Here is a 65,199-nt window from a genome sequence, read left to right on the forward strand (position 1 = left end):
AATGCAAGCAACTTTGGTTTGTAAACCCAATGCCCAACTGCTTGGGTCAACGAGACACGGCAGAAAGCTTTCATTCACAAATACTTATAATAGCGTGTAATTTACAGACCTTTATTAAGAAAGCTCCCAACCCTAACCCTAACTGATATGGCTGTCGTCGAAAAATTGTTCTATTCGCGTCACCCGCCAGCATCATATTTTCTGCTGATTTTCCGGTGCGGAGATGCGTAAAAAAATCCGGGAAAACCAATTTGTTCTTTCAAAGTATAGCTTTTTTCTCATTTGCTCTGACGGCCATCGAAAAATTGTTTTGCTCGTGTCACCACCCGCCCTGAATTACTGACGTGATTTAAAAAAAACCCGGGAATTTTTTTGACCGCCTGTCCGCCCGCATGCATTTTTAACACCAGTTGCGAAGCGAACAGAACATTTTTTCGATGACCGCCTAATAACCGAACCCCCGTCTAGGTCCGCAGATTGAAAAATTTCACTTGCATCCCTGGTGGATGATATCGTCTGCCAACCCACTCAAACGCAATTGAACACAATCGAATATTACCCAGGAATCAGCCGTTCGATTGAAATTCGATTACATTCGAGTGGGTTGGCAGACAATATCATCCACCAGGATCCACAATCGAACACAATCGAATATTACCCAGGAATCAGCCGTTCCATTAAGATTCGATTACGTTCGACGATCGAATCGCAATTATTCGATCGCATTCAATTACGTTCAATTGGTTTGATTGCGATTTTTGTTCGAAGTTGTTCGATTGACACCGTCTGGCCTTCAAGAATACACTCCAAAAATGGATGATGGAGGTTAGAAGAGAAGAAGAAATTCCCGAAAATTTTTACGACAGACCGACAGACTCACTTTTTAGACCCAACGAGGGCGTGAAATGAAGATATTTGTGATTGCTGCCTACAGACCTGTCAACTTGAGATGTTCATTTTGCGTGAGATAAAAATTTCAAAGCAAAATCCAAAATCTTAGCCCGATTTTTCCGATATCAGAAATCGAAAACTTTTTTCAAAAAAATCGGAAATCTGGGAAAAAAATTTCCGAACATCGGAATAACTCTTTACAAAAATCAGAAAATCAGGGAAATTTTTTTCTGAAAATCAGAAAATCTGGGAAACTTTTTTCAAATATCTAAACTGCGTGAGAATTCAAACTTTTGAAAAATTGCATGAGACAGTATTGGAATGCATGAATCTCACGTCCAATGCGTGAGAGTTGGCACCTCTACGCCTAGCTCAAAATTCAAGTTAGTCTTTCCTCCTTTGAATACTGTAACTTGGTCTAATATCGACTTCCCTCATCTAATTCCGACACCCTTTTTATCAGCTGAAATTGATAGAAAGGTCAAAGCTATTTTTCTTTGCTTAGTGGTCAGGGAGGAAATATCCTTTTTCAATCAGTGATTCAAATTTTAATATTATTCCTGTCTCTAAAGAATGGTGTTGTAATTAGACAAGGGATGTCAATATTAGACAAACTTACGGTAGCGAAAAGTTTGGATTTATAGCATTTTTAGTTTTCTCACAAACTAACTTCAATCTTGTACACTTTTTTCTGAAACACCTGGTAGATTCTTTTTTTATTTATTTTTATTTTCTTCACATACATTTTAAATATATTTCTTCTTTGTTGGTTTTTAAATCTTTAATGGTGATTATTAATCGAAGTTTTGCTGACTATTCTACTTTTGATTTCTCATGAGATTTGAAACATTTTGATTACGATCTGGAAGCTAGTGTTTTTTTCTATGGGTTTTCTTGAGGGAAATTTATCTACTTTATTGGTCCATATTACAATAACAAATTACTCCAGTATTCATTACTTTCCCTCATTACAAATGTACAGTACAAATGGGATAAATTATATTGTCCACAGGTAACAACTGTGTTGTAAAAGACAAATCACTTGTTATATATGTGTGAAGAAATTCATAGATAAGATTTAATGCTGGAGTATTAGTAATTAGTTATCAAAAAGACTGTTGTGTTCTCCTAAACAACTATTGTGAACGTGTAATTGTAACTGTGCCATTGTTTTTCAAGGAGAAAGAGCTCTCTTGAAACCTCAAATAGTCTCTCTCAAAAAACCTCTTATTCTGCATCTAGATTAAAATGATATTTCTTATATTCTAATGCTATTATATTCAATCCAATCAGAGGGTCATTTCTTATTTAAAGGAGCACTAAGATGAGATTTCAGCATATATTTTATAATTACTGATTACTGATTTGCCAGGGGGGGTCAACATCAAGATACCAGACCCATAGCCGGGTGGAGGTGTCTTTTTTTCCTTTAAAAGTTTGAAAAGTCAAGTTGGTATTGATGAGGGTGGGTCCCCCTTTTTTTAGAAAAAAAGAGTTATCCTCAGTTGGTATTGATACCAAAATAGCGGGCGGGTACCCCTTTTTTTAAATAATATGATTCAGAAAGTTGGTATCCATATCAAAATGACAGCAAAACTTTCCTAAATTCTGCCCTTATAGCTAGAAAATACCCTGGGGTACATTTCAGTCTAAACAGGTTTCAATTGGATTTGTTTTAGTTTATGAGTATAATGACTGTAAATGAGTAATAAGTATAAATGACTTTGAAGTTTGTTTATTTTGGACTTTTTCGATATTTTTCTTTTTGATCAAGCCTGAAGAAAAAACATTTTTTCTGTGATAGCATTTGGTAATGAATGAGTGAATCTATTCTGTTCTAAAATTATGTACTAATAATAGCTTCTCCTAGTTTTTGCACATCAATTATTATATTTAGATATATTTTGCTAGCTTCATTGGGTTTGTTTTTATTATATTGTCAGTTTTCAGTCATTTTCTATTTTAGCATTTATGACATTTTTTGTGTTGTGTTGAAGAAAGAGTATTTCAAAAATGAGTTTTTTTGAAGTTTCTCTTAGTACCCTGTTTGTGTGGGAGGGGGTGGGTCCCCTTTAAACAGCTTTAAGCTCAAATTTGTCAGATTGGTATCGGTACTAAATTAGGGGGTGGGTCCCATGATATTTTGTCAAATTCAAAAAGTCATGTTGGTATCGGTACCAAATTAATGGGGTGGGTCCCCCCTTTAGCTGAAAATTATGATTTTCAAGCTGGTATCGATACCAAAATAAGGGGGTGGGTCCCCCCTTTTTCTGAAAATTATGATTTTCAAGTTGGTATCGATACCAATTTTGGGGTGGTGGTGTTAACTTAGCTCAAAAGGTCAAAAGTCAGGTTTTTGGGCTATGGGTTGGTAATATAAATGTTGACCCCCCCCCCTTTTTATTTTTGAGTGTGCAGAAACAGGCCTTCCTCAATCTAAATAGATGGATCGCACACCTAAATAAAAGACTCATAAAAATTAATAGGATTATAAAGTATGTGTTGTACATTATGCATTACTTAAATTTCTCTGAATGACCAATATACAGCGATAGGTCCCTTTTGAATTAAAGGATCCCAGGACTTAGGCCACTTTTGAATTAGGGTAGCAAAATGTATTCTTAAACTTTTTCAATTGAAAAGAGTATTTTAATTTTTGTTTTTCTGAAATGGAGGTTTTTTACTCTTCTTCTTAGTTTATATTTCTCACCATTCACTTCTGTCAGCTTCTGTTACTAAGTTACAAATTGTTGGTTATTTGTTGTCCATTTTTTTTCCTCACGGTTATTTACCTAGGTCTGGTTCAGTTTTTTTCCAGTCTGAAAATGAATAAAGATACACCCAGAAGACAAACCAGAGCCTCTTCAAGGCTAAAAGAAAAACACGTAGAAACAATAGAAGGTGAGCCATTGAAATAGATTTCTTTGATTTTTTCTCCAAAACACTATATATCTGAACTAATGTTACAAATGCTAATTGGCATACCTTATCCGGGAAAAATGTTAGGGAAAGTGTCAAAATTTTTCATGGGTGTCAGTATTTTACTTGTCTAAAAACCTGAGGTTTCATCATTTGAAAAAGCCTTGCTCGGATTATTTATCACTGGTCCCTGGATCACTTTTACCTGATTTCTTATTATTGTCAATTACTGGTTTCTCTTGGGTAAAAAAATCATTTTTGATCCCTTGCATTAATGCATTTAAAAATGATTTTAAAATGATATTTTTTTGTGATACTTTTTCTTTTTTAGAAGAGAGCTTTGTAGAAGACCAACAAAACACAACTTTGGTAAAGAAATCAAAATCAAAGAAAGATTCAGTCGAAGATTTCCCAAAAGGTAATAAAATAATCGATTGGTTTCCAAACTCTTTTTATGGTTTTTTAGAATTATTAAATCAGCAAAATCAGTTTTTAACTCTCATCAATATTTGAGAGATATGACTTCATTTGGAGCTTTAAAAAAGAGTTTTTCAAAGTAGCTCATTTTTTTTCTTTCCATAAATATGTTTGAATGTAGCCTGGAGATCCATGCTATGATTACTTCTTTTATATAAAGATGGAGAAATGAATTGCATGGTTTGGGCTATGAGTTTGAATTTTCCAGCTCCAAAAGGACCAGTTGAAAACACAGCTAATCAAATCTTGTTACTATTTACTATTCTTTTAAGTTGATTTAATTTTAGTAAGTGAGGAAAGCGCTAAATTCCAAGATTTCTTAGATTCGTCCTCACAGCCTGAACCCATCCTGTAAACATAAATACAGGACAGGTCTCCTGTGTCTAGTTTGAATAATACTTCTAAATAAAACAGCACTGTTGTTCTATGTCAAAATTAACTTGCTTACATTTTCTGACCGTTCAGATGAAATTCTGTAGAAAAAAAACTTTCATTTTAGTAATAGAATGAAAGAGAAATCCTTTTGATTTCACTATGTGAATCAATACTTGTACTCATTTTTAATCATTCAGCCAATGTGTTATCTGAATTGTTTTCGTAGAAAAAATCTTTATCTCGTCAGATCTCGTTGTGTATCAAAATTACCAAAATAAATTGAAAAATATCTTATCGTAGCCCATTATTGCTCTGTGTACTGTATGATTAAATGAAATATATGATCTCTTTTAAGCTATAGATAAAGTTGGAGGTACCCAACAAGAAGCACAAATAGAGGCGTCACCTACGAAAAAGAGGAAGACCAAAAAAGACAAAGAAAAATCACTTGAGATAACAGAGATTGATGAAACACAAGAAGATGCAGGTAATTTTGATTATTGTTCTTCATCAGATCTATTGTCTCTTTTTTATTATGCCCCTTTAAAGTGTGAAAAGACTGGGTTAGTTTACAATGCAGGATTGAAATCAAATGTTTGAAGTTGTTGCATTTATTTTCGCATTGAAACATAATTGTTCCTTTCTAATAAAAACGCGACCAAATTCCTTCTTATTTTTTATTGTAATGAGTTATTTAGTCAGAACAATGACAACAAAGTTTCTCAATACCCTGATAAAATTGTCATTGTTGCCTGATAATAATATTGTTCATTTAGAAAAGGAAACACAGGATTCTCCAACAAAAAAGAGGAAGAACAAAAAAAACAAAGAAAATGTAACTGAGATAACTGAGGCTGAAGAAATGAATGATACAGGTAGAAAACTAGATTTGTCCATTGTTTTTTGCTTTTGTTGCGCAAGGTCAACAGACCCAAAGCCTTTTCAAATTCGGAGCAACTAAAATCACTCCCTAGTCAAGGTACCCTTAAATAAACAAAATGTAACTGAGGCTGAAGAAATGAATGAATGATACAGGTAGAAAACTAGATTTGTCCATTGTTTTTTGCTTTTGTTGCGCAAGGTCAACAGACCCAAAGCCTTTTCAAATTCAGGAGCAACTAAAATCACTCCCTAGTCAAGGTACCCTTAAATAAACTAAGTTTTTTTCAAAACCTGAATAAAGGAGAACAAAGCTGGCAAAAAAGGTTAGGTGCTTAGCCTGTATAAAGATAAAAGAATAAAGTGAATTTTTAAATGCCATTTTGTCACTTCGAATTTTCGAATATTATTTAATTTCAACTAAGGAAAGGTTGTTATTCTCATTTTTTTAAACAGGATAGCACTGGACTTGGCAGCCCTAGGTCCTAACTTACCAGTACAGAACTGTAACAAAATCTCGCGTGGTACCACTTTAGACTCTATTTCTTTTAACCAGGAAAGAATATCAATGAATCACCAGTGAAAAAGAGCAGGAAAACCAGAAAAGCAAAAGAAAAATCACCGGAGTTTGTTCAAGATGATGATATTCAAGAAGATACATTAGGTATGGGGCTGTCCACATAGTACGTACGCACTAAAGGGGGAGGGGGGTCTTCTCAAAAGTGTATGAAAAGCGAGTTAAAGAAAAATGTATGTACGCATTGTAAAGAAAAATTTTTGTTTTTTTGTCGACTTTTACACTTCTTATCTGTTCTTATACGCATCAAGGAATAGAAAAAGTTTCTTAATAAACAACAAGTTTCATGTATGAAATGAAGATCCAAACCAAACGATTTGAATTTAAAATGTTCTTCAACCGAGGGGGGCGGGGGGGGGGGGGGGGAGTTATGAAAAAGTACGTTTTTTACCAGGGGTATAGCCATTTGCGTACAAGGGGTACCCCCTGTACTCGATTTTCGACATTTTAGTGCGTACATACAATGTGGAAGGCCCCTATGCAATATTTAATAAGATCCTTATCCAAAGAATCTGACTGTAACTATTTTCTGTTGTATGGCTGGCAACGGATCAAGTTAACACCTGCCAAGTAAAATTCAAAACTGCGTAAGGCCTACCCTCTGCGTTTGTCTGTTACCAGCTTTTTTTTGGTATTGGTTCTTTGTTAGTTTTTTTGCACAAAGATATGGAAAAATTGGTAATAACTGAGCTCCATTTTCAAAAAAAAGTTTTTTGCTTGCCAAAAAATGTCAAAATATGCGGAAGTTCGTTATTTTAGATTTTCAAAGATTTTTTTTTTAATCAATTCTACCATCCTAGAAATTGGAGGGAGCAGCCAATTGTCGCCACTATAATGATTTTTCTTGATATTCTCTGTACTCATTGAATTTACCGATTTTTTCTTCCTTAATCTTCATTTAGCATGGTTTAATTTTCATAAAAAAATTATTTTCAATCACTTGATGTACAGCCAGTAAAATTTATTTGAGCCTTCTTTCTCCTTTTTCTCTTCGTCTTTTTGACATCAGGTCTTCATCAGGTAGGTCCAATCAACATCCATCCATTATTATTATTTTCAGAAGAAAAGTCACCAGTGAAAAAAGGCAAGAAAGGAAGAAAAACAAAAGAGAAATCACTTGAGTTTGTTGAAGATGACAAACCAGACGAACATACAGGTATAAGCATGACATATTGTGCACTGAAAAAGCAGCAATTATAATAGCATGCCATATTTCGGAAAGGATTAAATTAGGACTGTCATTTTTTCTTCTGTTATTTTATTCTGTTGTCAACTCAGCGTTTTGATTGGTCGAGAGCATCGAGATATTTGTGATATTTAATATTTCACATGTGCAAGATATGACTACGTTGACTTTCGGGGGCTGTGTGAGCGGTGGGAGAAAAATCAAAACAAAACAGCCGAAAAGAACTGACTAAAGAAAAAATAAAGATCAGCAAAAAGATTATTTGCAGATTAATTTTTTACTTTGGATTTCTTCCATTAGAGACACTAAAATGGGGGGGGGGTTTGTAGGGGTTCGAAATACCGTTTTCCCGTCAAAATTTTTGCTGAATCCCGGAATCCCGAAAATTGAAAAAATAATAACACCGTCACACCAGCTTGTACAGGGAAAAAATGTACCTAAATACCGTCAGCTTCTGATTTTAAAATACCGTTTTCCCGTCTCTTTTTTCGTCAAATCCCGTATAATACCGTACTAAAAAAGGGCCAATCCCGTCACACCGTAAAAGTACAAACCCCCCTCTAAAATCAAATCTAATGAAATGTATCAGTAAAAAATTAAATAAAAGTAGAATTTCATCTAAAAAATCTCCTAAAAAGACAGCAAAAATTTAGATTTTTGAAATTTCAGGGTCGGTCGGGCCCATAAAACAAACTAATTAAATTGGTCTTGCCTAATAATACTTTCATTTAATATTATTTAAGAGCCACAAATTACAGAAGAATCGTCAGTGAAAAAGAGCCGGAACAATAAAAACAGTAAAGAAAAAAAATCAGATGCTGTAACAAGTGAAGACATAGCAGGTAAAGCACTGTTCTTTGTAATACTTCTTTATAATGGCTTTGTTGTCAGTCAACATAGATTCGACATGGAAGTGTGAGGGTATGCAGTCTAATATCAAAGAAACGAAAATGGAACATAATCTACATACAAAAGATTTTCTACTAAACTATAGGTTATCTGTTACGCTCCTCTTGACATACCAAAAATTATGTTCACAATTTAAATCTTTTTAGAAGAAGAGCTACAAATAAAGGAATCCCCTGTGAAGAAGAAGAAAAGGAAATCACCTAGACAGGACAAAGAACAAATATCAGAGATCACTGAGGATGATGCCAATGACAAAGAAATAGGTTTTGTTTTTTTATATTTATAAAAGGGTTTAGGTTTAGTTTCAATATCGGAATCAGAAGACGACCTATGATGGTCTCATCTTCTTAAATTCCTCCTTAAGATAGAGGGGACTTGAACGATGTTGATTAGAATTACCCTATAAGAATAGATGTCAAAGATGGGTTAAAGGGAAATTAAAGTAGTAAAATGTAAACATTGCGCGAACCACGTGTCATTAAAGAGAACAATTGAAATCACGTGTCCAAAACAAACTTGTAAAACAATTGAACAATCAAAATAATTAGCCATATTTGGTTTGATTTTGTATCCGCTGCATACAGTTTGTTTACAAATTTCGCAAGTACTGTTATGTCCCTTTAATATGGTGAAGGTTTTGCCAGTGATATGGTGTCTTTTTCAATCTCCGATTGGGTCATTAAATCATCAAGTTTCGATATTTTTATAAGAAAGGTTATTCACTCGCAAGGGGACGGGTGTAGTTTAAAATTTATTGTACAAAAAAGTTAATCCTACCATGGTCTTTTTTGATTCGATCGATATTGATCAAAACGAACCAGGGAGAAAGAGTAAAAAAAACTTTCAAAAAACCTAAAGAAACATCGCCTGGAATTTATGAAGCTGAACAATCAAATGGTATTGAATTTGATTGATTGATATGAATATTAATTTTTAGCTTCAGTTGAACTATATAAGGGAACAAAATTATGCGGAATGAAAATTTGGTGGAAATACCACCAAAATTAAATTCCCGCCAAATTTAAAATATTTTTTTCCCGAATGAGTATTATTTCAGTCTTTAAAAAAAACGTTCTTTCTCATTTAAAAAAAAAGCGCCAAAAATATCCTTCATCTGCCAAAGGAAATTCCCAACGAAAATAATGTTTTCGGCCATCCAACAAATTAAATTCCTGCTCAAATTTCTTCCTTGAGTTAGAATCTAAAAGTGACAGTTTCTAATGACTAATATGGTTTGCCATTACATTATTCTTTAACTCTTTCAGAGGATGAACCAATAGAAACTAAAGTTGAATTGAATAATTCACCACCAACAGACTCTGAAGATGAAGCTCCCGAGGGGATTTCTTTAAAAGACAGTCGTAAGAAAGCTATACAAATTCAACAAGACATCTCTGATGCTAAAAAATTGAAAAAATCACATCAAAAACAAGTGGTCCAAGATCGCCAAAAGAAAAATCGTCAACAGCAAGAAAAGTCTAAGAAGAAAAGCCATCAGTTACCGGATAAGATTTCAGAGGATGTTTTGAAATTAGTACAGCAAGAGGCTGAAGAGGAGCAAAATTCAGATTCTGAAATGGATATAGATGAACTGTTAAACCAAATAGGTCAAGAGAAACCTGCATTTAAAACACAACCTAAAAATCAGAAAATTACTTTTGAAGATGACGATGATCCTGGTTTTGATGAACAATTTCTTGATGAAGAGAGTGAGGATGACTTAGAATCAGGTTTACAAGCACCAATAACAGCACAGCATTTGTATTCCGTAGATAAGGTCAAAGGCATTGGTACTGATGCAAGAGAGTTTCTACAGCAACACTTTTTCGGTAAAAGACTCAAACGAGAAAAGAGATTAAAATCCAATTTCAAACAAAAAGTTGGGTCGAAAAAGTCTAAACAAATTGGTAAAAGGAAAAAGATTATATGATGTAGTTTTTTTTGTAAATGTTTTTATAGTTTTATAACATTGATTATTTTATTTTACTAACTTTATACATTTATAACCTAAATGTGCAATTGATTTTATAAGAGGCTAAATATATCACAAAAGTTTGCTCCGGGATCGTGTCAAAATTAAAAAGTATTTAAAGTAAGATCTGAGAAAATTTTTTCCCTATTGTATTATGGGAGAATTGGAAAAGTTTGTACATCTCTGGTGGAGGGTTAAATATGATTATACTTTGGGCTACTCCAGAAAAAAATTTACCACCTAGTTGAACAGGTCATTTTTTCTGCTCCTCGAGCTCAGTGATAATTTTTGGAAAGATCCAAGGGGTTTCTTAAGAATAAACAAAATTCCAGGGGAGTCTTGAATTTTGTGGCCTGCTCAACATTTAGAGTTAAAATCCTTTCAGGATAGCTCATTGAGTTTTCTTCGACTTGATTTTCATCCCTTCTCAAATTGAATCGATGAGCCATCATGAACGTAAATTCTGTAGAGAACTTAGCTCTAGTTTAGACGGCCCTCTTTTCGCCCTGCCTATTCTGATTGTGAATTAAAGTGAGAATAGAGTTGGCTGTTTAAAGGAGGTTTAAAGTCATATATTGCCCTCTTTTGACGTCAATGCAATGACCTCTTTCAATCTTTTCCGAACAAAGATTTTAACTGGCAAAATTAAAATGGGCATAACGTCAATTTTTTTCTTTTAGCTTCTATAGAGGACCGTCTAAACTAGAGCTTGCAATCTTGAAGATTTATTTTCCTTTCTAAATTTTCTCTCCATATTAATCATTCACATTTCTCTTATATTTTTACAGTGTGTAAATAAATCAAAAATTAAAAAAAGTTAAATCGATACAATACAAAATAATTAACATGGATTTGATGCATTTTGTTAAAACAAGGACAGCCAGTCTTCTTACAGAACTTGACAGTAAGTATCGTCATTAGCGAGGTTAAGTAAATCGGCAAAATCACAACGACGAACGAAAACTTAACAGGCTAGTGAGTTTCAACCAATCAAATTTCGTATTTTCACTGGCCAATTACATTTTTCGTCCGTCGTCGTAATTATCCTGGTATGCTTAACCTCAGTATTGTTCTATTCAGAAAAAAATTGTACCTTCTTTGTTGATGCGGTCTTTTTTGGGAAAGGTGACCCGCCTGGATTTATCTTCCTTTTACTAACCACTCTGAATTTTCCACCTCATTTTGCTGATTTTTACACTCGAAAAACCAGACCCCCTGGATTTATATTTTCCAGACTTCCCTGAATGTCACACCTTCTCAATATAGGGGGGTACAGACTTTTTCTGGAAAAGCACATTTTTAAAGGTTTCCAATGTTTCTTTTCTTCTCTGATGAAGCTCTTGAGTACCCTGAGAACACAATTCAGTCCCAAGGCACCCTTCTAAGTAAGATACTCGTAAGTAATAAATTTTTCGCTTTAAAAAATCGATTTAAAACTCCCTGACTTAAATTCATTGTAACAATTTTTTCTATGATATTGATTTATGACACTAAAATTATATATAAACCTAAAACATATTATACCATTTACCAAGGATCCCATGTAAATTTAGCACTGCGTGTAACAAAGTTCTTTTTCTTCTTTTTCATAGAAAAATTACTTGTTGTATTAAGAGATGGACGAACTCTCATTGGTGAACTTATGTCCGTAGATCAATTTGGTAAGAACCATTTATGGACCAGATATTTAGCTACCAAAAAATCGTTTCCTTTCAAAATCAACGGAAAAATTGAGAAGATTCACTTAAGGTTGGCAATAAGACCCTGAACTAACCGATCAATGGGCTGTCATTTTTAACTTTTTACTGAGACCCGTTTTCACTTTATTTCCACATCAATATTTTTATGATAATCGATCAACCTTGGTTTCAATAGTTTCTGAATGTCTTTTGAGAATTATAAGTCCAATTCCTAGACAAAATATTACTGATTTTTGTTCCTTTTCTGCCTTTCTTGTTCGTCAGTTTTTGTGTGTTTACTGCACATAATAATGACGTTTTTCCTAAGTTTGTCTATCTTGTACCCTTGAAGTTGTAGTTGATATTCTTCCTTTTGATGTATCCACCTGATTGTTCCTCGGTGAGGTTCTGTCTTTTGCATTTGGAAGCCATCTTCTAATATATCTCTTGTATGTAGCCTGATAGTCTTTATCCTTGTAAGCATAAAGAAGAGGGTTAACACACGAGCTTGCCAGAGCCATGTAGATAGTGAATAACATGTAGTAGACTATAATGCTCCTGGGTACGAGGTCAGGTCTACTGCCGTTCAAAGGTAAGAGAAACGCAAGACCAAACGAGGGAGCTGTGCTTACCAGATAACAGAATATCAACAATAGGACTTTCTTAACAAGCCTGGTTTGGTGTTGCTGTATCTGGTCAGAGCTTGATACATTAGTCGCAACACGCCTTCGGCTTTGTCTAACAGCTCTATATATCATGAAGTAGCTAACGCTCAGGAGAACTGTCGAGCCAACGATGAATATCGGGCCACCTATGTAATAAACTGTCTTCACCAACACGCATACAAGAGTACAGACAAGCATTATGAGCCAAAAGGATACAATAATTAAGGCCACTTTCCGTTCATTCAAAATTTTCTCATATTTTTGTGGCTTTATGATGTGTATGTATCTTTCGTAAGCAGCAAATATAATCGAACAGGCTGAACAACTGGCTATCCAAAGACTTGCGAAATCAGAAGCTTGCATAACCCAAAAGGCAATCTGTGGAGAGTCTGTTATTACTTGATTGACGTTAATCCTTCCAATCGCCAATGGAAAACATATGAAACCAACGAGACAGTCACTGAGTACCAATGAAGACAGTATTCTATAAGACGTAGAGCTTTTATGCGTTTGTTTGAGCACAAACAAACAAAAGGTATTTCCGAAAGCTGCAACCAGAGCTGAGATTCCAAAAAGTACAGAAGCACAAATTGCCACCTTTGGATTGATATCTAAAAATATATCACCCATTTGTGAGATAGGACCAAAATCGCCAGGATCTGTCACCTTCGGTCATGCTCGATTTTCTCCATCCCGAAATGGATCATGTTTTTATATTGCAGCTCAACTTTGACCATTGATATAACTCCTCGCGATTGGTTCTGATCGAAATCAGTGGTCTTTACTAAGCTTTCCAACGTTTTAAATTGGAAACATTAACTGCTAAAAACAGGAAACCCATTACGACGTTATATGATACACGAAACGATTTCCGTCCGGGTTCTAACGAGAATTCATTACGAAATTGCATATCAGACAAATGATATAAAAGGACTCAAAAATATGACGGAAGGAGGGGAGAAAAAAAAAGAAAAAGAGAACGGTCGTGAAGTAGAGCGCAACAAGATCTTGCAACTACATTTGACGTCGAATGGCTAAAGTTTAAAAGGAATTACGCGATCATATATCACGTATCTGAAAAATAAAGACTAATATACTATAGTCCAGACAATACGGGGCATGAGGTTTTCAGGCTAACCAGGGGGCAATAACTTTTCAGAGGGGGTGTTTCGAGGGTAAGAGGTAATCGTTTTTGGAGCCGATTTGCCTGGGGTAGGGTACTGAATTCAAGATATCTCATGAACTACATATCAAAACCTATTTAAACTTTGCAGGGTTTTAGATAAAGCATCAAAAATTGTGTGTGAAAAATTTCAAGATGGTAGCAGGAATAATGTGTATTTTACAGACCCGAATATCAAAATTTTGTGAAAAAATCTAATTAAAAAAAAATAAAACTTTTAAATTTTACACAGGGCCAAATTCTTCCATGAAATAGATGTTAATGCCTTCATTGCTCGTAGTCGGTATATTTGTAGCATTGTGGTAAGTTTTATGAATTTTAGACGACTATTTTTTTATTTACAGTCCATTTATTTTGAAAAATTCGGTCAAAACTGCCCCAAAATACAAGAAAATTTTTTGACGTTTTTCTTTATAGCTCAGCAAAAAGCCAAGTAAACCTCATTAAATTTCACAGATGTTAGTTAAGGCCAGAAACATTCAAGTGAGGTTTCGAGATGGTGGGATGAAAAATGTGTATTTTACAGACCAGAATATTTCGAATTTTTCATAAAAATCAAGATCTCTTTTTTGTTGATAACATCTATAACTAACAGTTGTTAAGTGCCTTTGGTATTTTACAGACCACTTTTCTGGCTGCTTTTGATTTAAATAAAATTGACTCAATTTGAAGTATCTCACTTGTCATCAAGTCATGTAAATCAAAGTTGAAATGCTTTTAAAATTTTCATAATGTGTCGAAATGCGCTCCTGCTCAATTTAAATCAGATGATGACACGATTAGATGGAAAAATGTAATTTACAGACGTTGCACGAAACCCCGCTACGTTGACTTGTGGAAGCAGACAAACAAATATATACCTTAAACATTTTATTTATCTGATTGGTATTTTACAGACTAAGCCTTCCCTTTTTTAAGTATATCTATATAAAAGTAGCTGAAAGTGAATAAATTTTAAAAGTATTATGCTGCACTATCAAACAAGACTGACACAGTTAACCTGTGTTTACATTGTAGCCGAAAAGTCTTAATAACGACTCAAACTTTAAAGGTTTTATTTTTACATAAGTGTTCCCATTTCATATCAGACACATATTTTATAACGGGACAGTGTCTTGCTATTGTTATATTATGCTGATATAAGCAAAGAATGTTTTTCTATTCCTCTTTCTGACCAATCTTGCTCCACATCCGTGTCCATCCAATGGGAGAAAGCTTGTGAATTAAAATTGATGAGTAAGCAAACGATATCTCTCTTATTTTAAAAAGAAAACCTTTAAGTTTAATAATCTTGATAACTGTTAATCTTGTATTAGTACTAGTAGGACAACCTAGATTAGTAGGATACATGCAACATTCAAGGTAGCGTACAGTACCTAATCTAAATTCCAGATCAAAGCCATCGGTATCAGCACGTTAAGTTAAGCTTGACATTACTTTCTAGGCTTTAAAACCTTTTCCTAGTTCTAAATCAATACAGTTTTTCGTCGATATCTTTAAGACACTACTAATGAAGATTTTGCTGTATCAACTTAAGGAGAGTATGGTGGTATCCGTAACCCAGAAAGATCAGTAAAATTTGTACTTGGGGCCTTATACTGCATCAGATGAGAAAATTTTTTCTCCGAACAGACCCTGGTTGATCCACTAAGTTGTACGAGAGATCACATTCGCAACATCACTTTAGATTAGAGGGTTGGAATGGCGATCTGATACGAGAGATTTATCTGGGAACTTGTCGAAAAAATCCTTTTTTTATGCTGGTTTTTAAAAGGTTTTCAATTTTTAGCATAAGAAGAAAGAAGAAAATAGCTCCAGTCTACGCTAGATTTTGCGGTTGATTCTCACTCAGGTCTTTTTATTCGAATCAATTTAACCAGGACGGGATGGGATGTTACTTACACTAAACTGTGTAATGGCTACCTCCAACTTTTATACGACCACCTTAGACCTACATTGCTGAATCACATTAACTGATGACTACTATGCATCTGATCGTCGAACTCCTTCAGACAACGCTGAGATGTGTTTTTTTCTAAATGATTATCTTCCCAGGCGAGCGATGAGGAGAATTCGGTAGTAGCGGTCATGGCGTTAACCTGTACTATATGACTCACCCCTACAAACCAAACCAACTGAGCTAATAACCATTAAGCTAACCATAGCCACCAAGTCTTAAAATACCCGTTAAAAGCAAGTGATTGTCAATCCCATTGGATACTTTTCTTAACCTTATTCCCACAGATTCAATGGGTCGTTGAGACAGGGATCTTCTAATGATCAAATCTCAAATGATCTTCAATTTTGGTTCTTTAAAACCATTCAACTTGCATTGAACACGATTGTCTCTTGTTTCCCTGTAAAAATATTAGTGAGTACCAATATTGATAGCGCAACGAGTGTTAGAGATAGCGAGCGCTTTTAGCCTAAATTTGCTTGCCAAAAATATAAAGTGCTTTAGGGTACGAGCATCAACTGCTCGGGATATGTATTTTTGGTAAGCTTGATGAAGTCAAATGTATGCTTACGATTATCATTTCACTATTTAAATTTTTATTGATGGAAAATGCCGTATATATAATGGTCTATAAATTATTACATTTTTCCAATTTCATCTTATTCAAAATAAACAGAAACATGACAACTTTAAAAGCGTTTCAACTTTGATTTACATGACTTGATGACAATAAGTGAGATATTTCAAATTGATTTAATTTTATTTAAATCAAAAGTAGCCAGAAAAGTGGTCTGTAAAATACCAAAGGCACTTAACAACTGTTAAGTCAGACTTCTAAACTAAGAATGTATATATAGTTATAAATATTATCAACAAAAATGCTTCAATCGATTGAAAATATGAGTCTCAGACAACGTTTGAGTTGTCAAAACTAAAGAGAGATAGATCTTAATTTTTATGAAAAATTCGAAATATTCTGGTCTATAAAATACACATTTTTCATCCCACCATCTCGAAACTTCACTTGAATGTTTCTGGCCTTAAAAACTAACATCTGTGAAATTTTAATGAGGTTTACTTGGTTTTTTGCTGAGCTATAAAGAAAAACGTCAAAAAATTTTCTTCTATTTTTGGGCAGTTTTGACCGAATTTTTCAAAATAAATGGACTGTAAATCAAAAAAAAGTCGCCTAAAATCCATAAAACTTTCCACAATGCTACAAATATACCGACTACGAGCAATGAAGGCATTAACATCTATTTCATGGAAGAATTTGGCCCTGTGTAAAATTTAAAAGTTTTATTTTTTTTTTTAATTAGAGTTTTTCACAAAATTTTGATATTCGGGTCTGTACAGGTCTGTAAAATACACATTATTCCTGCTACCATCTTGAAATTTTTCACACACAATTTTTGATGCTTTATCTAAAACCCTGCAAAGTTTAAATAGGTTTTGATATGTAGTTCATGAAATATCTTGAAATTCAGTACCCTACCCCAGGCAAATCGGCTCCAAAAACGATTGCCACTTACCCTCGAAACACCCCCTCTGAAAAGTTATTGCCCCCTGGTTAGCCTGAAAACCATTGTGATTCTCAAAACATAGATAAAAACCCAAAAACAGTTTCAAACCTTTTTCGCCGTCAAGGTGGTACCTCATGCCCCATATTGCCTGGACTACTAAGTAGGTTTTATTTGATTTTCTAATCATCATTTTTGTAACAAGTTCTAATTCAAAATAATACTTCTTCAAAGTGGAGATCAATCTTGTCAGTTTCTTGTGTCTTGGCCTTTCTATATCTATATATATAGATCGTGCGAAAGCTACCAGTGCGAACTCGGATTACGTGACACTTGAGGAAGAATTAAGGGCTTGACTATTCAGCGTTTTCCCACACAGTATTTTACCCGTGTCACAATATTTAAGAAACGTTGCTTTGATTCTATTTTATCTTAAACTCTTGGCTTTTAAAGGCATATGATTATGTCATTATAATTTTTTGATGATATGATTTACTGGGAACGAAAATCTGGACGCCTACTATCATGTATTTTTGGAAAACTTTTCCTAAAAGTACAATAATTACCTGAACTTATTTGACAATCGGTTTGTGTACTTAAAAAGAAATTGTTAATTTTCGGTAAAATAAAATTTTTAGTTTGAATTGAATATTAGATCTAAAAATCAGTTTAATTGATTAATTTTCACACTCGACATACGTTATGAATTTATTTTTTACCCATAACTTTAATATCGGATTTGATAATTTCCCGTCTAAATTCAGAAATCAATCTAGTTGATTTATAATACGTACGCCCTAGTAATAAAGGGGTATCCAGGTAGTTTGACATTTTTTGGCTCCTTAAAACCTTTGGTCCAATTATTTTCCAAAGTTAAGATATGAAGATGGTTGCACAGTTCTTACGTTGAAATTCTATTGTTTTCTTGTAACTGTCAAAAACTTTATACTTGAAAATATATCGATTCCGGAGGAAAGCAAAAAGATTCGCTGGTTTTGGTTAGGCCCTGTTTAAGGAGAAATAAACAGTCTGAAGATCTCAAATCATCTGATTATCCCTTTAAATGACATCGTGTAGTATAAATCACCAATCATTTGCTTACAAGGCATTTTTAAACAAAATGAAGAACCACTTTATTCCACTTCTGCGCCGCACGAGCCAAAAATTTGAGAAAATTCTATCGTTAATTCTGCTTTTAAATCCTTAGTAAATTAAAGTTTTATTCTCGACACTCCGTCCAGATTCATCAGGTTGTTGCCACACACTCACATACTATAATATTTTAAGAAAAGCTAGTTCTTATTAAGAAAAGTAGTAAAAACTTAAAATTTAGGGATCCTAGTAAACGCTAGAATTCATAATCCCTAAACATAACGGGTGTGCAATGGACACCCAAATATTTTTTTTATCAAGTAAATTTCGAATCTTTCCTGAAGATTTCATAGGTAGAAGTGATATGAAATGTGTACTTTATACTTAAGATTAAGTTGTACTAGAAATTGAATTATATTGCGTAAAACACCACTCTTTTCAAGGAAAAGTGCAAATAAAGTTATAAATGACCATGCCAAGGGCCCCCAGTTTTCTGCGCTAAACCTTTTTGTACATGCCATAAGTTACACGAGTAGGTTGTTAAAGATCAAACTACAGAATATTGATTTCATCTCAATAGGAGATGACGAATCGTTTGGAATCGTTTTTTCTGTCTCGCATAGTCCTGTTAAAAAAATGTAAGGATAGCCAACGAGATTTTGGAGGTCTGTTTCATTGTTACTGGCCAAAAAATAACACCAACAAGGGATAGCTTAAAACGAGGAAACTAATTTGATAATGAATTTCGTTTTTCTATATTTTTTACAGCTAATCTGGTTCTGAAAGACACCATTGAGCGCATTCACGTCGGTCAGGAATACGGAGACATTGAACGTGGTGTGTTCATCGTACGTGGTGAAAACGTCGTCCTACTGGGAGAAGTTGTAAGTAGTTTGATTAGTACCAGTGTCTTAAAAAGTACATATAATTGACGCTCTCTAATAGGCCATTTCACAGTCGCAAAGCGTAATGGGTAATCAGGATCAATGCGCGCTAATGACCACTTACTATTGGTCCAAAGTTTTGGAAAATTTTAAAGATTTTTGCGTCTAACCAACGGGAAACCGTTATCGGCGGCAATCAGTCCTGATTACCCATGAACCATTTCGATTGTGAAATGACCTATTTTATTGGACGTTCTACTATTCGATGCGCTGCGTTACTCGATAATATTGAAAGTCACCTTCAACAAGAAACCCTCATAGAAGATGCTCACAGAAGGATGGTTCGATATGCTCCCTTATTCAATAATGAAAGTTACCGCCAATAAAAAACTATCAGAAACGACGCTCCCTTATTCGAAGAAAATCCAATTTCCACTGAAAATCGAATTAGAGAGCGTCAACTGTATCTTTAAAATTCGGGCTCTAACTGGAACATAAGCGTTTATTGTAGAATTAGCTATAAAAAAATCCAATCATAATCTAACCATCGATAATCTATAAACAGTTAGTATGTTTCAAGTCCCATCTTTTGAGCCTGGTTTGAAAATGTAAATTTTACCGGACAGTTGATGAAATTACCAGGAAATTGAAATATGTTGGGGATTTTTCGACCACTTAAGACTAATTTGGGATTTCAGGGTCTCATTGACGGAGTTTAAAATCGAGTTTAAGATCATTTTTCACTTTCAATTGGTTATTTTTGATTCACTTTTTATTTGATCTACCTCGGATGTCCTAAATATCAGATATTCTGATGGCGGATTGGCGGCCGCCCACGCTTAAGCTCTAAAGGAGCAGGCCAATTTCCCATCGGAGAGGAATGATAGTCGGCCTTTGATGGGCCGCATCCCCAGTCGGGTTCAACCACCATTGCGCTTAAAGGTAAAAATATTTTGGTTGGACCCGCCAATCCCCGAAAACGAGGGCCGGATTACCAGGCCTGCTGCTTCAAAATCCTTGACGCGGTCTTGCGAAATTTCGTAATCTAAACCTTCCAGATGTTGAAAATTTTAGAGCTTTAGCGTGTCGGATGAAAATTTCTGCATCTGGTGCCAGATAAATGTACTATAAATTTGTACATATCCGTTTGTTCGTCTGTTACCAGCTTTTCTGGAGTTTTTTTTAGTTTTTTTCGCGATTGGCTTTGTATTTTTTTTTTCAGATTTCTTATTCTGCATTTTGTTACTTTTGCTGCCTTTTTATCCTATTTTCTTACATTATCCTTCAGGTAAGTTCATTAAGCATGTAGCTTGTTTTAAAAATGAAGTTTTTACTGAAATTCTAATGTCGAAAATGGCCCAAAAATAGTCTTTTTAAATCGACTGCTGGTTATGGGAACTTCTCTGCCAAATTTCTACTGGACTAATTGAGGATTAGGTTGATTCCACTATCCTTTTACTTTCAAACTCTCGCCAACCTTTATTTGTAAAAATTGTTCGGTGGGACTAAATTCCTCAAAACTAACTGTATGGCCGAATAAAGCTGACTCATGATTGCACGTTTATATCTGTCTCTAATTAAAAGTACTTATTCTTATGGTCAATAAATGTAGATGGTAGATGACTTTTAAATGGTATTTGATATGTCTAGACCGCTGCGCAAAATAAATTGGCACTTCATCCCAAATTTGCGAAACGATTTGCGTCAATTAGGTCGTTTAGGTGTTTTTTATGGTTTCTCTTTATTATACTAACATTTCAAGGCCAACACGCAGTCTGACTTTCCAATATGAAACTACTTGATATATCTTCGGTGTATGAATCAAAGACACTTTTTTTAATGAAGGAACAATCGGAGTTTTTCCAGTTTTCTAAGAATTATATCGTCAACGCTCATATAGCTGAGCTTTGATTGACGTAATCTAATGCGTATCAAAACCAGACCAAAACCCCCCTTTCTCCCTAAGTGGCAATGTTGAAGGACATTGGAAAGGTCGGTGGGACGGCCTTTCCCACTCAAGATTGCCACTGGGGGAGAAAGGGGGGTCTTTCCCATTTTCTTCCCAGCATTTTCCAGTGTTTTTCTCAAACATTGAAGTCCATGATTGTATCTTTTCCTTCTTTTTTTTTACCAGGATACAGAGAAAGAGGAAAGTAGCACATTACGAAAAGTCAGCATGGAAGATATCTTAGAAGCACAACGTAAAGATTTACTTGAGAAAGAAGAGGTGGAACGTAAGAAAAACATTTTGAGACATGAACGTGGTTTACCTCCTCACATGCCTGATATGGGACTCGACGATTTTGCTTAAAACACTCTAAAAGTAGTGCACCTCCAAAATCACACAGTTGCGTTATCTTGACTTATGACCAAGCTCAGATACGCCCTGTACGCGCACCAGAACCACCCTTTGAATGAATCGTCCACCACACCGCCCCTGAAGGCTTGATCAATGGCGGAACCACCCAGGTATCGATACTATTGTGTTTCGTCGTTGTTGTTGTTGTTTTTGTTTGTTATCTATCTCGCGTTGTGTTATTGTTATCAAATGGAAGGGACATTTGGTAGCTCGCACTGATGTTCTTACCAGCATTTTGACCAATCCTTATATCAGCGCGGTATGAGTGTCACGTTGTTTGAAAACTGGGCAGACACATATAATATAATAGCAGTTGATGCTGATGGTCATTTTTTTACAATTAGAGAATTTCTAACTAATACTAAATTAAACATCGTACAATTTTTATTAAAAAAAGACATAATTTATGAGCTGAAAAATTACAAAGGACTCGCTTAAAACTGTTTCAGTTTATTTGGTACCATAAAACTTCCTCTATTAGCCACCCCTTTTTCTTTTGAAATCACTTTGAATAAATCTTTCAATTCTTCTGAATTTCTCAGCAACTGCCTCTGGAACATTTTGACCTACTCGTAACATTTTACCCTTTGAAATAATCGTTCAATGATATTCTTAGAATATTCTGTCTCAGGCAGATTCCTAACAAATAATTACATTATTTTTTTAAAAATCCGTAAAAGATGGAAAAATGAAAAACCTTCTTCTTCAATTTTATGGTAAGTGGTACACTAGTAGGTAATAGGTATTTATTTGGAATTGGGTAGACAGAAATTCAAGAAGCCTGTCGGTGACTGAGCTAGGTATCGATCCCACAATAGACATAATGGATGAGGTGAGAGTGCGCTGGCCTTGTTCCCTAGTAGTTTACGTCGGATTAACGCACTTGATCCGAAAAACTATGTGACGGTGTCTCTCAAGCTGGAAGGCAATATAAACTGCAGCCTAAAACGGTTCTAACGAGACGATTTCTAGACTGCTCAATACAGAACCGGGCATCATCTGTAAGGAGAAGCCTGTCATCATAAGTAAGTATTTATTTAACTTGTTTTCCAATTCCAATCACTTTTCGAATAACCCTACTTTATCGATATTCAATCAGATGGTTACTATCGATTGATAGGGAAACAGTTTTAAAGCCGACTGTAGCCGCATTTGTTAACGGGTTTCGTCGATTGACCTTAAATTCGGGATGCCAATCGATCGGAACCAATCTCGATCAGTGTTTTATTGGAATATGATTGCCGAAGATTTTAGATAATGATTCGAGTTTGTTCGATTGCACTTCGTTTTTCAATGACCGTTGAATATTATCGATGTTAATTGATTTATTCGAAAACCGTCATGGAACAATTCGAATCTGAAAATTCATTCAATCGATTTTCGATTGGGCTCGATTATTTCAAATCTTTTAATTAGCATCCCTAGGGCAAAAAAAATAATTTTGTTTTGCCCTCTTAAAGATTGATACTTTCCGCCATAAAGGTATATCAATTGACATTCTCTTTGCAATAATTGCAAATAGATTAACTTTAACTCAACTCAAACTTATACACCAGGAAACGAGAAACCGATCATCTGCAGTTATCTAATCGAGAAACCAAACCAAAATAGCTGTAACAGCAATTTAAGTGGCTATCATGTGAGCGTGGGAGGGTGTATTTGTGTGTTTGATTGTACTTAAGTATAGAAATAGAAATAAATATTTTATAATTGGTTGTTCTGCTTGGTTATTTGTTTGTTTGTAGCAAGGGTTTTTCCTGGCGTTTGATTTATAATTATGAATCCTGAATTATGAAAAGCAAAATTTCAATTGTTTTCTAAAACCCACCCTGAGTAGTGAAAAATGACCAAAATGTCGACCCTGCCAGTTGGATCCACTTTCAAAATTTGATTCAGTGAATTTCTAGGAAATACCGTATTTTGTCTGACTGACCCCCCCCCCCCCCCCCTAGGAATAGATTATTTAATAATAAAATTAACCATTTCTTTCGTGACCTGATTTTCCCATCTTCATGTTTGTAAGAAGGCATATATTTTTGCATTGCCATCTCATAAACAGTTGGGAATGACAGACCTCGAAATTTTTTAAAGGTTTACAAAAAACAAAAAATTGAAAAAAGTTTTATTATTCTAAGTCAGTGTCCCTGATTTCCAAAAGATGTGAACAAAATTTGGAGAAAAATCTATTTAAATCTAGAAGAATTTCTTAAGGGTTCGAAAAGTTCTAAAACATTTTTCTCTACAGCCTCCATTTTCAAGTTTTGCTTCGTACATACCCCTGGGTAGCTGTTCTATATTTTTCTTGTCAGTATCTATTACGTCAGGATAAATTCTTAAAATCCACTTTTTGCTTATTGCCGCATATGAACATATATGAATAATAATTTAAATAAACCAGCTGCGCTGGAAGCTCCGGCTTAAGAGATTCAAAGATGTGAAAGATGAGCTTGTTGAGTTAGTTTTGTTAGAATGTTGCCCACAAACTACTAATCAGAACAGATTAGAAAGCAAAGTAATAATTCTATTGCAGAGCGAGTATGAGAAATAATCTTAACAAATAAATAAACCAGCTGGAAGTTTAGCTTCTAAGTGATTACACATGCACTTTCTTGCCTAAAGAACCAATCCCACCCCCGCCGACTCATCCTCGACTAAAAAGTTCCAAATTGGAGCTAAAGGAGATAAATATTTAGAAGTGAATATTTCCAAGACCTTATAAATTAATTTTTTTCTAAACTTGCCAATAGCGAAGCCATGATGCGCCGTTGATTTGATTGTCCGGATAAAATTTTGGGGAGAAAAATAGCCTAAATTAGAGGCCACTTAGCTCAAATTGAGCTAAGCATTATTTTTTCTGTTGGGATAATACTTGCAAAAGAGTAGGATAAACCAAATAAAATGGTATACAATAGTGTGTATGTAATAAATAGTGGTATATTTGGAAAAAACCTGTTTCGGGTTTGAAAAACCTTCAAAAGGGATGGTCGCCCCAGCCAATGAAATTACGACAAAGTCCAAAAAATATAATTTTCAGTTATAACACTGTGAAAATTTCTCCGATCTTGTTCAAATTTACACAGGAATTGTGTTTTAGTATACTTTACTGAATTCTTGTAGCGATATGTTTGTAAAAAATCTGTGTCGGGTTTGAAAAAATCAAAGGAACGGTCGCCAGCCGCAATGAAATTACTCTCGGGTACCTAATAGCCGTCCCCCCCGCTAATTAATTTTTCGAAAATTTTCCACCCAGGACATTCTTATTCCAACCCCCCCGCTTATTAATTTTTGGGAAAATGTTTTTGAAAGTTCCCTTTTTTGTCTTAATTCTGCTGTATTAGCCTCCTTTTCAAACATTTTCCACCCAGGACATTTTTTCAAACCCCCCCCCGCTATTAATTTTGAGATTTTTTCCAACCCCCCGCTTCCAACCCCCCGGCATTAGGTACCCGAGAGTACGACAAAGTCCAAAAACGATCATTTTCAGCCATAACACTGTGAAAATTTCTCCAATCTTGTTCAAATTTTCACAGGAATTGTGTTTTAAAGTCTTTCCAGATATAATTGGCAGTGGAAACAAGAATGCCTGTAACTTTTGATAGTCAAATATGATTATTGAATTTTTTTTTGCTTGTTTTAGAGAATCAAAAGTGCTATATTTGAATGTATTTTTGATTGAAAAATTCGCGATTTTTAGCGGTTAAATTTGCAATTGTAAAAATTGAGCTTTTTTTCTACTTATGCTATAACGTTCATTTTTACGCCAGTGGTAGTTCAACCTTAGTTTAAGAATTTTTTTAAATTTCAATGCGAACAGAAAAGTCCTTCGGAAGATATGGGACCCGAAATACCCCTTGGTAGCACTTTTCTGTGAAATATCGTATCTCCAACTTATTACTAAAAACGGGGGTTATGTTATCTTTTTTGAACAGTGCAATTAAAAGTTGGAAAATGTTAAGTGTTGGTGCATTGGTATTATTGCTATTGGTATCATTTATTATTTCGAAACGAAGTGAAATCACAGTATAATTGTTTTTATTGAAAAGATAAGCATGAACTTATATTGCCTTTGTTATTTTTAAGTCTAAAGAACTTTGCAAGTTCCAATAACACTAAACACAGTTTGGCTATGAGGTCATTAAAGAGATCGTAAAATGTGTTATGATCGAAAAACTGTTTTATCAATCATATCACTACCCCCGTTTTTAGTAATAAGTTGGAGATTTGATATTTCACAGAAAAGTGATACCAAGGGGTATTTCGGGTCCCATATCTTCCGAAGGACTTTTCTGTTCGCCTTGAAATTTAACAAACTTCTTAACCTAAGGTTGAACTAACACTGGTGTAAAAATGAACGTTATAGCATAAGTAGAAAAAAAGCTCAATTTTTAGAATTGCAAATTTAACCGCTAAAAATCGCGAATTTTTCAATCAAAAATACATTCAAATATAGCGCTTTTGATTCTCTAAAACAAGCAAAAAAAATTTCCATAATCATATTTGACTATCAAAAGTTACAGGCATTCTTGTTTCCACTGCCAATTATATCTGGACAGACTTTAGTATCCTTTACTGAATTCTCATAATGATATGTTTGTAAAAAATCTGTGTCGGGTTTGAAAAATCAAAAGGAACGGTCGCCAGCCGCAATGAAATTACGACAAAGTCCAAAAACGATCATTTTCAGCCATAACACTGTGAAAATTTCTCCAATCTTGTTCAAATTTTCACAGGAATTGTGTTTTAGTATCCTTTACTGAATTCTCATAATGATATGTTTGTAAAAAATCTGTGTCGGGTTTGAAAAATCAAAAGGAACGGTCGCCAGCCGCAATGAAATTACGACAAAGTCCAAAAACGATCATTTTCAGCCATAACACTGTGGAAATTTCTCCAATCTTGTTCAAATTTTCACAGGAATTGTGTTTTAGTATCCTTTACTGAATTCTCATAGTGATATGTTTGTAAAAAATCTGTGTTGGGTTTGAAAAATCAAAAGGAACGGTCGCAAGCCGCGATGAAATTATACGACAAAGTCCATAAACGATCATTTTCAGCCATAAAACTGTGAAGATTTCTCCATTCTTCTTCAAATTTACACTGGAATTGTGTTTTAGTATCCTTTATTGAATTCTCATAGTCATATGTTTGTAAAAAATATGTGTCGGGTTTGAAGAATCAAAAGGAGCGGTCGCCAGAGTCGTCAACAATGATGAATACAAAACAAACAGGATCATTTTCAGCCATAAACATAACACCACAAAAACTACAGAGATCGTTTTCAAATTGTCACTGTAATGTTGCAATTTTAGTATTCTCTTTTAAATTCCAAAGGATGTGTGTTTGAAAGTTTCATTGTCAAGTTACCTACATAATTTTATGGTTTTGTTAGCCATATGCAAGATTTAAGCACTCGACCAGCTGACGATTCATGGCCAAAATTTCTCCAAAGTCTTTCCACATTGTTAGAGAGCCAGTATGCATCAAACTTCTCATAAATCTAGTCCAAAACATCATGAATAATGATGAAAATGATCATGCAAGTATTTGCTACACAGTCAGCTAGCCACTTTCGGCAGCCATCTTTTTCTTAAAAATACTTTCGGCCGGAATTCCCTTTCGGCCAATCAAATCACAGTATTTTTGGAATCAGATAATCCGTTTTTATTAATTCGGAATAGATCATCGGATTAAATAAACAAACAAAAAATGTCTTGACCGTCGTCGTCGTCTTCGGACGAGAGAGAATTTAAGGCTCCTAGGCCGGAGCAATAAGGCCTTTAAAGTCATAGAACAGTTTTGTTAATTTTCCGCCTCCGTGCCGTAAAAAACTTTCGAATTTTTTTGGTCAGATAGCCTTTTCCTTCTTCTTAATATACTTTACTCTTAATCCTAAGAAAGTAAACGTTATTCTTTTAAAGAAAAACATTTTTACAATTTTCAATCAAATCAAAAGGATTTAGGAGCCAGAAATCCCCCATAACTGTTCCTAAACTAATTTACCGTAACCTAAATTGTAAATGAAAATGTTTTTAAGCAGGCTAGACAGTATCAAAACCACAAGAAAGTAAAAGAGACAAAAGTTAATGAAATTCTTCCCAATTAATTTGTTGGGAGAGAAAAAAATCTGCTTTGAAGAAATTTGATTTTAAAAATAAAAAGAGCACGAAAAATCAAGTTTGCGTGTGTCCATGATTTGATATGAAAACTGGGTTTATAAATTGAATTTCATCAATTTTGAGCCTTAAAGTGATAAATATTTTCTTTCTAGAATATAGCCTTTCTTCTGAGCGAACAGACTACCCTCCAGCTTGTTAATACATTCAAATTTGTGTGTCTCTTTTGTCTTTGATGTCTCTTTTTTTAATCTAACTTGGACCAATTAGTCTAAAAAGGCAAATAAGACCGCTGCTACTGACCGCTAATTGGGTACATGTTGGACTTTCACATTATGACCAATCTTGATTTCATTTACCATGAACTATTAACGCGTCATCTGAAAACACACAAAGGCCAACTTTCGATCTTAATACAGCCGTTCCTTGAGTTAAGAAATTTAATTTTAAACCTTTTTAAATGAATGGGAAAACTTTTAACATATCTATAATCCTGGACGAAAATGTTTGAGAATCACTCAAAATTGCTGGCAAAACAGTGAAAAGGTCCCCCTCTCCCCCCTAGTGGCAATGTTGAGTTCAGAGGACCGTCCAACGACTTTCCACTGTCCTGGGAACATTGCCACTGGGGGGAAGGGGGTGAAAGTCAAATGTTACTCTTGTCTCACCATTAATGTCCAGGATTGTACCCTACAGCTGCAGGGGACCAACTTTTTTGTCAATTACTGAACCATTTTTTTGTGAAAATATCAAAACCTTGTTAAGATCTGAAGGGTTCCCTAGGAGAAGAATTTGTGGCATCACAGACCTCTATTGATATACTTCCTATAAGAAACTTTTTCGCTAGAGGATGAGCAGAAGCCTAACCAGGTAGTGTTGATGTCAAAATGTCTGTGTCTATGAAAAACTAATGCGACTTCAGACAATAGCGAGTTAATGTATTCGAGATAAATCGAAGGAGACGGTATAAAGCAAAGTTGACAAGTCTCCAACTTGCTCGATAACCTTACAAAAAAATACCAAAATACTGTTGTCTATTTAGGTGAGCAAAAGAGATAGATAGAGCCGTACATCAACTATCGACTTTGTTTTGCGTCGGCTTTATTTACCGTCGCTAATAAACTTGCTAATGTCTTTCGCTAAATGGTAAACTCTAGCCCGTTCTCCTCACATTTTAATTAAGGGTGGTATAAAATCAACTTAATTTCATATGGCCGACTGTCTCCTTTAATTTGCGGCGATTCTTCATGTAATTATAATTCTCCTTTTTTGAAATGTTTTTCTGATCGACCTGCAGACGTCAAATGGTAGTTTTCTTGCGGTTTTTGTGGTTTTCTAAAATTATTTATGGTTTTTCTTCCCTTTGTTAATGTGCTTTATCGAATTGAGGACCATTGAAAACATGTCTATGTTCTTTGGTATTTTTTTTCGTGATGCTATAGAAAGGGAATTTCAAAATTTTTGGACTAACCACTACCTAATCAAAATAATGACCCCCAAAATACTTTGTTTGTTATTGTTGTTTGTCTATATGCTCTCTTTAGTCGATGATCAGATAGCAGTTATGTATGTCAACCGTTAAACTTATGATCATCTACAATCTGCGTCGAGATATATTTAGAACCCTTGCGATGAGAAAGTCGCTTTTGGGCTATCTGTTAAAATGTAATCGAATATTTCAATTTGGGAGGGGTTTACCGACTTCCAGGTCTAAGCCTTATTGGACGATTTTTGAAATTTTGAAATTTTGGATTCTCAGATCCTAAGGTCTTTAGTCATAAATTCAGAGTTAAAACTCTACCCTTCCAACCTAAGTTAGAGCGCTCCCAAACCATTGTGGCTATAAGATTTCTTGGGAATTTCCCTTTTTTTTTTTGAAATATTATGACCATGTTTGTGAAAATAGAAAAGGTCTCGCTATCAGCCTGACCGTCCTTGATATTGGAGTTCCTCACTGATTCGATTGCTGTCTGAAGTCTGCAACTCATCTTCTTTTGGCACGAAACTAAAGTCGGCCTTCACGGAACTTTAAAAAACTTTCAAAGTGTGAGTTCCAGTAGGATTTAAAAGGCGTCTTCCTTATAAAACCCATGACTTTGTGTTTGTTCATCAATTCTTTGGAATGACATCATTCAAACATCTTGTATTCGCTATCATCCAGAGCAATCAGTAAACAAAGATGGCGGCTCAAAGCATTGATTGTTAAAAAGTATCAAGAGGATTTATGGGCGGTCTTTTCTGATGGTCTTGCAAAATATCAGCAGCAGATTATCCATGTGAATTAGCCACTTTTTCGCTTCTTCAGCTAAAAAAGAAAATTAATGAACCAGTGGATACTTGCTTTTTATAAGAACAAGAGGTTTTTGGCTCAAATCAAGGAACGGATTAAGAACCGTATCAAACACAAACTTTCGAAGTTTGCAAAGGCGCACAGTGAATACACGCTTTTTTACGAGAACAGTATAGTTTTCTAAGAACAATGAATTTTTTATAACGTCAAAAATAAGAACGATTTAAGAAACAAAATAAGTTGTGAGTAGTTAAAATTGGGCTAAAATGCCTCAATTTAGCCCTGAAATAAGAAAACAATTAGAATATTTCAAGGCTTCGATTGCAAAGTATAAGAACAGCCGAGCCTCAACAAAAATTTACTGGTTCTTATAATTGTAACGTGTATCACACATGATTTTAATAAGAAAGTAGGTTCGAGCTTGAGCAAAACCACAAACAACATTGGAACAATTTAAGGCTCAAATTTCAAAAATTTCGCAATCGTTTTGTCATTTTATCAACATTAAGATTTAATGGCAATAAATGTGAGTAAAATTGATACTTTAAAATGATTATTGAAAGAATTAAAAAGTGTTCAGACCATCTAATGAATGAAATTTGCATTGAAGCATTTGTACGATATTAATTTACGGAGTGTCGTTATAAACCGATTGGTTTCGACTGACTCGAACACCCCTACAACAACCATTCATTAAGAACTGAAATTGTCGAGTCATTCTAACGGACATTAAAAATTGATCGCAATAATTTTTAGAACTTAAAAAGTGACTTTTTAATTCTTTCAATAATCTTTTTAACCCTTTAAGTGCCAATGTCGTATATATCAGACATGGGCTATGAAGGAGGCCAGTTTGAGTTAGAAATCGTCATTCTATGTCTAACTCGTAGGAATCGAATGGCAAAGCAAAAAAATCGTGGAAATATTTCACTCATGCCGGATCTTTTCCTTATATTTATCTCGCCTAAAGGCTCGGAAAACATTAGCCTATACTAGACGTCACCAGACGTCACGGCTTTTTTTCTACGCTGTAACATCTATTCCACTTTTTTGAATGTTTTGAGTCTAGATTTTCGGGCTCTAATCATTCGATTTTTGACGTCACTTTAAACGTTTGAAGCTCTCAGTAGCAAAAAATCGTATTTGCGTCAAAACACTTGAAAGGATTCTATTTTTCGAAAATCGTCAAAGTTGGACTCACTTAAAAACGGGATAAAAAATCCCGATTTTTTGGTGAGGTGCTCGCTAGGAAAACATTCTCGGAGCTGGTAAAATATTTCTCATATTGTACTCACAACTGTCCGATAACTTTTACATTATTTGCGAATTCTAAAGAATGTCGTTATAAACCGATTGACTCAACACCTACGTTTTAGAAAAATTGATACTTAAAAAGTGATTATTGAAAATGTTACAGCAAAATATTTGTACGATATTGATGTGCGGACTTTCAAAATGCCATTATAACCCATTGGCTCGAGCAGCCAAGCGACAGCAGTTCATTAAAAGCCAGAATTGTCAAGTTATTCTAACTGACATTAAATTTTTATGACCCTGACAATGAGAAGAAGGCTACTTCAAAAAATCATAAAACGTGCTTTAATCGTCAGCTATGGGACATTATATCTAGTTGTAATATTGTTCGTTGGACCCCAAAGTACAATTTTAAAACCGCAATTCTTGCAATATCTTTTGTTTGAAATGAGACACACATACACTTAAGCGGACATCAAAATTTTACGACCTTGAATATTGAGAAAAGTAATACTTATAAGGTCATCAAATCAGAATAATGATAGATATTGATTTGCATTCAATTTGCATCAAGTATGTAACATTATAATTTTCTTCTTAACTGTACGATATTGGTCATCCTAGAACCCAAAATTTCATCATATGTTCACTAGCTAAGAATAAGGAAATAACAGCAAACATTGAATTTTTAAATGTCCCTCATTGACGCAATGGCGATATACCAACCGGTGGTCCATAAGGCCATTAATTACACCGATATGGTTTGGAAAGTTTCTTGTTTTAAATGGTTTAGGTTTCTACAGGTGTTTACCCGGTGTCTATAGCTTAAGATTAAGTTGAAATGACCAAACTTTCATTGTTTTTCAATTTTCCAATCGGAATGAAATCTCCGGCACGGGAAAACCATTGTCCATTGGAAAAATCATCTATAGATGAAATCAGTCGGGGAAAGATTCGATATAATTATATGAATGTATCTGTTGCTGTTCCATCCAATTGATAGGGGTATACATGTACAAGTGTACACGCAATCTCACAACATTCCTCTCTTGTTATATTTGGCGAAAGTTAAGAGGGAAAGACTTTGGAAACGAGGAAATAAGTGTGGAGATTACAAAACATACACTTTGTTGTACGCACCTCCCAAACTTCAATATCCTTGCTAAGTTGGGAGCTTTATCTAAATGTTTAAGCATTGTTTGTTTCTTATGAGGTAATAATCCACAGCTAAAAATCACCTTAATCCTGCAATTTCGTGAACTCATTTCGATGCACGCGCCAAAAGACTCCAATTTCTCTATTCATTTTTTCTCGTGAGACAACATACATCAAAAGCGGTGTGTAAATCTCTTAGAATTACAAATCCCATGGAAGAATTTGGAATTTACTTTATTTTCGATGGCTTCGATATCAAGTTAAACTAAATCAAGTTTGAAGTAGTAGGGTATTTATAAAAGGGAAAATAAGGACTGCAAAGAGATTTTACAAAGTCGATTTTAATAAAAAAGAATTATACAAAATCTGCTCAAGCTTAGCCAGATCAAGATTTTTTGTTTCCTCTAAGTCACGCTGATGACCCGCTGAGGGCCATAAATCTCTCCTTATTATGACGTAATTATGATGTCATAGAAGTCTTGACAATGATTAAATCAGAATAAAAATTATAAATAAATACATTCAATAGAAATCCTTGTTTTAGATGAAAAGGGGGTGACTTGACCTGTGGAATTTCTATTTTGATAGTATCCCATAGGGTTTACTCTTTCTTTCATTGTCCTCAAAAATACGTGGGCTGAATAACGTTTTTATTTTTGTAAACGACGTACGACGCCGTATTATAATGTCGCTTCCTGAACATTCACAGTACAGTAATAACAGTCTATTCTTCTTTTGACTAATTAAAAATATAGTTTGGTTGTTTATGTGTTCTTAAAAGATTTAATTAGTAATTAATTTATGAGGTCCGGAACCTATCAGTTACAAGTCATAATTAGCCTATTAAAAACAGGTCTTTTTTCTCCTTCTCCCCTTTTGTGTCTTTTGCAAATTACTGACCATGTCCAGGGCGGATTCAAATACAAGTTTCATGTCAATCCCTAAGATGAAGTGCACCAACTTCCATATAAGGGAAGATGTCCAGATAATTCTGGTTATCAGCCCTCTCCATATCTGTTAGGCCCAATAGAATGTAGAATACTTTTCTTGTTATGACGTGCACTAGATCATTTGGTAGTTTGAATGAATGAACTAATGAACACTACCTTAATCAATACAGTCAATTTTCTCTCTCTCTAATTCGAACTAATATATTAGGCTCCACAACCACGGCTGGGAAGTTGTATAAAATACTTTCTGTAACTCGAATCTTTATCGGGTTGGAAGACCCTTAAAAAGATCGAATTAGAGATAATCAATTGACCAGTAAAAACTGTGATATTTTTTGCTTAAAAGATTTTTACACCCCTTTCTCACAGACCCGGTGGGGTTTTTTCAACCAGTGGGGGTAAAATAACGAACCAAAACTCAATCGGGATTGATATTATTCTTATGTTTTTTTATGGCTTTGGATTTCATTGTTCTCGAGCCAGAAAATTCAGTGGGTATGGAAAAAATAGCACAATATTTTGCAGTGAGGATTTGCTTATCTGATTATTTTCAACGAAGATAAAAATTAGAAAATTTTCCACTGGGGGAGGGGGGCGATATTTTGGCCAATTTTTCCAGTGGGAAGCGATCCCCAGTGGATCTGTGAAAAAGGGGTGTGTTTTAGAAGGCTGGTATATGAGCGTTATGTAAGGTGATGAAGTCAGTGTCCTTTTTTTGGGGGGAAATTTTCTCTTCCTGGAATATTAGCGTAGGCCAAAAAGAAAAGCTAGGCGCTTCAGTTTTAGAGAACACCCTGAAGAACAAAGTTGTCGCCCTTGAAAATATCGTATCATTCTTGACTCTCTTTATAACCATTACAAAATCCATACACGATTTAATAGAATTCGAATAATTTTCCCATGCTATTCTTTTCTCTTACCATTCGTGTATCCCCTATTGAGAAAGTTAAGTTCCGTTTTCATTAATCTTGTTCGAAATCGAAAAGGAAGTTTACAGTAGGAGGCATTGAGTAGACCATGCCAAGCCAGAAGGAAGTGCAAACCTATTTAAAACCGTGATTGCGCCTATGAACACCTTCTTACCATTCTATAGAAATGAAATGAGATTTCCGATTAATTTGTGACACGTTTTTTTTTATATAAGAACAAACTTTATAAGAACATAATACTTCGATGGCTAAAATATTAAGAACAAGTTAGGGACACTCTTTGCAGACTCTAAAAGTACTGGATTTCTTAGGAAAATGGACAAGAATACTCAAAAAATGGTGAAAATAAGAACATTATAAGAACATTTTTAGGCTTAAAATTTAAAATGTTAAGAATATCTTAAGGCTTCAAAATTTGGATGTTCTTATAAAAAAACTGGGAATAGGTTAACGGTCTCCATACACCCTATTTTATATGTCCTTTTCATCTTAAAAAGCGGAACACAACTCTTGTTGAGATGGAGGTATGTCATTTTATGCAAACTCTGAATAACAAGATTTTAGTCATTGGGTAAGGTATTAATAGGCAACAACTGAAATATTTTGATATCCTCTTATCAATAATATTCGGAAGAAATATATCATCCTTTAAAGTTCCAATGAACCAGATATTCAATCTTAATGCCATAAAGCATATCCTTGTTTTGATATAGAAAAATCAATTCCTGATTTTTTTTGCTTGTATTTTCCAGTAAATTAATTGCTGTTTTTTATTCACTGTAAGGTTCTTGCCTAGTAAACCCTTAAACTTCGAATTACTTACGATAGCACGAAAATATATTCCTATATTTCCATTTCGGGAACCTTTTCTGTTTTAAACTTAACAATTACGGAAAAAAAGTTTATGTTCGACAGAACAAAGAGTGACGGAAAGGTTGGTCGACAGACCCACCAGTCTGAACAAGAATCCGCTAGATGTTACTTCAAAATTTTCAACATACCAGGAAAAACATCAAAAGCCCTGCGTTGATGTTTTAAATGTACTTCGGAAAAAGTCTATCAAGCTAAAATATGAGGAATTGTAGGAATTTTTTAAAACGTCTTTCAAGGAAAACTAAAGGAAGGACAAGTTCGTTTCTAGTTCGTCATTATTAATTTCATTCTATTATCCACAGCAAGTTAGCCAGTATTTAATGAAATGGTTTTGAATCTGCGATGCTATGCTTTGGAGGGAGTGATTCGGAGAATTATTCATGATTATGTTGTTTGGTGTAGTTTTTGGTAATGAAAATACACCCTTTCTCACAGTTCTTGTGCCCCTCCCCAATTCCTACTGATAAAAATCGGCCAAAATATTGTGCTATTTTCTGACTTAAAAACAATGGAATTCAAATCCCCAGTCATAAAAGAGATGGGAATATCAATCCCCATCGAGTTTTGGCCTGTCATTTTTACCCCCACTGACTGTAAAATCTTACTGGGTCTGTGAGAAGTAGGTTTATTGAATAAAAGGTCTTCAGAATTTTATTGGAAGAAAGGTAACCTTGTGGCTGTATGGCTCTATGAAGAGTATTCATAACTTTGTCACCCAGTCTTGTCCGAAAGCCCCATGAAATTAGAGCTAAACAAAGAAAGTTGCTACTAATGAATTCTATAAAAAGAGGAAGAAAATCTTATCACTGATGTTGTTGGATGCCAAATGAATCACTTATCTAACTATTGATCTATTTTTTCTCCTTTCACTATACTTAATGAATAGTCAATTGTGACCATTTACAATATAAACTTCCTTTTTGTACCCATGACAGAATGGAACCCAGCTTTGGTGCCTATAGGACCGTTACGGCACCCTATCTAAGACTAAATTTTAATAGACCAGCAGGCTTCTTTTTCAGCACATTCCATTCCCTATTCATATTCTCGTTATGTATGCAATTGCTAATGTACGAATGAATCGGACACAAAAATAGCTTGCTATTTTTACATTTCGTCATTTTCGCGTTACTTTCACGTGAATTACGTACTTACTAAGACAGTCCTGCCTTATCAGCAGTGACCCGGTGAGAGGTTTTTTAGCCAATACAATGAGGATAATACGAGGGTGCTAAAAGCAAATTAGAACGGAAAATGTACCCTTGTTTAATGATTAGGAATTTACTATCCAAAATGTTAGTTCTTTACTCAGACTACTTTTTGCCGATTTTTCCAGTAGCTAAGATTTCCACCGATCGGGTCTATGATACAAGGGTGTCAACTAGTACCCGTGTACTTTAAATTTTCGTCCGCAACACTCTTTATCCAGTTCTAATGTAAATTAAGATAAAACATGGACTCAATAGAGTCCGCATGATTTCGAAAATTGTGGGGGTTTGATTATTCGTGATCCGTACTGTCTTATTTAATTACAGTAACGGTCTTTTAATCATCAATTTGATTTTCTGGAAATGTGAACTTTGACCAATTTGTCCCTCCAATTAATTAGATTCACCCTTATTTTTCTAATCTCGATGTCGTGTCATGTGAAAAATCATAACTACAACAAAATTAACCAGTATAATTTAATGAACGATACCAATAAAATGCGGAATTTTTATCATTTTACTTTCGTGTTACGTTGTAACCCCTGTATTGATTTATTTTCAGAAAGCCGGCCAATCAAAACTGATCATAAAATGCCACACCCTTTCATCAAAACTATTGTTCTTCCCTCGTTTATAACATTACGCATCGGTTGTTTTAATGGCATTTGGAATTCTCTTTAATTACTAAAATGACCCTCATTTAAACACATTTCGCGTTTGAAGAGTCATTAAATGTCATTTTTTGATTAATGAAATTTCTTCACTCTGGCTGAAACACAAACTGATTTCATTTTCCTTTTCTCAGCTATTTTTGGATCTTACCATGAGTCTTTTCTGGCATTTTATTTGATTATAATGACCCTAAATTTAATAGGGTAATCAATTAAAAAGTTTTGATGGATTTCTATTTTTGAACTTACGAGTACAGTAGATTATTTTTGTTATTTTTTGTCAACCTGTCACGGCGGTTAGTGCGGTTACTTCTAAACCCCAATTTTACTGCTTTAATGGGTTAAAGTTTCGCGGGGATTTACTTTCGCGGATTTCGCGAAACTTGGAAAGGACTTATCCGCAAAGATTTTTAAACAAAAACTCAAAAAAATGTCAAATAAACTACTTTTTAAATCCTTACTGACATCAAAGAAGCGCTAATAATGTGTATTTTAACAACCAAAATGCATGATTTGGCAGTAAAGCGCATAAAATCGTGAAAGAAATGTCGCCCAATAGTGTCATCCGCGAAATTTAATTTCGATTTAAAGTTGATATCCTCCTCTCACTAAATATTCTAGGTATAAAAAGATTCATAAAAATATGATGTGTTTTTCCTGACTCCTTATTGTAAGCAAAGTATTTCTGATTTTAATATTTTAGCCTAAAAGTTTTGCGATCATGGTTTTCGCGGCTGCTCGGTATACTTTACTCTATTTATATATACAAGGACAATTTTCTTGGTTACTAGAAAAAATCTAAGTTTTGTTATTCAAAGTATAGACTATCCAGGTCGATGACAATAGTTACATTGTTGTCAATTTATGGTATATTTTGTATATGCCACAAAACCGGCAATTGTTGCTAATGGTAGTCTCATAGTTATATTTTTAGTTTGTCTGCTTTTAAATTACGTTCGTATATTATTTCCTTCCCGTGATTAAAATACAATCAATTACCCCCTGAAAATTAAACTACATTTTCTAAATTAGATAATGATTATGATTATTCCAGGGGGTGAATCTGATTAATCTCATTAATTTATTTGGATATTGTATGACGTCAACGGTTATCCATATATTTCCTTAGGTTTTTAAATTACCATTCCTTTCCGAAATTCATTAAACTATTCATAACATCGATACTTATATTTGTTAAGTCTATTTTCCGATCTTAATTTAGTTTATAATTGATTGATGAGCGAGAGGTAATTACTGGTCCGGCCCTGGAATCCTCTAGGATATGAGAAAAGGACAAATTTTTCCGAATTTCTTCTACTTCAATATTCTTTCACCATTTTAATGTCTTCGCCATCTTGACGCTTTCTTGTCGAAAGATACGATCAGTTGAATCAAGTCACCTTTTGCTGAGTTAGGGGCTTAAGATAATACTCAAATTTACGTAAAATTTACATCTTTTTGATAAACCTACCTAAACTTTAGTATAAAGCGTTGTTACTGAGTCGCCTGAGTTAGTAACATCTGAATTTTGAGAGTTAGTAAAGTATTAAAACTGTGCACATGTCTTCCATTCATTTCGTTGAACTAGATTCCTCTAGCCTCACTACGTCAACACGTGAATAGCTCAATTTAGATTACCAGTGATTATTGATCCATCAAGATTGCCATCACCATTAAGATAAAGTGTAATTATTAACTTTATTCTTCTTACTACTGACAAAAATTAAATTTAACCCATTGACTCACTCGACAAGTTTTAAATACCGTTGAATGCCTACTTACTTCATAGCATGCTTCTTAGACTAAATTAGACTTTTTCATCTTCTTACTCTTGTGTGCTTAATTGTAGGGGATTGAATAAGCAAGGGGGTGGGTACTCCAGATAAAAATCAACAAAATGGGGGGGTCATAATTAAGTGCTATTGACCTGATTTTGCTAAAAATCTCGTCTAGGAAGATGGAGGTTTTTGGCCAATTTTGGCACTTCGTAGCATAAAAGTCATAAATGGGGGGTCATTATAAAGTGATATGAGGGTGATTTTTTTCAAAAATTGCAAAATGACCCCTCCCCCTTACAATTAAGCACACAAGAGTAAAACAAAAATATCACGTGTCAAGTGAAAACAACATTTTGGAAAACTTATCTTATTAGTAGGGGGGCAAGCATGGGGTTCCGTTTGTGACAAAAATAGTGACGCCATAGACAAAATTGCAAGAGAAAATAAGTGGTAGAGAAATAGCTTATTTTTAAAAGTCAAAATGATTGGTATCATCTGATAGAGCATGAAATTCTGAGCAAAAAATTGTATTACAACAACTCTGAATAAAACACACAAAGAAATACAGCCGCTTTAAGACCAACTAACTGTCAGCTCTTTGACGTCAAATCTTGTCTTGATCTTACTGACGTCGGTATGTTTTTGAACTTCTTGGCCCCCTACTATATGAAATGATGATTAAAATCTTCAAAACTCTAATTTTGCGTTAATTAATAAACCTGTAAATTTAACACCATAATTGCCAGGATCAGGGGTCTAGCTTGATACTGTTTGATTCATGTATTTGCCAATGATATGAGGCTACACGTTTTTTTTTTATAAGGAACCTTAACTTAGCTCTGAGCCTGGAGTTCCTTATTTTTACAGAGAATTTCAGTCTCAAAGTTCCTTATCGAGTTCCTTACTACATAGGAACTTTTGAACTTTTTGCCCCTTGAAAGATCAAAATTTGGTCAAATTAGTTCCAATAAGGTACATTATTTTCAAATCCACTTATTCTCAGCCTGAGCAGTTCCTTAACAATTCCTTATTTTTTGAACCATTTTCAGCCTCGAGTTCCGTATAAACGTGTTCCTTATAAAAAAAAACGTGTAGTCCATTTGATCCCAATAAACTGGAATTAATAGCCTTTCCTGTACCGTATGCTAGGGTTGATATTAATACCCCCTTCTCATAGACCCACTGGGAACCCTTTCCCACTGGAAAGATTAGCCAAAATATCGTCCCCAGTGGAAAATTTAACTCTAATTTTTTGTCCCCACTGAAAATAATCAGATAAGCAAATCCTGACTGCAAAATATTGTGCTTTCAAAGAATTGAAATCCCCAGCCATAAAACAAATGAGAATATCAATCCCCATCGAGTTTTGGTCCATTATTTTTACCCCCACTGGCGGATAAAATCCCACCGGGTCTGTGAGAAGGGGGTGTATATTGTCGTTTCAGTTGTCACTTCGTCTTTCTTAATTTTCTTAGAGATTTTGAACCAGAAAATTCATTGCGTAACCCTCTTTATCATTGATCGTTAAAAATTCTACATATAACTGCCTATAATTATCTTTATCTTGATTTCAGATCATCAATAACATGTGCTACTCATCAAGCTTCTCCTCCTATCAATAAAATTCACCACATTATTTCTTCACATTGGGCTCTTGTAGAAAGAAATTGAATATGGGAGGATATAATATTTTTCGGAAATTTCCCCCGGACATTGTGACTTTTAACCCCCTAGAAAACAGATCTAAACCCCCGGACAAGCATCAGTTGACCCCCCCCCCCAGACATTCAAAATACCCCTAGACAGGGCAAGTTTGCCCCCCAAAACGAGGCAAACATTTTAGATTTTTCACTTCCCCTGGGACAAAATATCCAATAAATAGCCCCCCCCCCCATGTACAAAAATCTTCTGGAAGGGCCCATTGATCCAGTTTTTCTTATTTTTAATTGTTGTGAAAACATACTGTTGCTTTGGACGTTAATCACTTTAGTGCTTTTGGAAATGTGAAATAATAAGGCCTTGGTTTCTCCTTCATCTCATTCCTGCATAGAATTTGGAAGGGATTCACAAGCAATCTCATTTGAAAGCAATCAATGTCCATCGATTAGCTGATATTTAAAATTATTACAACAGGTCTTTTTCAAGAACTAATTTTGAAATGATTTTTCTGATTGTGATTGCGAAAACGTTTTGGCCATCATCTATTTGACTACTCCTTTTTCCTTCTGTGATAAGATTAATTAGCGATAAGGAATCCTTTTTCATTGATTGATGCAATTTTTACCGCGATGTCTCTTCCTACCGTTGTTCCGCCATGCCTGTGTGCATAACCCAAAGTTTAAGTTACGTTTTTCAAAGGTATTTTGCCTATTTAGGAGTGGTTTTCGGTATATTTGTTTCGTCAATAGGGTACTCATAGGTTCCAAATAAACGAAGAGGGGGTTCGAATAAACGGGGGTTGGAAAATTTTAGAGATTTTGATAAACGGGGGAAACCTAATTGCCGGGGGGTTGGAAATTGCACTTCTGAAAACCCAGAAATAAGGTGAATTTATTTTGGAAGTTTATCGTGGCTTGGATCACGAGATTTACGTTTGGTGAATTTAGGCTATTTAGAGCAAAATAAGGGACTTTCTCTTTGACAGTTGAAAATATTCTTAAAAAACGGGGGGGATTGGAATATTTTTGAAAAATTAACAAGCGGCGGGGGGGGGGCGTTTATTTGGACCACCCATGTTCACCATATGTATTTAGATTCAAATATTGACTGTTTAGTTTTCCATGAGACCTTACGACTTGATGATGTCAGTCACGACCTCTAAAACCAATCTCAAAATAGATGGTTTAAACAAGTGTTTTTATTTATTTGGGATTAAAATCATGGATGAGTTAATTAGTTTTGCATAATAGAAACATTCTTTTAATTAGGTGAACGGTTGTGTTTGCTATATTTAGGTTTTGCTCAAATGATTGACCAAAGCATCAAACCTAAAAAAAATAAAAACCGTTTTATAAGAATTATTTTGGAGGCTCTAATCTCAATGTTCAACGTGTAAACGGAAAATGCAATACAGTACTGTGGTAGGTAAAATCAGGTACACTTACACGTTTTTTTATAAGAACATTCAAAATTTTTGAAGCCTTCGGATGATCTTAACTTTTTGAGTTTTAAGCCCAAAAATGTTCGTAATATTTTTGTTCATTTTCTTAAAAAATCGGGTCCACGAAGCCTTAAAATGTTCTTAACTTGTTCTTAACTTGTTCTTAACATTTTGACCATCGAAGCCTTGTTGCCTATTATAGTTTATTGGTTTGACCATTCTTATTTCTCTTTGCATGTCATTGTGAAGACTCAGAATCAAAACAACTAATTTTTTTTACAGCTTTTTTTTTTCTGTGTGTTTGTGGAACGACAAAATTATAAGAACTATAAACCCTCGGAATGATCACTTTATGGTTTCAAGCAATAGATCCTGGTACGAACTCAAGGTCGATTTAAATTTGATGTGAAACTTCTTACTATTTGAAAATAATTTCACCTCCACACAGTATTGCATCAGTGAATGACCGATATACACTCAAATATTTACCGAGACAGGTTGATGACTTCATTAATCCTACGAAATCTCAAAATTCACGATTACAAGGATTACCTTACTTTCTTCTTGTTGACATAACGTTAAGAAATAGTATATAATGTTATTTTACTTATACTTCTACTGGCTCCATCCATAAGACCCCTGTGTTGCAGCCCCGGAAATTGCGGCTTGTGCGACGGAACTCGCGCAGATTTGAGGTTTGAGATCTGCTGCCTTCAACTTTTCCCAGTTAAGTTGGCGCAGCTCTGGCGTAACATTTCCCTCCTTTCCAGACTGGTAAAATGAGGGTAATGAGGGAGCAATGATTACCGCCTCCCATGTGTAAAACTAAAATTATTGTAGTAGCACAAGTACATAGTAGTAGTGAAGGGGTCATGAACAGTGCTCCTTAGGTCCATACGACTTTATTGCTTAACTTATATAAAAATCAGCTCTGAAAATTTTACAAACTCATTGCTAAATGAGAAGAAACTCATTCTTTGAAAATTTTCATTAAATCAATTCGACTCCGACTGTGTCAGTGAGGAAGGGTTGGAACCCCATGCCTCTCGAAGGCCTGAAATTATTTGCTTATACCTAACTACGTCTGAAGCTATTTTTACTACAGCGTGTTGCATCAATGAATGACCAATATACATTCAAATATTTACTGAGACAGGTTGATGACTTCATTAATCCTACAAAATCTCCAAATTCACGACTACTAGGATTACCTGACTTTCTCCGTGTTGACATAACGTTTTTATCGATCCGTCACTTTCGTAAATTTCGTTTATTTTTAGCTTGTGTTTAACCACTTTACATTTGATCAAATCTTTTAATATATTTACAAACTTTCTTCCAATCTTGTTTGCGAGCTGAGGACACTTTTGAAACTTGAGCTTGTCTGTCTTTAATATTCAGTCTTGACGCTTTCGGTTATTAATGCTTTAATTTGTAGTCTTGTCTTACCTTAAGACTTTTTTCTCATAGGTCCTTCTTAGCTTCTTAAAGAATAGGTCCTATATTGTCTGAGTCTCTTACTTCTAATAATCTTTCATGTGTTTTATACCAACATAAAACTGAAACGAATTCGAATAGGTGGTCTAGGAAAAACATGAAAAAGTATGAAGAGGGGAGTGTGGTTATTCTTTATACAGGATTATACCTCTATGGACCAATTTAGATTTTCACCGCCAAAGACACGTTAGCCACCAAACATAATTATCCGCGAACAAAAGTCATAAATCATTGCGTCAAACAAAAAAAAGACGACGGGAATAAAATCGGCGTTTTGATTGCTTCTAGTTTGAAGTGGTTATCCTCTTCTTTTTCTTGATTAATTTCCTGCCAAGAATGCTTTAAGCCGCGCGTTTGGTATACCTATACCCGTGTCCATATGGCCAAGTCATCGTGAAGGACCTCTCCATTTGGAGTTCAAAACATTTGAGTTTGCGTCATATTGGCTAAGGGTTTACGTCATATAAATAATCAAATCGTTTTTCTTGAGGCTTTCTTAACATAGTTGTTGTTGTTTTGATTTTCTCTCATCCTCTCCAAAGCAAGAGAGATCTAACCGAGGTGTTGTTGAGGGCCTTTAAATGCAATCACTATGTTCTACACTGGAGATGTATTTATATCGCTAATTGTTACCAAAGAAATTTGAGATTGTCTCTCTTTCAAAAATTCTATGGCCTTGTTTTGATAAAGCTTTGCGGTGCTTCTGATTGATGCCCCTAATAGAATTTCTTACTAAATTATGTTGGCCATTCTTACTAATTACCTTCATATAACCCCCGTCTTTTTATTCAAACCTCCTTTCAGATCCACTGTAATTGTGTTGGATCCCAGGGGGATTACAAGACAAACATCATTAAGTAAAGCAATTAAAAACGAAAGCCTTTTAAGATTTATGTCGTATCTCATAGAAAAACATGTTATAATTTTTGTCAAAAAGAAGTAGAAAAACTCATTAATAAGTGATTGATTAAAGCAATTAAGGGGGTTTAATTAATGAAACTTAGAACCCCAAAATATGTAAAAGAAACAGTAGGGGTCCTTCTTACCTCACATGATGTAAACAAGTAGTAATACAAAGATTTGATGATGTGATCAAAAAGTCTAGTGTTCCTCTTTTAATCCCTCTTGTCTGAGCCTGTTAGACGCTAGATAACGATTTATTCTATTCTCTGACTCGCGGTCAAGGTCTAGCAAGAACGCCTAATTATTCCGCTCTCGCTGATCAGGGTCCTTTATTAAGGCTCTGAAATTATCTCTCATATTATAGACTTATTTTCAAAATTATATCTGACTGGATCGACTTTCAGGGTCGGTTTTTGAAGAAATATATCAGATTTTGCTTTTGAGAGGGTAGGATCCAGTTTCCGTCTGTTGGGGACCATCCAGTGTCGCCGTCGTTGTAGGCGGTCAAGGCCAATCCCCGGGCTCTCGCCCCGGGCATCAATACGTCAAGTCGACTCCTGAGGCCTCCTGAGTAGAATCTGATGGTTTACTACTGATGTGTAGCGATCGAATGAAAACCTATTTTTTAGGTCCATTCAATCACTTTTTTCCTTGATTTATTTTCCAACATTTTAATTATTGTTTTGATAATTTATCTTAAATTCCTATTGGCTTAATCATGGATCAGGGTGCTTCTTTAAATAGAACCCTCTCTTTATTTTTCCAAATTTGATATTTAACTTTATAAGGAATGTTTATCTTAAGGGTATAATCTAAACACTCCAAGTTTTAATCACTTTTCATATCAATATTCCGTAGGTAAAAAATCGTTCCATTTCCAAAGATTTCGCCCCAAAAGTTTTCAATTCTCGGAGATTGAGTCTATTCCATGTGGGGATCGTACGGGCCTTCGTAATACCGATATACCGATCACTTTTTCTCTAAATTACCGATATACCGATAAATTTTTCGTTCAAATACCGATACCGATCAATTTTTCCCAATTTCTCAGGTACTTATCTCCCGGAGGGGGGTACTTAGGCAAATATGGGTGCTGGGTATGTGTGGACGATAAAGGTTGGGTTTGTCACCATCCAAAGTCTCTATGACGATTACCAAACAGTAGCGTGGTGGGTAGATCAAGGACGGATTTTGATGATGATTGCAAGATTTTAAAATTTTGTCCACTAAAATTGGTTTTGGAACGCAATGGCTCATGATCTTCGATACCAAGGAGGTGGTCGATACCGATAGTTGACCAAAAATACCGAAATACCGACATAAAAAAGGGTCTTTTACCGATACCGAGATGGTCTTAAAATACCGATTACCGATCAATTCTTTCCTCTAATACCGATTTACCGATCTAAAAAAAGGCCAATACCGATGTACCGATATCCCGTACGCCCCCCCCCCTTCCATGTATTTTTGAGCAATTCTCCATAGATGTTGACCTAATGGCTAAATATTTCAAATAAATAGGAGATCTCTGTTTATCAAAATCCAATGATTCATTTTTTTTACGGACAATTGACACATATTTTGTTGATGTTATTTTTCATGTGTTTTTTTTCGATATCAAGTGTGAAATATTTTGAAATCCACGCTCTACTGCAAGAAAATATCTTACTCTCGTCTCCTTGTCACGATAACGTAACACCAGGCTTTGATAAATCATTGATACTGTAATCGTGCAGCTCTTTTGTCGAATTGCCGAGGAAGAATCTAAAATGCCCTACCGAAAATGAAAAATACAGACGCTTGTGTGAACCTAAATTCTACAATCTACACTATTTTCAGGGAATTCTCCGATAGACTGACTGTTAACGATTCTTATATAAAATAATTTTTTTAAATCAACATTATATAGCGTCATCTACCCTATCTACCTATTAGTGTGACTTTAGCATAAAGGTGTCAAACGCTTTTTGAAAAGGGGTGACTTTATTTTTCCTTCAAAACTTTCTTTCCATATTTTATAGGTGACTTGTCAGCCCGTTTGACTCTCCTTTTTACACCTAGAGACATCGTCAGGTCCTTGAATAAGGGTTTTCTTTTCTCCTTGCTAAATTGTCGGCATAGTCTTTGAGGTTTGGACAAGCTCAGCAGATTCAGTTTTTAGCCGGTGTCTGTCTGCAACATATTATAATCTCTTGGATTCAAGACTCGTTACCGCTGCCAAACCGAGTTTAGCTGGCGAGTCTAGAGCCGATTAGATTTGGACTATATCCATTTATTTTGACGCTAGATTCGTTAAACTATTTTGAATTCGTTTAGCTTAAGTCTTTGATATTTTAGAATTTTGTATTTCTGAGTCAAAGTCATTTAAGACCATTAGCAATAACTTATGACGTAGAGCTTATTGTACCATCTTTGATAAACAGGTTTTACGTCTCTAAGCAACCATGCTTGCAAGAGTTAGCAATAATTGCGGCGGCATAGACATTCAGCATCAATATAAAGGGACTTTGATTGAGAGATAATTTACAGAAAGCAAATAAAAATAATTTCCAAATCTTATGTGGTTCTTATTTTTGAAATAGTTGTGTCATCATGCCAATCTCAAGTATGTTCTAAACAAATTTCGAAATCTAAAGTATGTTCCAGAAATTTCGATGCGAATGGAAAAGCTCTAAAATACGGACCCATTCTGGGACTTAAATCACCTAATCAACGTCCACGTTCATATCATGTTTAAGAGCAAAACGATATGACCGGAAATACAGTATGTATGTTATGACCTTTCGAAGAGAGGTTGTCTTATTTTGTATGTCCTGTTTCCCAGTGCATTTCTTTGCTGTTGTTTTTCCGTTTGTGTTATTTTAATTAATTGGCTTATAATGAGGGATTTATTTCATCTGCAAAGCTATGCAGACAGTCAGTTTTATTTACTTCCACACCTTGATTTTGTAATACACGTTTTTCTTTTTATAAGAACATCCAAAATTTTTGAAGCCTTCAGATGTTCTTAACTTTTTGAGTTTTAAGCCTAAAAATGTTCTTAACGTGTTCTTATTTTGACCATTTTGTAAGTATTTTGGCTATTTTCCTAAGAAAAAGGGTGTTTTTGAGACCACAAAGCCTTAAAATGTTCTTAACTTGTTCTCAACATTTTGATCATCGAAGCCTAATGTTCTTATATAGTTTACTCTTATAAAAAGAATATAAATGTATAGAAAATGAAGGGCCCCGTTGATTTTGATAATCATATCTGATTTTATAGATTATGTATCTTTAATGAGAGATAATCTTTGATCATGGAGAACTTATCAAAACTTTAGAATCCACGAGACTTGAAGACTATCGACTGCATCAGATGTTCAGTCTTTTGTGAATTCTACACGTTTTTTTTATAAGAACATCCAAAATCTTTGAAGCCCTTAGATTTCTTTCTTTCTGAGTTTTAAGCCTAAAAATGTTCTTAACATGTTCTTATCTTTATCTTATTACTATTTTATGAGTATTTTTATCCATCATCCTAAAAAATCGGGGTGTTTTCCAAACCAAAAAGCCTTAAAATATTCTCAACTTGTTCTTAACATTTTGTATCACCACGAGTCCATATGTAGTTTGTTCTTATAGAAAACGTGTAATGCTTTTACCTGCTCTACTCGCTCTACTGCATTTTGCACCCTTCACAGAAGTGTAAATACTAGCATCTTATCAATATTAATTGGTTATATATCACCGATAATCCCTAGTGGCATCACTTTAAAATACTGTTGATAATCTCTCGAGCAATACTTTACGAAATCATCTAAGGAGGAGGCTAGATGTAGCCTTATTTATACTATCAATATCCCGGAAGACTTTAACGCCTCCTCCTCGGATGTTTTGGAACTTCCAGACATTTTGTTAAAAGTATTGCATATAGAGACTGACGATGAAATTTTTGAGAAAGCATTCTTTACAAATACATCTCTATAAGAACATCCAAAATGTTTGAAGCCTTCAGAAGTGTTCTCAACTGTTTGAGTTTTGAGGGCGGCTGTGGGTCGGACAGTATGATTGCGACCCCCCCCCCCCGGGACCCTCCATCCTCCAGCTCAACGAACCCTATTCATGATCAGATTCTCATTGGGAAAGATCCCGGAGATGAGCTAGGAATGTTTCCCAGGAATGAGAAGGCGTTGTGGTATAGTGGACATCAACCTTCATTCCTGTACAGGCGACCAAGGTTCGATTCCCACTCACTACGGTTCACTTGGCAAGTGAACAAAGCTTCGCCCGGGTCAACCCATGCCATGTGAGGGGAATTGGGTAGTCAGTTCAAGGTGCTGACGGGTTGCTTACTCAAAGCATCTATAGTTGCGAGAATGGGCTCCCAGAGCCTCCTGTAACTCAACCATAATATAATAGAAAGTTTAAGCCATCCTTCATGTACTCACATAGGGTCAAAGTAGTTATTGAGCCTCGATTCGTAGATAGTTATTAGGTAGGGGATGCGCCATAATATTTGACACTGTCTAGTCGTTTTTCTTATTAATCGAATCGGCTCATAGATATTTCTTATATTAAGACTATCCGATAATCGGTTTTCAGATAAAAACAATGCTTATCCCGATAAAGAGATTAGGTCAAATTTTCTCCATCAGGTCAAAACAAAAGAAAACTCATCGTTTGTTTTCGTTGGAGATTGGGGGAATTCTTCGTAGTTTTAAGATTAGCTCTATGATTGGAAACTACAGATATCGTACTCATTTACAACTAGATAGTTTATCTGCTAACGACTCCAAGCTCGATTCAGTCAAACGGGAGTCAAACAGTCAGAGATCAGAGTGAAGAATTTCTTGCAACCTATTTCTGTGTAGGGTGCTAAAGAAAAGTTTTGATCACTCTTCATTTTCTGCTCCAATACCATTTTGTTTTATTCTGACCTCAAACTTAAGGGTTCTCCTTCTACAAATATTTCTATGGAGAGATGTTAATTCCAGTCCTTGTGCTTAGAGGTCAGTTATTCCAGGCTAGATGCAGAGGTGCCCATTCAAATCTCTTTTTGTGAGTTACTCGTCAATCTCCTGCTGTCTAAAATGATCTGTCATTTTTTCTAACCCAGCGCGTGCGTGTCTAGGGTACAATCCGCAAATGGAAAGAAAGAAACAGCTCTCAATGAATGAACACTTTTGTAACGGTCTGTGAGGCTCAATATAGAATTTTTCTGTTGCTTTATAATATGTTTTTGGCTGGTGTCCTATTAAATTCTCTGTTGAAAACCCACCATGCACTGCGGTATACTATTAAAGATAACCTTTCAACTGGGATGATCATTTATCGTGTTATTTTGTGTCAGCCAGTCGAAAAACAACTGTAGAAAATATTGGACATAAATTCAAGATCAATATTACCTAAGTTAAAAGAATTGGCATTGAAATTGAAAATGATGACGTCATGCTAGCCATCTCTCAGCATGGCTCTAGACTGTTGGCTCTCTCTTTTTGCTACTTGCAATTATAACAATGTTTTCATACCAGCTTATCAACAAGCGATATACGTTACTTTCTTTTATAAGAACCAAAATATCACTGAAAAACGAAATCATAATCTACTTTAATGGGATAAATTTTCGCGGGGATTAATTTTCGCGGATTTCGCGGATTTGGGTGTCATCCGCGAAAATAAGTCCCATCGGAAATTTGAAAAAGGCCCATCCGCGAAAATTAGTTTCCGCGAAAAATTTGAATTTTTTTTGCAAATTTAGCTCCGCACCATGGAAGTTCAAATTCAACTTTTGATAGTTGTAATACATATCTCCTCGCCCTATTCCAAAACACCCTCTTATTACTTGAAAAAAAAATTCTTAATTTTCCTGGAAAAATTTTATTTCAATGTTTTGACCCTTTTCAAAAATTTTAATTTGTACCCCAATCCGCGAAATTAAATCCCCGCGAAAAATCAGGAAATCCCTCATCCGCGAAAATTAATCCCCGCGAAATCTTAAAATTTCGTGGATGAGCTCAACCGCGAAATTTAATCCCCGCGAAAATTTACCCCGTTAAAGTATATCTTACGGATACGCTTCCTACGATTTCAGAAATATTGCATCAAAGCCTTAGTATTCAATAAAGTATTATTTTCGGGTAAGAATTTATCGTTGTATTTTTTTGGAAAGCTCTTTCCATCATCTTTGATAAAATTGTAAAAGAATCTCGTTTTATCATCGCAGTTAATTTCTAAGAATCGACTATCCCGTTACTTTTTGATGATCGTTCCTATGATTATCTCTTTTCGGAAATAGATATTTCTGGTTGCAGGCTATTGCCGAATTTCCTTTCTTTGGAATTGACGCCTGTATGTATCCTCATAATTTGTTGCACTGAATCAACATGTTAATGGGCGAGCTTGTGTTTCTTCTGCATCGCGATATACTAGTGTTTGCTTCCAACTGGTACCTTATTTCAACCTTATATGGACGTTATTAAAACGTTCTACGGACGTTAAATGTTACATGAACGCCCTGTGGGGAGCACATGGGCAAGATTGTTTACATGGTTCCTTTGTAGGCTCCGAAGATACCTGACAGGGTCATTTACTAATTTTCAGGATGTGTATCTGACATGGTAGACTTTTGGTTATTTTAGACAATTATCAGCTGATGGAAATTAGAGACCATTCATCAAGGCCGTATTTTTTGGACTGTGGTGATCCAATTTTTACTCAGTATTAAAATGTGTATTTTGTTTGCCTAAAATAACAATAGTTCTAAATTTAACCAGTCATCAATGTGTTCTTTGAACTCACTTGAAACTATTTTTACTTTACTTTTCTCTCCAGTTATCTCTTTATGACATCGCCATATAACGGTGATTAACACTAGGTAATGAAAACATGTCATTTCGAGACTGAATAGAAAAGTTGATGAATCTTTTTCTTGATGTTCTCAAGTCTGTAAATTGAATTCTTTCTTGTATGAGGCATTCTCAATTATTGATGCCGTTATAAAAAGGGAACTACTGTCACATACACAAGCCCTTCAACCAGGACTCATAACCTAATCATCGATATTTCCTCTTAGAATTTCGAAATATTTGCTTCCTCGTACAGTAAAGTGGATATAATATGATTTTTTCTTATAAAAATGTCTGAAAATGCAATCAGTTTAGTTCTTAAGGCTTTCTTTTAGCTGTTATATTAATTATTCTAAAGTTTTGACAAGCATTTGTTAAAACTGACAAATTTGAGGTGTCTTTTCTCGACTCATCCGTATTATACATGGTATTATAACAAAATATTATGCTTTGACTTATTATTAAAGGGAGGAGCTTACATGTTATAATATCAAGCTCTTACAAAGTATTAGGTATGGCCTTACCATGGCCCTTTACCTTCCTCTTATTTACAAATTACTTTTGCATTCCTTTTTGCACAACTTAGTCTGGTTTTAAGTAATCTAGCTAGCCATTTACCTCATCATTTACAGCCATAAATGGTGTTCTTTGTCGTGTGCTGGTTTTTCAACTTATAGAATAAGAACTCACACCTAGAACATGCCTAAACTCTTATGCTCAAAAGAACTTTGGTGGTGCCCGATCTAGCACCCAAAGCGTAACATGCACACTTCTCGATTCAACTGATAGGTATAGTAGTCAAATCTTTCAAAGTCCCCAGCTGGTACAAAACGTTGTTTTAACGTTCATCTAACGTTATGTGGACGGTGGGAATGTTATATGAACGTTGAAATAACTTTGTGTGCCAGTTGGGATGAAAAAGTGGACAAAGAGACTAGGTATGAGTTTGTATACCTCTCACACTGCTGAAGTACTCATCAACTCAATCAAGTCATTCACCCCCATCATATATTTAAATCATATTTTAATCGCTCTGGAGTGACCATATGGTTTAGTTCGTCATTTCGATATTGAATCGCTTCTTTCTCCAAGAGGAATGACGACTTCGTGATGATGATAATAATGATGATGATGACATCGTCATTACAGGAGAGAGATAGGAGAGAGGGGTTTCTACTAATTATTTTTACTTTCTATTATCAAGAAAAATAGTAATATTGAAAAGTGGGGAACCATTTAAAAAAAATTTTCTTTCTCCTTATAGCCGAAACCTCCAACCTGTCCCATTTGTCATGTTAAAGTGCCTCTCAACCAATTTTTTTGACAATAAGGTTCATTCATTTGATGATAAAAAAGCGTACGAATTTTGCGGCCGTTACATTTTTCGATCCGTTAATGACACCATGAGAGCACTGGAGGATCCCAGATTCAATTATTGTTGAAAGAAAAGATAAGGAAATCATTCACAGTGTGTCCACACAGCAAGCAAGTCACGCCCTGTCTAAAAATCTAAAAATTTTCTTTCCAAAACTCTACAAGTTTTAAAAAAGTTCGAATATTTTCTTTCAATTTTTTTGAGTCACTGTCTCAATTACGTAATTTTTTGACTTTGATTTTTCTAATCTCTATTCATATTCAGCAGGAGGAACACCGAAAGGAGGGGTGACCGTTATGCAGTACCAAAACTTTTTTCAAATGAATGAAATAATGAAGTTTTAATGTTTTTTTCTAATATTTTTCTCACAACATTTTATTTTTTCTTACTCCTCTCATCAAACACAGTCCATTTTTTTCCACTTATTTCTAAAAGAAAACTATAGGAGACCATACTAACCATAGCTATACTATTTTTTTTTCTCATATTTTTATAATTCTATGAAACATTTCCTCACACTATTCAATGCAACCAGGTTAGACTTCGTGATTCACATGGTCAAGCAAGAAAAAACTTGAATATTTACTCATGATATCACAACAGGACCATACAAGTTCCATACAGCAATGTCTCGTAAAGAACAGTAAGCTATTAGGAAATTCACCAACGTCGTCCATGGTTGGGCTCTAGTCACTCCTCTACAATCAGTTCCGTTTCATGACGTCAAAATTTAAAGATAATTTACACTGGACTATCCCACCCCACAACCTGCAAAAATAACAGGATTTCACCGGGGTAGATTTTGTGACTGAATAATTTTGCCGGGTTGGAAAATTTAAAATTTGAGGTAAATTTTCACCGGGGTACAGTTTTTTTATAGTATTACTACTTATGCCGGCATCTGGTGAACGGAGGCTCATTATTGTCACCCAGCTGTCATCTTAGCTTTAAAACTTAGATACACCCTTGAAAAAAGATAACAACGGTTTCCAGAATAAACTAGGATTTGAATGACCGTATTTTCAAGCACACTGAGGGTCAAAATAGTAAAAATTGGGTCTAATGCACCCTTCATATTCTTCAATTTGAAGCTCAAATTTCAAACTGTCGAAAAAAATAAGAACAATTCAGTCTGATCAAAGATCTACGGGTGCTCTTAAATATTGTAGGTAAGTTGCTGATGTAGGGCTGATATAAGGATAAAATTAATTAGGCCTGTATTTTGTTTCCTCGATTGAATACCTTTATTGTCACTAACGATACACCAAAGATATGCATGTTTTTTTAAATGAGTATTATGCCTTGTAATCCCTTTTTCCATAATGGACCTTCATAAAAGTTACTTAGGCAACCTATTAAAGGTATACCCTAAAGATACAAGGTAAAAAGGTATACCGCTTATAGTATATACTACAAAATAGTGAAATACATATTATATGCCATTTTTTGATTTCGAAATACATAAATAACAGAAGGAAAAATTTATTACTCCATTTATAAAAAACCATTTGCAAAGCATTCATTTCATGCTGATGCATGCTGTGACTTCCATACCTACTTATTTTACACCCCTACAGCATGACGTCATTATGACGTCATATAATAGATAAAAATATGTTGACCCTTGGAGATTATCATAGGACATTTTTTGTACACTAGGCTCATCAACCCCCTTTTTCCAAAAAGGAATTTTAAGGAGTTTATTTATATCCCGTTATCTTTTATTATAAGAAACCCGCATAAAAACTGAGTTACTATTTTGTTGTTGAGATCTTTTATGGGAAAAGAATTTTCGAAAGGTCAGCAAATCTGCTGCTGCAATCATCCAAAAGTTTGAAATTTTGACCTTGACCAGGTTTTTTTGGAACAGCCTAGACTAATCTAGAGAAAGTTTTAAAACATTAAATATCAGAGTGTATAACTTTTGACCTGGAAAGTCCTAGTGTTTTTATGTTTTTGCCAAAAAAGTGACAAGCTTTACTTTCTGCCAAAAAAAAGAAGTTAATTAGTTTTCAAATCTGGGGAAGGTTGTGTAGTTGTTGTGGGATGACAAGGGGATGACAAACAGACCAAAATTAAATGACACAATAAAATGTTTAATTTTACACAAAGTTTTCAACTTTTATTTATTTTTTAAATGTTTTTTTATATGTAATAATATCAATTATAAGTCACAAATAATAAATCTTTCGTTTTTTATTAAACATCTCCAAAAAACACATGCATCTTCTTAATACTTAGGATAAAAGAATAAAAATATAAACCTTTCATACACCAATAGAATTTTTAGCTTTTTTGGTCCATCGACTTTTTACCTTGAAACAAAAAGTCGCGTCAAACAATAATAATAACAATATATAATAATATAATAAATGCTATAATTGATGTGGACCGCAAAACCAGAAACAAACTGTAAAATTTTAGATTATCTCGTAAAATATCAAAGTTTTCGACTTGGTCGCAAAAAAAACTTTCGAAATTTCGAGGTCCTTTGTCACAAATACTGAAAATCAAAATTCTCAAGGCATAATGACAGATAGAAACTGCGCTGGAAAATTAAGAGGAAAAATACGTAAGCATTGGTAAAAAACCAATATAAATAAAATAAATTCTCTAAAAAAACTCGTAATTTCGTAACACAACAAAATTACGAGCACGTTGAAGGGCAGTTACGCGTACGTTACAAAGAACAGTCAAAAGAATATATAGAAATATATATTATTAAAGATTATAGAACATGTCAATCAATCCATTCTAAAAGTACGGTGCCGATGATTGTCGGCTGTACATACTTGTTGGGTATGATGAGCGTCCCCATGGATATCCGTATTGGTTGCTAGGCGACTGTACTGACGAATAGCATTGTGGGTACGAGGACGATGGGTAACCGTATGGTGATCCTGGGGCGGGTGGTGGTCCATAGGGTGAGTAGAATGGGTATTCACCTCTGTAGGCAGCCGCTGCGGCTTGGGCGGCGTGTAATTGGGCGTCTGAGGTAATTGGTTGGTTTAATTGTGCAAGTCCTTGAAAGTCGAATTTATATGCATATCGTTTGCCGTGAATTTTGGTCATGATGTTTTTATCGTAATAATATCGTAAAGCACGCGATAACTTGTCGTAGTTCATGTTGGGTTTGTTTTTACGTTCACCCCATCGTCGGGCAACTTCGTCGGGATCGGTAAGTTTGAATTCGCCGTTGTTACCTTCCCATGCGATGAAACTCGCGTGTGATGGGTCGGATAAGAGTTCGAGTAAGAATTGCCATAATTGGATTTGTCCGCTTCCGCCGTGTGATGTCGTCGGTGGGAGAGATGCTGGTTTAGGTGAGGGACATGACGGGTTGTACTCTGTTGAAAAAAAAAAGAGAAATTCTGTTATAAATTTTTGTAATTTTTGATGTGATGTGTTATGAGTTTTAAGAGTAGATTTCCACACTTAAGTTTGCTTGTTATCATTCTTAGTTGGACTTAAGAAGCTTCAGTAAGGAAAACATTTTTTTTGTTGAAATTTTTTAAATGACAAAATAGAAGGCGGGCAATTAGATACTTGTGTTATCATAACAAATTTTTCAAGATTTTTTTTGCTGACGTCAACATTAAGAAACAGTCAGAAGTTTTTTAGAAGTATGAGTACTTGAAGCTTGAAGTATTAGGCAAAAAAAAAATAGAACTACGTGAGAATTTAGCCTCAAGGAAAAATCAACGCCACCTTATACAAAATTATAGTATGGAGGAAAATGTCCTTACCACTGTGAGATGTTGGGGGTGATTCGAATGATTTTGAAGGGACGACTGAATCTCGGTTTGTCGATGAAGATGGAGTCGATGAGGATGAAGACGAAGATGATTGGTTGTAAGCACAGCTCGTTAAATACTCCGAACCATCGGCACGTGCAACGGGCACGGATCGGGAATAACTACCGACGGGTGGCGACGCAGGACGTTTTTCAGCTTCTGTGCGTGGATAACTTGGCACTTTAGCGCCGTTATTAGCATTGTGACTCAATGGTGGGGCCAGGGCTTTATCGATATCTTCAGTTGTGAGATTTGGTAAAGGTGCTATAAATGAAATGATACAAAAAAAATAATATTATTTATTTGTGCAACACTTATTTTTTAACAAGATAAATTTATGTCATCGCCACATAGACAATTAAATCAGACTTTCGACCGTTTTTAATACCATTTATTTGATGTGACCGCTCTCTATCATTCAAAATGTTATTTTGTGCTTTGAAGCTATTTTCTTATAATGATTTGTAATTAACTTGAAGACCACTAACGACTCTCTTTAAAAAAACAATCAACTGAAAAAAACCCATTCAAATAAAAAGCACTTGACAATGAAAAAAAGTGGCAATTTTAAAAATGAGAAAAACACAAAATGAACACATCAATACCTTTGCGTAAGACGCATAAATGCGCCATCAATATATCGCCGTTGTATGCGGGAGCTAGACGTAAGAATTCTTCACGTGTTAGTTTACATAATTCTTGTCCCGTCATTGTAAAGGTGTTAACGTCAACATCTTTTAAGCTGAATTCTTTAATGGCCCACTGGACCCATTGTCGGACGTGCTCGTTGGTCCAGCACATGGGGTCGGCAGGTACGATAACACGCTTGTCATCTTCAGGTTGAATTTCAGGTTTAGTTTCATTTTCAAACATATTAGCTCGTTTTGGTGGTATATGAAAATCATCAAAATCGCTTTCGATTGAACGCTTCTTAGACCATGGGTCACTGTCTGTTAGCTTTGGTGGCTTTCCCGAAGGAACTTTTTGGTTTTCGTAAGAATCGAAAAGACTTTGTTCATCCATACTGCCCATTGATAGTGCTTCCTACAAAAGAGAAATGAAAATTATTTAAACAATTTTGTTATTTTGCACAAAATTTCGGTCTTTCGATCTCCTAATGCACTATATAATTGATTTCAAAATTAAAGAACCTCTTGATTTCAAGCGTCATTAACTATTTCGCAAAAATACTAAAGAGAAAATTAATAATAGTTTCAATACAGTAATTATCTTTTCGAAAATTTTTTTTTCTCTATCATTTTCTTTTATTCTTTCTATTCAATTTTTATTATTTTGTTAACGATTCATGAATAATATAATAAACAAAACAATTTCAACATAATAAGTGCTTTACGTAATCATATTTTGAATTGGGTTATTACAAGTTGAAGCATGACTTTCGAGAGGTTATTTTTCGTGATATGTCCGAAACTGCCAAAATTATAAAAAAAGCAAACGGGAGAATTTTTGAAAACATTTTCAACTTCTATAGTAGGCGTTGATTTAATTTCCTTATTTTTTCGTCCCGTGATAGACTCCCAGCTAACAGTAATTGAGTTTAAAAGTGAATAGAAAAATTTAATAAAAAAGACGTTTTTTGTCTCATTGATCATGCGTCTCACTGATCAAAACAACATATTAAAATCGATACCCTACTGTAGAAAAAACATTTTCAAGTCAATTAAAAATATCCTATTATTTTCTAAAATAGATAGCTAATTACTAAGAATTCTCTATCCTTACCTGTGCGTATGCAGTTGGGTCAGGAACAACGTTATTGGAGAGATCTGATCCCGCAAACATCTTGTTGTTTTGTTGTTGTGTCGATATTTGTGTGTGTGCAAATGTTAAATCGTTTCGTAGCTTCTCTTGTCGTTCTATTGAGTTGATAAAATATTGAAACCAATTATACAACCACACCAATATAAAACCAAATACAGTAATCACTTCGAATGTACTAAGTATAAGGTATAGCTATCAATACATGAACACGATCAATTAAAAATAATACTGAAATTTATCATTAATAGATAAGATAAATATTCAGTCTATAATTAATGTGTTGTTTGAATTGATGTTTGCTTTTTAGACCTTGATGCTTAGACGACAATGCTTGAAATGTAACTAAATTAATTCTCTTCATCGACTTTTATTAATTAGAGAAGAATAAAGAGTCGTTTATAAGCGGATGAAAGTAGAACAATAGTATTGAAAAGAAAGGAAAATATTTTTAACGGATGCTATTGATCATAAATTTAAATTGGTCATTTGATTTCCGATCGAGTCTTCTTAATTACAATTCTATTGTTCTACCACCTATTCTCCGCTTTTTGTCTTCTCTCTTTGTTAGCAGTACCAATAATTATCAAGAGTAATTAAATTGGCAGGTACCATCAAAAAGAAAAGTAAATTAAGAATAATGAAGTTGAAAATTAAGAAAAAAAAGCAAATTGTCCCATTTTTTTGTCAATCATTAAAAATCACTTTCCCAAATGCAAATGAATGGTCCATCAAATTTTTATCACCGTAAAAAGTTAGAAAATAGCTTATTATAGCTTCAAAAGTGTAGAAAAATCATTAATTTTTAAGTGACCTTTTTCATCTTCAATCTTTTTGTTTTTTCCCTGAATGTCAAAAACACTGCATGGACATCTCCTCCCCTTTCAGGTCCCCCTGTGATGTTCTATCAAGCCCTTGTCCCAAAACAGTTTGCACAAGGGATTGAAAGAATGAGAAAAAAATCATCATCTTATAAAAAATTTAAGGTCATCTTTTTATAAGAATATCCTATATAAAAAAGATTAAGAAAAAAAATTCCAAAAAAAAAATATTTTAAATTGAGATGTTACCTCATGAAAGTGTCCTGTTCAACTAATGCACTCTCTCTAAAATTCCCTTCAGTTATATACGGCCTTTTTCCTAAAAGACTGATTAATTTTTTTTCTTCTCGAGTAAACTCTTTATAATAGAGCTCAATTAAAAACTCCAACTATATAGCTTTTTTTTCTCTCTCTTACTCGCTCTATACAAATCGGTCTAACAATTATTTAAAAAGCTTTCTTTATCATTTAGAACAAAAGAGGGGTCCATTCAAAAGGCGTAAAAGACAATTAAACGTCAAAACAAACCACTCGACCAATCATGGCCATTCATTCTCTCTCAACCAATCAAATTGAAGTTAAAGCTAAAAATAAACCAATCATAACAAACTAAAATTCGTGACAAATGATCGTGATTCTCTTCTCTCTCTCTACTCAAAAAAGCGAAACAAAGAAAGATTTGTTTTTGTTATTTTTTGATGTTGTTTTTTTTCTGTTTATCTATTGTTATGAGTAATTTTGGATTATGAATGGAAACTGAATAAGTACGTCAATAGAGTAAGAGAGCAGAGAAACCTTGACAAGTTGATCTGTTTTGTTTATAAATGCCGTCAAATAAACAAACGTTATCGTCAAAAAACTCCGTCGCTTGATTACATTTGACGCTTTTTGATTTATCCTTTATTCTTAGTAACACGGTAACCTATAATACAATACAAATAGAAATCTCATATCACTTTAAAATAATTACAACACTTTGACAAGTCTCTATTCAATAATTACCTTGATTTGCAATATCTATCATTGATGTAGCTGCGACTTTTGCAATTTCGTTCATTTTTGCCGCCGCGAAAATAATTAAAATATTTTTATATAATAAATAATAGTTTTTTCGATATCGGTATAATTCCCTGTGCGCTGATACCTTCAACAAACTACCGCATCTTTGGAATGATGAAATTTCACAAAATTTTCACATATTTGATACGTTTTATATGAATTCGCATTTGATTTGTTTTATAAATTGTCTTCAGGTGGGGATGACTAAAATATCACATACTAATGCTAGAAGTGAGAGCGTTCTTTTTCATTTTCTATATGATGCATTATTAATTTTCGCGTCGCTTACGTAAATTCTAAACTGTCATTCAATGCATGGCCAGCATTTGTCAGAATCACTGACCCTTTTCTTGCATAAAAACCCTTAGGGTCGTTTTTGCTTCCCTCACATTTTTCATTTTGGCAGTGAAGAAACTAAAATACTGTATCTTGATTTTAGTTCTCCTTAATAGCACTTTTAACGAAAAATCTCTTTTTTCGTACAGTAATTAGAAAAAATTGTCAACCTGATACAAAAAGCTGAGAGGTCTTGGTTAATGGGAACATGTCACTTTTTTAATGGACATTTTCTTGTCAAAACAATCTTTTAAAAAGTAAAGTTACTTACTTTTTCCCCATTGACTTTAAATCCTTATAAAATAATGCGTTTCTACTTTTTTTGTTTTAAGTTGACATGTGAGTTGTATACTGACCTGTCATACTTTTTTTTTTTAAGAACAAACTATATAAGACCATAAGGCTTCTGTGGTCAAAATATTAAGAACAAGTTACGAACATTTTAAGGCTTTGCAGACCTGATTTCTTAAGGAAAATTGACAAAAATACTCAAAACATGAAAATGAGAACATGCTTAGAAATTTTCTAGACTTGAAACTCAAAAAATAAGAACATCCTAAGGCTTCAAAAATTTTCTTATATGGGATGAAAAAACGTGTAAGAGAGTTTCTGAGAGCTTTGAATGAATGAACAGTCTCTCATTACTTTGACCTCTCCCTTTGCCCTCTATTTTACTCATACAGTTAGTAAAAAAAATTATATGCAAAGAAGTGCCTAAAAGCTTCGCTAGACGTCTCAATTTTCTCCTTCAGTCCATGTAAAAATTTTAATGTCTGTTTTAAAGCTAAATAGTATGATTTTTCTAAAATTTTCTACCACTGCATTTGACTCTCTACATCTCTGAACCTATCATCGAAAATCACCCTCTAATTTCTGCAATGACAGTCACATAATTTTAAAGGGGGTGGAGTTCGGGTCCCTTTATTTTGACACTTAAATCGTTCTTATTTTATTAATAGCCGATTTACTTATTAAGCTCACGATGGCTTTCATGCTGCCTTGTTTTATTACGCAAAAAAATTTATGTTTATTCTTACACCCTTCTGCCAATGATGTGCAGAGGTAGGAAAAAGTTTCAAATATAGTTCAAGAATTTATCTTCACGCAATGCGAAAGAAGTAAAAACGAATTTTCTTTCCTTTTTTATAACCTTGGCGGGAACACCCTTGTTTCGTGTACTCCTACTTGCTAAGCTCAACGTTATCGGGGGAGCGAACTCAGGCAAGTTAAGGCCTGTGCAAAAAATTCGATAAATCGTGACGGCCGTGACGGCCAGTTGTTCCACCCCTTTTTATGGGAAAATTTTTTGTTATTTTCACTCTTCATATTAATACCAAAAATTCTGTTTCAGCCATTTGGGGAAATTTAAGGCAAAACACCTTTTGCTGACGTCAGCAAAAATTTGAAATACTAATATCTCCTGGAATATTTATTGAAATGAGCTCAAATTTTGTACGAAGGTAGGGTGGATAAATGTCTTTCATTTCCAAAAAACAAAATCAAAAATTGATGACGTCAGCAAATATCAGCAATTTTCGTTTTTCCTGAAAAAATGCTGACGTCATCAATTTTTTGGAAAGTTTTTTTTTTGGAAATAAAATATATTTATAAACACTACCTTCGTACCAAATTTCAGTTCATTTTGATAAATATTCCAGGAGTTATTAGCAATTTAAATTTTCAAATTCAAATATTTTCCAGGATTCTTCTAATCCTTATACATTATTATATTGATTGATTTAGAAATTGCTAATAAGATTTTTCAAATGAAAATTTTTAAATCAATACTTACTTAATGCCATGATCTTCGTGACCAGTCGTCTCAACGTTCAAAATAAAATTTAATTCTTTTTTTCAAAGTTACTTTATTACCGCCCTATTTATATGGGGGAATTAATCTATATCTAATACAATTTTTTCTCGTTACGGAGGTGTCCCCGCTGACCCCAGAAGTCTACCTACTGTTAATATGATCTGTCATTATTTCGACATTCAAGAATCTCTTTTTTCTTCTTCGCTTTTGAATAAAAATGACTTTGACAGTTTATTTTGACTGAAGATTTTTTTTGATTTCATTTTCATTTCTATTGTCATTATTATTACCGGCTTTTTTAAATGATCGTACTTTTCAAGTTTAATTTAGGACTCACATTCATATATAGAATATCACGTGTTGTAGATTTGTGTTTATAAATTGAAATTCAAAATTTCAACTGATTTTTGCATGCGAAGCTATGTATAGTTTGTTAGAAGCCAAAATTAAAGCAGATCCAAACTTGAAGCAGCATAAAGATCAAGTCACAAACCAGGGGGTTTTGCTTGAAAACTTCATGGTCTATTTACTTTTTGAATTTAGTTTATCAATACGAATGAAAAAAAAGATCAATAACATTGGAATCTAGACGGTGCTTTTATTTATTTAATCAATAAAAGGCAAAATAAGTAAATTAAATAAAAGCAAGTAACAAAAAGTGTCTCTTCTTCTATTCAGCAAATAATTGTTTGCATATAATAGCTTTTTATATAAAGACTTTCACAAATAGAAGCAATTGGCTAATGTTAAAAAGGTGTCTCGTTTCAAGTATGTTTTTATTTGAGGCAGAATTCTCTTCTTTTTATAAGAATTTCAAAAAAAGACCCGGCTGTCCCTCTTTTATTTTCTCAAAAGTGACTAATAAACGAGTGCTCTCTCATACTGAATTAGCTGGGAGACCCGTCTACTCTGTTCGTGTGATTTCGGAGTATAGCATTTAGTTAAAAGGAATAAAAATATAGAAATAACAGAGTAGCCCAGAGTAGCCGGGTATTTTTGTAGATGCCAAATCTGGTCGCAGAATTCTATTGGCTGTCAAACAATTGTTGAAATCACGTGATATTATTGTTTTGATTGGAAGTGCGCGAACCTGATTGGCCAACCTTATCAACGGCTTTTTTGGCACGAAATTCAAAGCAAATGTAAACAAATTCAAACTGGGTCAAAAATACCATACTCTCAATGAGTAGCTTCTGATGGGAATTTTGCTTTTATGTGGTGTAAGTTTGAATAGAGAGTATGGATCTCCAGACTAATACTGAATATGAGTTCCTCATTTTTCGTCTCTTATAATCTAACTCAACGAAAAAGTCAATTTAGTGAGCTGACTTGAGAGTAAAGATGAAAATGAAAGCCATTCACAGTTTTGCTATATATTTTTTTGTTTTTTATGTGGTTTTAATCATAAATTGCGCTAATGATGACAGTTTTGAGGCGGATGCAGAAAATAGTGGTAATAGTGGAGACAGCGAAAATGAAGTACAGCAAGAGGGTAGTGGAAACGGACAAAAAGATTCGTCAAAGAAAAGTCAGAATGGAAAACAGAAGCAAACAAGGTTAAAGGCAATCGACGATCGGTTTTATGATGAAGCTCTTCGTATTTTCGAAAATCCCGACGAAATAGGACTTCCTCATCTCTACACTGCTCAAGAGAGAATGATTTTTGACTTATCCAAAAAAGGTGTAAAGACTCTCGAGGTGTACAACCCAGTGAAAAAATTAACAAACAAAGAACTAATTGACCCCGAAAAAAAGATTATCCCTAAGAAATCAGAAAAACCATCCATTGTAAAACACTTTTACGAGAGACTCAACGGCGAAGGGGCAAACAAATTGCACATTAGAATACAGACCAAATTCCACGGCATTCCGAGAAGATATATTCAGACATGGTTAAACAGAAATAAAGATCATTGTCAACAGAAACCCCTTTTTAAGAACAAAAATAGGCTGCAACCAGTCGTGTCTAAAACGGTTCAATCACATGATCTGGTTAACATGGAAAGCTATCCAATCACCATTGGCGATAAAACGTATAAATATATACTATCTGTTTTGTGTGCTTTTACTCGGTTCGTGCAGTTACGGCCCTTGACATCGAAAGAACCTCGTGAAGTGCTCAATCATCTTATTAATATATACAGGTAAGACAGTTTTCATCATAGTTTTCATCGGTAGTCAATTTTAATTTTATTAAAGATCCTTGGCGTTAAATATCCTTATTTCAATGCATTGTGGCAATTAATTCAGGGTAAAATAGTCAAATTCCTATTGAAAATTAGGGTCTTGACCCTATAAACCAAAATTAAAGCACTTACAATTTCAATTTTTTACAAAGTTGACATTGCATAATGGCATCGATATTACCACTTTAATGCGTTGTGACAATTAATTCAGGGTAAAATAGTAAAATTCTACCTGTTTTAATTTTAGTTTAGGGGCCTTGACCCTATAAACCAAAATTAAAGCACTTACAATCTCAACTTTTTACAAAGTTTTTATCGCATATTGTTATCAATATCCTTATTTCAATGCGTTGTGACAATTAATCTAGGCTAAAATGGTCAAATTCGACCTGCTTTAATTTTGGTTTAGGGTCCCTGACCTTACAAACCAAAATTAAAGCACTTACAATTTCAATTTTTTACAAAGTTGAAATTGCAAAATGGCATCAATATTACCACTTTAATGCGTCGTGACAATTAATTCAGGGTAAAATAGTCAAATTCGACCTGCTTTAATTTTGGTTTAGGGGCCTTGACCCCATAAACCAAAATTAAAGCACTTACAATCTCAACTTTTTACAAAGTTTTTATCGCATATTGTTATCAATATCCTTATTTCAATGCGTTGTGACAATTAATCTAGGCTAAAATGGTCAAATTCGACCTGCTTTAATTTTGGTTTAGGGTCCCTGACCTTACAAACCAAAATTAAAGCACTTACAATTTCAATTTTTTACAAAGTTGAAATTGCAAAATGGCATCAATATTACCACTTTAATGCGTCGTGACAATTAATTCAGGGTAAAATAGTCAAATTCGACCTGCTTTAATTTTGGTTTAGGGGCCTTGACCCCATAAACCAAAATTAAAGCACTTACAATCTCAACTTTTTACAAAGTTTTTATCGCATATTGTTATCAATATCCTT

General features: G+C 34.4%; 3 protein-coding genes across 4 annotated transcripts; 2 read left to right on the forward strand and 1 right to left on the reverse strand.

Annotated features, from left to right (window-relative positions):
- The first annotated feature begins 3,663 nt into the window (after nucleotides 1-3,663).
- On the forward strand, nucleotides 3,664-10,278 carry LOC136803043 (ABC transporter F family member 4-like). 2 transcript variants are annotated; one of them, XM_067059797.1, is made up of 9 exons: nucleotides 3,664-3,792; nucleotides 4,142-4,228; nucleotides 5,018-5,149; nucleotides 5,439-5,537; nucleotides 6,098-6,205; nucleotides 7,179-7,274; nucleotides 8,048-8,146; nucleotides 8,360-8,476; nucleotides 9,479-10,278. In XM_067059797.1, exons 1-9 carry the CDS (start codon nucleotides 3,717-3,719, stop codon nucleotides 10,141-10,143), a joined length of 1,479 nt encoding a protein of 492 aa, XP_066915898.1. In that variant the 5' UTR covers nucleotides 3,664-3,716; the 3' UTR covers nucleotides 10,144-10,278. The 2 variants fall into 2 exon arrangements, with proteins under 2 accessions (XP_066915898.1, XP_066915897.1); XM_067059796.1 differs by having other exon boundaries at nucleotides 3,665-3,792; nucleotides 7,182-7,274.
- Nucleotides 10,279-10,974: 696 nt separating this feature from the next.
- On the forward strand, nucleotides 10,975-21,849 carry LOC136803044 (U6 snRNA-associated Sm-like protein LSm1). The gene is made up of 4 exons (XM_067059798.1): nucleotides 10,975-11,089; nucleotides 11,778-11,846; nucleotides 19,050-19,165; nucleotides 21,300-21,849. The coding sequence occupies exons 1-4, from the start codon at nucleotides 11,032-11,034 to the stop codon at nucleotides 21,474-21,476; spliced, it is 420 nt and encodes a 139-aa protein (XP_066915899.1). The 5' UTR covers nucleotides 10,975-11,031; the 3' UTR covers nucleotides 21,477-21,849.
- Nucleotides 21,850-54,544: 32,695 nt separating this feature from the next.
- Nucleotides 54,545-59,205, reverse strand: LOC136803045 (transcriptional regulator Erg-like). Its single transcript, XM_067059799.1, has 5 exons — nucleotides 59,088-59,205; nucleotides 57,982-58,115; nucleotides 56,844-57,282; nucleotides 56,191-56,502; nucleotides 54,545-55,791 (listed from the first exon to the last, which is right to left on the reverse strand). Exons 2-5 carry the CDS (start codon nucleotides 58,039-58,041, stop codon nucleotides 55,199-55,201), a joined length of 1,404 nt encoding a protein of 467 aa, XP_066915900.1. The 5' UTR covers nucleotides 58,042-58,115; nucleotides 59,088-59,205; the 3' UTR covers nucleotides 54,545-55,198.
- Nucleotides 59,206-65,199: the final 5,994 nt, after the last annotated feature.

Source organism: Clytia hemisphaerica, unplaced genomic scaffold (genome assembly GCF_902728285.1).
Source record: "Clytia hemisphaerica strain Z4C2 unplaced genomic scaffold, Clytia hemisphaerica genome assembly, whole genome shotgun sequence".
Classification (NCBI taxonomy): domain Eukaryota; kingdom Metazoa; phylum Cnidaria; class Hydrozoa; order Leptothecata; family Clytiidae; genus Clytia; species Clytia hemisphaerica.

Coding starts and splice junctions, on each gene's coding strand:
- LOC136803044 (XM_067059798.1), top strand. CDS start 11,032: ATGGATTTGATGCATTTTGTTAAAACAAGGACAGCCAGTCTTCTTACA. Junction 11,090..11,777: donor TCTTCTTACAGAACTTGACA/GTAAGTATCGTC, acceptor TCTTTTTCATAG/AAAAATTACTTGTTGTATTA. Junction 11,847..19,049: donor TATGTCCGTAGATCAATTTG/GTAAGAACCATT, acceptor TATTTTTTACAG/CTAATCTGGTTCTGAAAGAC.
- LOC136803043 (XM_067059797.1), top strand. CDS start 3,717: ATGAATAAAGATACACCCAGAAGACAAACCAGAGCCTCTTCAAGGCTA. Junction 3,793..4,141: donor ACACGTAGAAACAATAGAAG/GTGAGCCATTGA, acceptor TTTCTTTTTTAG/AAGAGAGCTTTGTAGAAGAC. Junction 8,477..9,478: donor TGCCAATGACAAAGAAATAG/GTTTTGTTTTTT, acceptor TAACTCTTTCAG/AGGATGAACCAATAGAAACT.
- LOC136803045 (XM_067059799.1), bottom strand. CDS start 58,041: ATGTTTGCGGGATCAGATCTCTCCAATAACGTTGTTCCTGACCCAACT. Junction 57,283..57,981: donor ACCCAACTGCATACGCACAG/GTAAGGATAGAG, acceptor TCTCTTTTGTAG/GAAGCACTATCAATGGGCAG. Junction 55,792..56,190: donor ACCCCCAACATCTCACAGTG/GTAAGGACATTT, acceptor TTTTTTCAACAG/AGTACAACCCGTCATGTCCC.